Source organism: Oncorhynchus clarkii, chromosome 32 (assembly GCF_045791955.1).
Source record: "Oncorhynchus clarkii lewisi isolate Uvic-CL-2024 chromosome 32, UVic_Ocla_1.0, whole genome shotgun sequence".
Taxonomy (NCBI): domain Eukaryota; kingdom Metazoa; phylum Chordata; class Actinopteri; order Salmoniformes; family Salmonidae; genus Oncorhynchus; species Oncorhynchus clarkii.
Genome location: NC_092178.1, coordinates 28,876,364 through 28,948,452, shown reverse-complemented (window position 1 = coordinate 28,948,452; position 72,089 = coordinate 28,876,364). Strand labels below are relative to the sequence as shown.

Genomic DNA, 72,089 nt, shown 5'->3' with positions numbered 1-72,089 from the left:
ACACACGATAAAAGCAGTGCAATATTATTAAATCCTGGTCGATTAAAAACCAAAGAGAGGAAATGGGGCAGTCACATTAATGGAATTAGCTTTCAGAAGACAATACTTTTTACCGTTTCCTGTGTGGATCTACCTCTAAAGCCCAATATACACTGAGTGTACAAGCGCTCTTTCCATGACATAGACTGACCAGGTGAATCCAGGTGAAAGCTGTGATCCCTTGTTGATGTCACTTGTGAAATCCACTTCAATCAGTGTAGATTAAGAGGAGACGGGATTAAGAAGGGTATTTAAGCCTTTTGAGGCAGGAATTGTGTATGTGAGCCATTCAGAGGGTGAATGGGCAAGACAAAAGATGTAAGTGCCTTTGAACTGGGTATGGTAGTAGGTGCCAGGCGTACTGGTTTCAGTGTGTCAAAAACTGCAACGCTGCTGTGTTTTTCATGCTCAACAGTCTCCTGTGTGTATCAAGAATGGTCCACCACCCAAAGGACATCCTTTGGTGGACTTGACAGAAACAACCAGAAAAGTCTGAAAGGGTTGGGTGTAAAATCAAGTGCAAGAGCATGAACGTGTCGTCTTCGTCAAAAAAGGTCAAGTCAACTGTGGTTCGGAAAGTTTATGTTTGCGTTTGTCCCAATGCAAGCTATGGCAAAAACTATTCTGCATGACTCATCTATAGCAAGGTTTCATTGACCTCTTATCTACACAGCTCATGTCCGCTGCATTTCAGCACTCTATTCAAATGACACCATAAAAATGGAATTTGAATGGCACTTCTCTCTGAGGGCCTGCGAGGCAGGCAAAGAGCTAGGTGACAGATTCCGGAGCTCTTCTCTATCCAGGTCAATAGTCGCAGGCGCCACAGCACAAAAAAAGACCAGGACATGCCAAGAAAAGTGACTTCCTATGCGACCACCGATGCACCCCCTGTCTCACTTTAACAACAGCAATATATTTTTAATGATGAGGATCTGGCTGGTGTTTAACCGAACAATGTAGCCGCAGCGGTAGAACATGTCAGAGCGGTCATGTCCATCGATTAGTCCCAAACAACTTGTGTACAGATAGTATTGTACTTGCCTGCATTTGGGTAGTAGTATTTGCCTCAAAGGAGGAGATTTCAGAATTGCAATGTTTTTAAATGGAAAGTGATTCGTAAAAAAAAAAGTTGAATGTGGCTCAATGATTTGGCTTTTTGGCCTACACTTAAGAATGTGTTAATTGGACACCATGAAGTTGTATTCATTGCAAAGCAGAACTGCCCCAATAACTTGGATGAAGTAAAGGCAATGGGTACAAGAAGAGGGTATTTAATTGCAGACAAAATGAAAATATTGCACCCTATCCTATCCTGTGTGTTAGGTTCTGTATACATACAATACAGTATAATATACATGCATTAATAATACATTTACAAAGGAGAAGCATATGCTATTTAATATGAATCAATAACCTCAATTATGGTTTGCTTTGTAAGCTGTAATCACCATAAGGTCACAGTGCATTATTCAAAGTCACTCTAATTTATCACATTGCAACAAGAGAGTACAGCGGGCAAATATGATAAATTCCTTCCCTGAATCCGTCCATTTCCCCCGATTCAGGCGGAGGAAGCCGAATAATTAACGTAGACTTATTTGCATCACTTGGAGGCACTTTCTGTATTTCTAAGTATGTCATCTTCATCAACCACTTGAGTAAGATATTGTTTTAAAAAATTGTGACTGGACCGGTGTTGGGTTGATAACAACGCAAGTGGGTGTCTGTCTACTCACAATCTTCTCTTTGTCTACCCACAAAGGCTCTTTAGGCAAGGACATTGCTTTTAAATACTGCCATATGCAAATCCCTGCATGCAATTTGCATTTTTAAGTATTTCAAGCCCCCATATTTATTGGATTTTCAGGGCATGCTGATCATTGATTTATGCGCTCCTAGCAATCATATTTCCATATTTGTGCGATTTTAGGGACAGTAATAATTCAAGGATGCGCGGGCATACTCTTTGAACAAAATGCCTAATTACATCCTCAAAGCATCATCATCATTTTTTCCAGGGTGTTCAGACAAAAAAAAAAGAGTGAAGAATGTGTGTGTGTGTGTGTGTGTGTGTGTGTGTGAGGGGAAAGGAAGTGTGTTTTCTCTTCAATGCCCGAGTCTACTTTACCCCACTCTCTCTGCAATACCTTTCACTCCTGCTCTATTGTCGACTTGGCCTGAGTGGTCCACCTAGAAATAAAGAGGACTTAGCACGCTAGCCTAACACTTTATCCATCATGACACACCTTCATGACAAATTCAATCACAGGGGTTGAGGAGTTTCTATTCCCGTGATGCAAAAACTGTCCCCCACTTCTCCACACTCACGTCCCATGTTATCTCCCTCCTCCTCCCCATCCTAACAGTGAAAGTTTCCCCCTCTGCCACATCGCTTCATTCCAGTTGACACGATGTATTTGCTCTCCAATGGCAAAAATACAGCCAGAAAATATAAAAATATCCTAATAAAGAGAGGCTGACATCTACCAGTGTTTGTCGTCAACAACGTCAGGGAAATATGTCCTTTCTAGGCATGGCCTTAGAGGCCATTTCACCGATTGCCTTTGTTGTGTAAACAATAAAAAATAAGAAAGAAAGAAAAGGAAACAGTCATCCAATAATCGTCCACTGGCACGGAAATGCAAGTTATTTCTACATCAGACATATTTATCAAAAGTGACCATATAGAGTACAAATTGTAACACAAATTGTTATGGTGTGTATGTCGTTCATTTGAGTGCTTATATTTTATGAAATATCTTTCTACCATCAAATAAAGAAAATTCCAATTAATAACTATCATTAGCCACATACTGTACCACAGCAGCATAGGGAAGACAACTACACAATGAGGGCAATTAATGATCTCTCCCTCCCTCCACATCAAAAAAAAAATGTAATGATAAAAAGAAGATCAAGCGAGGTTAATATCTATGGAATATGCATAATTTATATGGTCTGGTACAAAATACTGTTCTGTTGCAGTGCTGCTGCTCATTCACTCGGTTAATTCATTGGAATAAAGCGTCCCAAAGGGTGTGCATGTAATCACCCCTAATCCCACATTGATTTGAGAGAGAAGGAGTGAAAGAGAGTAAGAGGGGGGAAAGCTTTCTGTCACACTGGGACAAGCCCTTGCTGAGGTAGGTTTATGTGATTGCCGGGAATAATTTATGAGTGTGACTCCTTCTGAGGTTTTAATTTCTGTGATTAAAGAAATGAGGCTAAAGCGTGTCTGATTTTCAAATGTGTAAAGCTTTGAAATGCTGCTGCTACTACCAGTGTTATTATTTATTTTTTAACTCAAGATAATAACAATAATGAAAACGAACAATTCATTTCATCAAAGGTGCTATAAATACCCTATTTTATTCAACTTCAGTTTTTAATTTCACTAATATTGTTAAAAAAATAGAAACAGTCCTGTGTGTGTGTGTGTGTGTGTGTGTGTTTTGATCTGGCCAGTGTCGTCAAGGCTACATCTCAGGCACAGAGAGGGAGAGAGAAAGAGAGGTCAAAGTTCCGCTGGGAGATAAATGGAACACTGTGAAAATCGAGCCAGGAATCTGTCTCACTGATCGAGACAGACAGACAGTCTGAAAGTATTTCACGTTCACATTTACCATTTATAGAAACCTTTATCCACGTCACACATAATGTATTGGTGGTTTAAGAGTTTGTGCTGCTTTCAAGTGATGCATGTGAAGAGTAGTGTTGAAAATCATTGCTCCCACTCTTTACCAATATATCAGACCATACATTTACAAGCACATTTATTAAAACATTTTTTTAAACACATATACAGGAACATTTCTGTTCAGATGCTATGCTTGTATATAATGTTCAGTATTATGAATAGAGAATGTAAATATACTGATACTCACATTATCAATGTATGTATCCAACCTTTTTTTAGGTCATGGGTCACAAAAATATGCACAAAAAACAAACATCAACACCTCAAGAAGGGTTCTGACAAATCTATTACATAGATCGCATATCAGATTGTGAGAAACAGTATATCCCTATGTTTGAGTCATCCTGTGAAATGCATACTGTCCAATGGATTTCCCTATAAGCCCATGGTCATGTGTTTCATTTATTTAATTGATTGAATGGTTAATTAATGTGAAGGGGGAGCATAGACAGTCATCTGCACTTTAACTACAGTCCAGACCTCTCAAGTCTGTTAGGTAGGGTCTAGTAAACTATACAAGCTCCCAAGTAGCGCAGCAGTCTAAGGCCACGCATCTCAGTGCTAGCGGCGTCACTACAGACCCTTGTTCGATCCCGGGCTGTATCACAACTGGACATGATCGGGAGTCCCATAGGGCGGAGCACAATTGGCTCAGCATCGTCAGGGTTTGGCCGGGGTAAGCCGTCATTGTAAAATAAGAATTTGTTCTTAACTGACTTGCCTAGTTAAATAAAGGTTAAACATGTACATACACATCATCATCCCTGCTAATTTTACCCACCTACTCTTGTTTATTAGACTAGCATTGGGGACTTCTTACGGTTTGGTCTTTGTCCTTATCGTAATTGCCCTCTCGGCATGGCTGTCCTCGTCTATGACAGCTAGTGGGCACTAGGCTACACCAGCGGAGGTCTCTAGGGGAGACCCAGACAGTGCGTGACCACCTCCACCACCCCACCAGGGACCCCGCAGCAGCTCCACCGCGGCCCAGTAAGAGTAGTGTCGGGTTGGACTCGAGACACCCTTGCTCCCGCTCTCCTGGATCTCTCTGGTTCATCAAACTACATTAGGAGATGGACTCTGGTGCAATGGTGTTAATCAGGGTGGATCTCAGTTTTAATTTATTTAAATGCATAAACCCCCAAAAAAGTGTTTTCTATGCAGAAAATTATATTCTAATCAATCAAATGAAATAAATTAGAAGAATGGGAATGACACCAAATGTCTTAAAATTATATTTATTTAAGTAATTACACTACATTACATTATTTACTTAATTAATCTTTGCTTGACTGTTTACAATTTCCACTGAAATATGTTATTCCCTTTTAGCTTATTCTTAAATTTCTATATTTTCTAATTATATAACATGTCATTTCTGCTTTACCACTCTTAAATGTGTGATGTCGATAGCTGTATAAAACTACTGTGAAAATACACGTTTCGAGCACAGAAACACAAATTGTAAAATAGACATCTAAGAATACCTGATGTATGGTGTATGTTTATTCTAAGTTTTATTTCCAATGTGTTCTATTAGAACTGTATTATCAAATCAGAATTCCCTCCAAGGGACAGACATGGACAGGTATTTGGGAAAGTAGCACATATGTTTAAATTTCCCATGCTGCTTGAAAAGTCACTGGCGCCATCTACTGAGCACATTTGTCCAAATAAAATCCAATAACATCAAGTCCACCACAACTTTCCTTAATTGGGAAATAATTGCATATCTTTCAAAGGAGATCTCATTGCCATCCCCTTAACATTTATTTCACTTTTCCTTTTCTTTGAGAGAAAAAAAAGGGCGGGGGGGGGAACTTAAATTAAGCCATGCTCTTGAAAGATGTTATTTTTCTGTGGCAAAAGAACATACATTTGTGCAAATACTGTGCCTCAATTAAGGGGAGGGAAATCAAAGCTTGACCAATTATCAGATGGAAGAGTGGGAGTCTCTTGGGTTTGGGGGAAGCGGTGCTTCTCCACTTTCCACCAAAGTGTTATGATGTGTTAACGCCTCAGCTACTGAACACATTGTAGGCCTAGGAGAGGAGCAAGGGCCAGTGGAAGTGTGAAAGGAGGCCTAGTTTATATGTGCTGGCTAGTATAGAAGCCGGTCATGCCAGGAATAAAACAGTAAAACTGTGTGCTAGAATGTTAGTCTTTGTGCTTTTCACTGCAAGTTTGAGAGCTTCTTGTGTTAACCAAATTGCTTAAAAACATAAGCTGGTCAGTCCGGAATTTATATTTAAGAATATCTTTAGATGTGAAGCAACATATCTTTTTGTTTTTTTGTAATGTTTTTTTTTTGCCCAATATTCTTTATTTTAGATTACCTCATACAATTAGAATGATTGTGAAGAACTACACAATTACAGCAGTTTTCTATTTTCAATGCACAATGTCCAATTGGCACTGGGGCTTGACGACAGAGTCTGGTCAGTCCTTTATAGCATTTAAACAGTCTTCTACATTTGTGTCTGCAAGAGGATTAAGGGTTGGGCTCCATGTTTTTAGTCCTAACTACCCATCTGAAGAGAGGACTCAATGACCTAGCCTGCAGTTCAAAAATGGTTTTAATCTATGTGGGTAAATGTAATCTCGACATATTTACAACTAAAACATCTACGGTATCAGACATAACTTTGCTTCTACATACATTTCCATCCCGATCATTTGGCTTTTGTAATAGATAAGGAATCAACCCACAACCACACACTACATTTTCTCTTCTTCACTCCAAGTGTAATTTAAAAAAATCTATTCTACTCCTAAACTGTTCAAGAGTCAGTGTGTGATGTTAGGAGGCAGTTTAGCAGAGTTAGGAGGTGTCCCCTCTCTAGTCTGCCTTGCATAACACAAAGTCATATTTTTAAGGCTGTATCTGAGCTTTATCTTAGTCTCCTCGTATCTATGCCCCAAGGGGCTTGTTTGTCCTTCGACCATACCCTTTGCCTCTGTCATATTCAGCTCCCCCATATTCTCTGGACCCTCTGATTCAAGAGGGCAGTGGTTCTGTTGTATGTGGTCTTGGACTGCAACAAAAGCCTGCACAACCAGTAGTACTCCAGGAGAAGGGTTGTCCACCCCTGATCAAGCCAATTTTATTTTTTTGTTGTTTTTATTTCACCTTTATTTAACCAGGTAGGCTAGTTGAGAACAAGTTCTCATTAACAACTGCGACCTGGCCAAGATAAAGCATAGCAGTGTGAACAGACAACAACACAGAGTTACACATGGAGTAAACAATAAACAAGTCAATAACACAGCATACATTTTTTTTTAAAGAGTCTATATACATTGTGTGCAAAAGGCATGAGGAGGTAGGCGAATAATTACAATTTAGCAGATTAACTCTGGAGTGATAAATGATCAGATGGTCATGTGCAGGTAGAGATACTGGTCTGCAAAAGAGCAGAAAAGTAAATAAATTAAAACAGTATGGGGATGAGGTAGGTAAAATGGGTGGGCTATGTACAGCTGCAGCGATCGGTTAGCTGCTCAGATAGCAGATGTTTAAAGTTGGTGAGGGAGATAAAAGTCTCCAACTTCAGCGATTCTTGAAATTCGTTCCAGTCACATGCAGCAGAGAACTGGAAGGAAAGGCGGCCAAATGAGGTGTTGGCTTTAGGGATGATCAGTGAGATACACCTGCTGGAGCGCGTGCTACGGGTGAGTGTTGCCATCGTGACCAGTGAACTGAGATAAGGCGGAGCTTTACCTAGCATGGACTTGTAGATGACCTGGAGCCAGTGGGTCTGGTGACGAATATGTAGCGAGGACCAGCCGACTAGAGCATACAGGTCGCAGTGGTAGGTGGTATAAGGTGCTTTAGTAACAAAACGGATGGCACTGTGATAAACTGCATCCAGTTTGCTGAGTAGAGTATTGGAAGCTATTTTGTAGGTGACATCGCCGAAGACGGGGATCGGTAGGATAGTCAGTTTTACTAGGGTAAGTTTGGCGGCGTGAGTGAAGGAGGCTTTGTTGCGGAATAGAAAGCCGACTCTAGATTTGATTTTAGATTGGAGATGTTTGATACGAGTCTGGAAGGAGAGTTTACAGTCTAGCCAGACACGTAGGTACTTATAGATGTCCACATATTCTAGGTCGGAACCATCCAGGGTGGTGATGCTAGTCGGGCGTGCGGGTGCAGGCAGCGAACGGTTGAAAAGCATGCATTTGGTTTTTACTAGCATTTAAGAGCAGTTGGAGGCCACAGAAGGAGTGTTGTATGGCATTGAAGCTCGTTTGGAGGTTAGATAGCACAATGTCCAAGGGCCAGAAGTATACAGAATGGTGTCGTCTGCGTAGAGGTGGATCAGGGAATCGCCCGCAGCAAGAGCAACATCATTGATATATACAGAGAAAAGAGTCGGCCCGAGAATTGAACCCTGTGGCACCCCCATAGAGACTGCCAGAGAACCGGACAACATGCCCTCCGATTTGACACACTGAACTCTGTCTGCAAAGTAGTTAGTGAACCAGGCAAGGCAGTCATTAGAAAAACCGAAGCTACTGAGTCTGCTGATAAGAATATGGTGATTGACCGAGTCGAAAGCCTTGGCCAGGTCGATGAAGACGGCTGCACAGTACTGCACAATTTAAGCACTAACACCACTGAAGTAGAGTATATAAACCAGGGGGATGATGAAAGGGCTAGCATTATCAGTGGAGGAGGAGCAAGGTCCTTGGTCAAAAAGCTTTATTTTCATGTCATCTGACTAAAGCACTATTTCCAATCCAAGTGCCAGTGGCATTTAGCAAACTCCAGGCATTTACATTTGTTGGATGACATGAAAATAGAGCTCTTTTCCCACACACACCAGTGGTGGGTTTGGCAGCAAAATTAAAATGCATAAGCAGAAAATAACCCCATAACTACTGTAAAATATGGTGGTGGAGCTTTGATGTTATGGGCCTATTTTGCTTCCAGTGGTCATGGGGCTCTTGTTAAGGTCAATGGCATCATTAACTTTACCCAGTACCAGGACATTTTAGCCAAAAACCTGGTTGACTCTGCCAGGAAGCTGAAACTAGTCTGCAAGTAGATTTTCCAGCGAGTCAATACGGAACATTTCAAGAACTTTCTTCAAGTGCAGTTGTTTCTTCAAGTGCCTAATCGACTAGGAGGGGTACGGACCACGTTCTTCAAGTTTCTTCAAGTGCAGTTGCAAAAACCATCAAGCTGTATGATGAAACTGGCTCTCATGAGCTCCGCCACAAGAATGGAAGACCCAGAGTTAGTTTGTGCAGAGGGTGAGTTCATTAGAATTAATTGCACCTCAGAAATTGCAGCCCAAATAAATCTTCACAGAGTTCAAGTAACAGACACATCTCAACATCAACTGTTCAGAGGATACTGTGTGAATCAGGCCTTCATGGTCGAATTGCTGCAAAGAAACCACTACTCAAGGACACCAATATGAAGAAGAGATTTGTTTAGGCCATGAAACGTGAGCAATGGACATTAGACAGGTGGAAATCTGTCCTTTGGTCTGATGAGTCCAAATGTGAGATTTTTGGTTCCAACCGCCGTGTCTTTGTGAAACGCAGAGTAGGTGAACGGATGATCTCTGTGTGGTTCCCACCGTGAAACATTGAGGTGGTGTGATGGTGTGGTGGTGCTTTGCTGGTGACACTGTCAGTGATTTGAATTCAAGCCACACTTAACCAGCATGGCTACCGTAGCATTCTGCAGCGATACGACATCCAATCTGGTTTGCAATTAGTACCATTTGTTTTTCAACAGGACAATGACCCAACACACCTTCAAGCTGTGTCAGGGCTATTTGACCAAGAAGGAGAGTGATGGGGTGCTTCTGCAGATTACCTGGCCTCCACAATCACCTGACCTCAACCCAATTGAGATGGTTTGGGATGAGTCTGAAGGAAAAGCAGCCAACAAGTGCTCAGTATATGTGGGAACTCCTTCAAGACTGTTGGAAAAGCATTCAAGGTGAAGCTGGTTGAGAGAATGCCAAGAGTGTGCAAAGCCGTCATCAAGGCAAAGGGTTTGTTCAACACTTGTTTGGTTACTACATGATTCCAAATGTGTTATTTCATAGTTTTGATGTCTTCGCTATTATTTTACAATGTACAAATTAAAGTAATGATGGCATGTCGTTTATCTTTGCTTATTTGAGCTGTTCTTGCCATAATATGGACTTGGTCTCTTATTAAATAGGGCTATATTCTGTATACAACCCCTACCCTATCACAACACAACTGATTGGCTCAAACGCATTAAGGAGGAAAGAAATTCCACAAATTAACTTTAACCTGTTTGGGATAGGGGGCAGCATTTTCACATTTGGATGAAAAGTGTGCCCAGACTAAACTGCCTGCTACTCAGTCCCAGTTGCTAATATATGCATATTATTAGTATATTTGGATAGAAAACATTCTAAAGTTTCTAAAACTGTTTGAATGATGTCTGTGAGTATAACAGAACTCATATGGCGGGCGAAAACCTGAGAAAAATACAACCAGGAAGTGGGAAATCTGAGGTTTGTAGTTTTTCAACTATTGGCCTATTGAATATACAGTGTCTATGGGGTCATATTTATCGAACAAATCAAACATTTATTGTGGAACTGGGATTCCTGGGAGTGCATTCTGATGAAGATCATCAAAGGTAAGTGAATATTTTTAATGCTATTTCTGACTTCTGTTGACTCCAACATGGCGGATATCTGTATGGCTTGATTTGTTGTCTGAGAGCCGTATTCAGATTATTGCATGGTTTGCTTTTTCAGTAAAGTTTTTTTGAAATCTGACACAGCGGTTGTATTAAGGAGAAGTATATCTCTAATTCTGTGAATAGCACTTGTATCTTATATTAAAGTTTATGATGACTATTTCTGTACATTGATGTGGCTCTCTGCAAAATCACCAGATGTTTTGAAAGCAAAACATTACTGAACGTAACGCGCCAATGTAAATTGAGATTTTTTTATATAAATATGCACTTTATTGAACAAAACATACATGTATTGTGTAACATGTAGTCCTATGAGTGTCATCTGATGAAGATCATCAAAGGTTAGTGATTCATTTTATCTCTATTTCTGCTTTTTTTGTCTCTTTGGCTGGAAAAAATGGCTGTGTGTGTTTTTGTGACTTGGCTCTGACCTAACATATGTTGTGCTTTCACTGTAAAGCCTTTTTGAAATCGGACACGATGGGTAGATTAACAAATGCATCTTTAATTTGGTGTATTGCACTTGTTAATGTATGAAAGTTACATATTTAAAAAAAATATTTTTGAATTTCGCACTTTTCAGCGGAATATTGTCGAGCATAAATTAACTTTTAACAAGGCACACCTGCTATTTGAAACGCATTTCAGGTGACTAACTCATGTCAGGGATCACCCGGTACTGCTGCTCATTCCGTTCACCAGCTCCGGAGGTCTACGTCACCTGCCTTCTAGGCGTCACTGAATTGGATTCATTACCACCAACCCCGGACTGTCTTGTCTCATTACGCACACCTGGTTCCCATTCCCCTTGATTAGTATGTGTATATATGTGCCCTCTGTTCCCCATTGTCCTTGCCAATTATTGTCCCATGTCCGTTGATCTTGTGAGTACCTGTGCTCTGTTGTATCGGCTTCCGTGCTGTGTGTTACTGTGCACTTATTATTACAGGTCTCACCACGTGTATTATTTAGAGGTTTACACCTCGCTGTTTTGTTTGGGTATATATATATATATATATATATATATATATATATATATATATACATACACACACACGTTTGCGTCAGGCTTTGTCCCCGTCGTTTTCATGGCATATTTTACTTTTGGGTGGAGAAAGAAAAACCCCTATTGGGTCTCCTATCATTATACAGCGTGACAGAATAATCAACCCATCTAAGTGGAGACAGCGGGAAAGGCTGAGCTGGCGACCATCGTAGAAACAGTCCAGCATCACGAGGACTGTCTCTCCAAACCCGGCAGTGCCTTGGACAGCATGCTGACAACCATCCTGCGTTTGGAGGGTAATGTGCAGTCCCTCCAGTCTCCATCACCGGTTCCGGCACCAACCCCCACACTACCACTACCTGCCTCCGTCCCATCTGAGCCAGTCCATGAAATACCTCTGTCCCTCCCCGAGGGCTTTGGCGGAGCGCAAGTGAGATGCAAGGGATTCTTTCTGAAATGTGACCTGTACCTTGTGTGGAGCCCCAGATCGAGGGAGATTATCAGTGGTCTTGTATGTCTTCCATTTCCTAATAATTGCTCCCACAGTTGATTTCTTCAAACCAAGCTGCTTACCTATTGCAGATTCAGTCTTCCCAGCCTGGTGCAGGTCTACAATTTTGTTTCTGGTGTCCTTTGACAGCTCTTTGGTCTTGGCCATAGTGGAGTTTGCAGTGTGACTGTTTCAGGTTGTAGACAGGTGTCTTTTATACTGATCACAAGTTCAAACAGGTGCCATTAATACAGGTAACGAGTGGAGGACAGAGGAGCCTCTTAAAGAAGAAGTTACAGGTCTGTGAGAGACAGAAATCTTGCTTGTTTGTAGGTGACCAAATACTTATTTTCCATCATAATTTGCAAATAAATTCATTAAAAATCCTACGTGATTTTCTGGATTTTTTTTCTAATTTTGTCTGTCATAGTTGAAGTGTACCTATGATAAATTACAGGCCTCATCTTTTGAAGTGGGAGAACTTGCACAATTGGTGGCTGACTAAATACTTTTTTGCCCCACTGTATATCTATCTATATATTGTTTTGGGCTTCGCCCCCATCGTTTTCATGGCGTACTTTATTTAAGGATGGAGAAATAAAAAAAACTTACGTATTTGTGCACCAGTCTCCTATCATTATACAGCGTGACACATGAAGCTGTTTAATAGAATGCCAAGAGTGTGCAAAACTGTCAAGGCAACAGGTGGCTACTTTGAAGAATCTCAAATATAAAATATATTTTCATTTGTTTAACACTTTTTTTTGGTTACTACATGATTCTGTGTGTGTTATTTCATAGTTTTGATGTCTTCACTTTCATTCTAAAATATAGAATAGTAAAAAATAAACTGGAATCATTAGGTGTCCAAACTTTTGACGCTTGTTGCATTTATTTTTTAGTTCAGTATAATATGAGCACTCTATGGAACGATTTGATTCTTGGGAGCATGATGTTCTCTGTTTTGCTCTACAGACCCCCACAATTGTCATGGGACTCGTCTGAAGGTTACACGGTACCGGTAAAAAAACAAATAAAGGGGTTAAATATTTGTCCAAAAAACTAATATTTCCTGAGCTTTTTTATATCTCTTAGACACTTCACACTTTTGAACAGTAAACATCAAGGATTATTACTTTATTACACTACATGCTCGCAGAAAACTGGCCACCCACTTTCCTCCATGATACCCCATGATCATCCCTGCAAAGCCACCAGAAAATCCTGTCGGGCGGCAGGAAGTCTATTAAAAACTGCCAGAAGATACTAGGCCATTCTTGACAGCTCCTTTGCCTGTATGTCTGCAACTCTGCGTGCTGGCTGCTTTCTTGGCCTCGGTGTAGTGAGCCTTTTTAAATGGCCCCTGTGAATTCTAAAGAGGTCCTCCGCACTTGCCAGGCGCTGGTATAAGATTGCCCCCCATGGCAGCTTGCTGAATGGATGCCTCTCTGTGTTAAGACAGACAGTATGGTTTCCGATTGGCTATTTGTCACCTGGATAGACACGTCATAACCTCTCTCCCCATTGTCTTTTGTCCTTATGTAAGTCTATCTGACTCTGTCTTGAGATCTTTTGTCCCTTTCTGGCACTCTGTGGAAGTCTCTCTCGATCTACATTGGAGAATTGAATGCACACATTACGTACCTTGCATTTCTCTCCCACTAAATCATTCCCTTTTTCCACTTTGGTGAGCTTTTATTCCGCCATCAAATATGCATCCCATTAACTAAGTTAAATTACTCCCTGACTGCAGAATATTCTGTGCCGATAACTGTCAACATAAAATGCATGGCTGTGAACTTCTAACGAAGCGGGGCATCTCTTAAAACGTTGAGTTACAGCCTTCAAGAGCTCCGTGTCTATGGGCGAGCGTTCACCCACACTCCCATCCCATCCTCTCAACCAAGGCCTGGAATTAAGTGGAGGTTTCTTTTTCCTGTGCTTTTTTAACAAGACTGAACAATGGGCTGACATCCGCACCTGACAGGCAAGCAGTGCAATTTTAATTACATACCTTCCCCTCATCTTATAATTGCTGTTGTTAATCAGTCATTAACTTCTTCCTCCCCCTTCGGGGTTCACTTCCTCAATCTCCCCACCACACATTTCAGCGCAATACATTTCATTGCTCTTCCCCAGCCCCACTGCATCATTTCATATATTTTTTAAAGCTGTCACCCAAACAGGGGGACTTTTGTTATTTGTTCTCTGAGGGGTTGACAGTAACAGGCTTTTAATCATAACTTGCATTTAAACGATCCATCTCGGTTCTATCAAGACGGAAATTAATTCAAGAAGGCGCGATAAGGGCGCAGGATGGGAGTCATTGTGCCCGGGTGATTGGCTAACATAAGTGCTGAATGATTCCGCACAATGGTGATAGAGCTATAGGGGTCGTCTTCTCCCCACCCCTCCCACTATTCTCTCCATAATTCCAACCTGTCCCGCACGCAAGGAAACTCGATATGAGCGAGGATGCACCCGCGACAGACAGTTTATTTGTTTCTCAAAAAATCCCCCCCACCACTACCACCCCCCCAGTTGAAAAGAAACAGATGTTCTTTGGGAGCTGTTTCCAAGCAAGGCAAAACACTATTTACATTATTCAGGGGATTCTTCACACTATATGATCAATGTGGCTGTAACGATCTAGCGTAACAGCGTATATGATTGTTCAACTGCCTCTTCTACTGGCTGAGGCCCGTGCTTTTTGTGGCAAAGGTACTACTGCCTCCAGGTAGTGCTCAAGAAAAAGGTACTGCTAGGTAACACTTTTAACAAGCGTTTCATACTTTTTACACAGATGACACTAAATTAACATGAGTTAATGCTGACATGAGTAACTCAACTCAAAAGTACACTGAGTGTACAAAACATTAGAAACACCTGCTCTTTCCATGACATAGACTGACCAGGTGAAAGCTATGATCCTTTATCGATGTCGCTTGTTAAATCCACTTTAATCCATGTAGATGAAGGGGAGGAGACAGGTTAAAGAAGGATTTTTAAGCCTTGAGACAATTGATACATGAATTGTGTATGTGTGCCATTCAGATGGTGAATGGTCAAGACAAAAGATGTCTTTGAACGGGGTATGGTAGTAGGTGCCAAGTGCACCAGTTTGAGTGTGTCAAGAACTGCAACACTGCTGGGTTTTTCACACTCAACAGTTTCCCGTGTGTATCAAGAATGGTCCACAACCCAAAGGACATCCAGCCAATTTGACACAACTGTGGGAAGCATTGGAGTCAACATGGGCCAGCATCTCTATGGAAAGCCTTCAACACCTTGTAGAGTCCATGCCCCGATGAATTGAGGCTGTTCTGAGGGCTTAAGGGGGGAGTGAAACTCAATATTTGGAAGGTTTTCCTAATGTTTTGTACAGTCAGTGCATATATATATATATATATATATATAACTACTCGAACATCCTGACATCCTGTTATGCAAATCACAAGTATTACTAAACAACACAGACTTAGAGAGAGAGGACATTAGTCATGGAGTGGTGGTGCTACAGATGGAGAGAGGAAACTTGAACTTCAAAGTCTACAAGAGTGAGTTGGCAAACTACAGCCAATAAACCAAAATGTTATTTTTGCTACGTTTAAAGTAAGGGTAATTTTGAAGCATGTATTAGTCTCGCCACTGTGATCCAAAAGTTACTTGAAGATAAATCAATGAAAATATCAACTTCCTTCTTGCTTTGCTTTAGTTCCACATTCTTTGAAATGCATTAACTCAGTTAAAGGATACAGATTAAAATGTTATGAAACACACAAAGATATTTAGACTTTAATTTAACCCTGCACCCAATCCCAAACGTCAAAGATTAGCTAGGAACACTAGAATAGAACTTTGTTGTCCATGTGCTATATGGACAATGTAATAACTCTTGATGGAAAAAACTTTGAGAGGAACCAGGCTCAGAGGGAAGACCCATCCTCTTCCGGCTGTACCAGGTTAAAGTTCAGAGTAACTTAGGATGTGAAATCCAGGTAACAGGAGGCAGGCAGTTGAACTATTAGTTCTGACTGAGAGTGAGTTCAATCACACTCAGAAGAGTCACTGGTGGTGTGTTAAGAGCGAAGTCATCCAGACATCTCGAAGTGGCAACACTCCATTACTTTAAATGCATTATGCATATTGTAATGGAGTGAGCAAAAAACACGGCATTGTCACAGTGCCCCATCTTTCAGAACACATGCTGTAGTGTTACAGAGAGAGGTTTGAAGCAATGTGCCATAACTTGTGGGGCCAATGTGCTTAATGTAGAAAGCTTCATAACCTATTACAATGGTTCCCAAAGTGGGGTCCATGGAGGTACTGCAGGGGGTCTGCAGCCAGATCAAACAATTTATTTATTTTTTATTTATAAAATAACATTTAAAAAATATATATATATATTAATATTGCTAGCAACCATACCCGGCCAAAACATAGAAATAAAGAAACCTAGAAAACAAAAAATAGAATGCCCACCCCACATCACATCACACTCTGACCTAACCAAATAGAGAAATAAAAAGGCTCTAAAGTCAGGGCGTGACAGAGCTGGCATAGCTATGACATTACCATTGGGACTAAATAACCCTATGAGCTAAAGTCAAACAAGTACAGAAACACATATTATTGACTTGATCTTTACTGATTAGAATTTGATTTAGACCATCATTACAGATGGTGTACCACACATTCAGGGGTTAAAGTTTGGCAAGAGTTTTCTTTCTGTCATTCCATGACTAACAAAAAATCTTTAAAATAAATTAACTTTAACTTCCCTTTTCACATCACACTCGTCACGCCCTACCACAAATGTTCAATTACAATCAGTGAGCTTAGCTGATTCGCTGAGACAACAGTAGTTAGCATGTGCCAAGTACAGTATGTGTCCCATGTGAGAGACGCTTTTGGTGATGGTGAATGGCGGCTACCTGTACTGTAAGTGCAGCAGGGGGGAAACGAAAGGTGTTCCAATTCTGAAGGAAAGTCTTCTAGGGTGCCCATGCAGGATTTCAGGAAAGGGAAAAAACAGTAGGTTTGGAAAAATGTCCCCAGCTCAGTTTAGAGTTAGATGAAAGTTTGGTAACAGAGTTAGACGATATGAGAGTGAAAATTCTCTCTCTCCAAACTAAATCTGCATTCTATTCCAAGCTTGCAACATTTGGCTCTTGAGGAATCGTACAGCGAGATACAATTAAACATTGTCTGTTAAAGACTGTAACAGAAACTGTTTTATCATTGTGTAAGTTAACCTACTTTACATGTCGTCCTAGGGGGGACACAGACAAGAGCACCAGGGGCTGTGACTTATTGGGATGTCAAACAGTTGAATATAATGGATGCAAGCAGGAAAAACCCATATGGTGAGTTATCATTGGAGCAGTTACGAGGGCATAAATTATTACGAGATACACTTTTCTCCCGTTCTCCCAAGAACTGCGATGAATACCAAAGCTACATCAAATTGTTCACACGATATAAGAGAAATGTTCAATGTACTGCTCCAGGGCATAATGCTGAATTAGGCCAAGGGAAACGTTCAGTGATTGTGAGATAATTTGAATTCTAACAAATCTTCTAGCTCAATCGTATTTCCTCCGATTGGATAATAAGAAGCTGAATAAGACAAATTGAAGGACCTATTTGTATTGCAGCCAGGAGGGGTCTTTTGTAGAGGACCTATCTTAGATAATGCATGCCACAAAGCTTATCATAATAATTACTTATTTATGCGATCTTCAATCAAATGAGTGTATGGTAAGGCATTCAAATTAGTATTTTGTTTTTATCATATAATGTTTCTCAAACATTAACAGACTTACTTACCCAAGTGTCTAACAACTCTTCACAAAATGTAACATATGACACAATATCACAAGCTGACAAAATATTTGCCCTGTCCTGAAATAACACTATGTTTGGTGCATGCAGGGGCACTTTTTCATTATCAATCGCATGTGTCTCATCTCTCTTTTTAAAAGACGAGCAAGTGTCGTCTGTTTCGGTCCTAATGAGCAAAAATGAAACGATCCCTTCCAAAGCCAAAAGTTAAAGCGTTATTAAAAACAGATGAGTAGGTTTACTAGTCAGAATGTAACCTCGTTTGTATGGATAAATTAATTATGTAAAAAAAAGGGTCTCATCTCCTTGCTGGATAAAAGTAAATATTTAATATCTCCTTTAAAATATTCTACAAAATGTAGCATTTTTAAGTATTTCCCAAGCCAAGGAAATTTGCTATTTTTAACAATTTGGTTTATGTGCTTGATTGACTTTCGATGCTGTTGGCTTTCAAGAATTCTGTGTTCGACAAAAACCTTGCTTGTTGTACTGTAACCCAGAAATAAACGGCAATAAGAGTTATTAATAATGCATTCTATTTCATGTTCATCCTTAAGCAGGATTCCAATGATACCGCTAATGCACATAATGATTAAGTGTAATTCCAATACCGAATGTGTTGTTCAAAATCTAACAGCCAATAATTTCATCTATTATATTTTGCCATTTAATTGCATGCTACCGACATCCTTTGACACACCATGAGGCCATAATTTAGAATTAAATGGGCGCCGAGGATCATGGGAATGACATTATAATCGTCTAACGGGGAGATTATAATGTAAAAATAGCCCGAAAGAAAAAATAGTTTCTGCTGTACTTTTAACTAGATTTCATTTGAGGATTATAAAATGGTACAGTGGAAGGTCCAAACAATATAGGCTGAGTTAAGTGGCGACTGCTCTGGGAGAAGAAGCTAGTGAGATGTGGCCCTTTGCTGTCAGGACTACGCTTCTCACACAGACACACATTACAGACAATGCAGAATTGACGGTTTAATCTGAACAGGGCAAAGAAGAAGGGAGATATCAAATGCAGGCTTGAGTTGAGATGTACATCCTTTAGGCTTTAAAGATGCAGGGATATCACAATACATTTGAGATTAAGAGAGAAAAAAAAGACTATAAATTCAAACGGATGAATTTATAGTCTTTTTTTTCTCTCTTCATTTCAAATGTATTGTGAAGAAAGTTTAAGAGTTGCATGAGGTCGTTAAGGCGCCCACTACATCCAACAACTCCCATGTTAGAGGGAGGGAGAGGGAGAGGGAGAGGGAGAGAGGGAGAGGGAGAGAGTAGAAGAAGCCAAATGCAAATGAGAACTTCAATGACTCTACGAGGATGTTTACGTGTGGTGTGTCCATATTAAACCAATGTTTCACAGAATTTTAAGACCTGATACATAATTTAACAAGTGCAGAGAAACACAGCGAGTGGGGAGGATCATTTGGGCTGCTGAGTACTCATGATGGAAGAGAAAAGAAATGTTCTCATTAAGTGGCTTTGGTCCAGTGTGAGTGGCCGTGCACCGTTGGAAGAGCCGTGCAAAAATCCTCATGCAGCCAAGTGTTTTCCCCCATTAAAGATGAAGGATAGGTTTAATATTTGCCTGCTGGCAGTTTGCTGCAGGTCGTCCCGCCAACTGTTTCTGCTACTTCTGCAGGTCATGTTGTTTTGAGCAACTTTATGGGCCTTTGATCAGACTCATATTTTGGAGAGATTTAATGAAAGGGAGAGTCATTAAATTCAGTGACACAAAATTCACTGGTCGACTTAGCCGTGGCAACCACAGCTAACACTGTTACTGTATTAACTGTCCTGGCATAGCTGTGCCTGGCTTCGATCTGTGCTGGTTTGATTCAAGCTACCTGGGGCGGCAGGTAGCCTAGTGGTTAGAGTGTTGGGCCAATGTTGCTAGATCGAATCCCAGAGCTGACAAGGTAAAAATCTGTTGTTCTGATCCTGAACAAGGCAGTTAACCCACTGTTCCTTGGCCGTCATTGTAAATACGAATTTGTTCTTACAACTGAATTGTCTAGTTAAATAAAGGTAAAATAAAAAATAAATTTACTGCATTGGTGTCAGAAGTGGGATATACAGTACCGGTCAAAAGTTTCAGGACATCTACTCATTCAAGGGTTTTTCTTTATTTTTACTATTTTCTACATTGTAGAATAATAGTGAAGATATCAAAACTATGAAATAACACATATGGAATCATGTAGTAACCAAAAGTGTTTTTTTATAAATATATTTGATATTCTTCAAATAACCACCCTTTGCCTTGATGACAGCTTTCCACACGCTTGGCATTCTCTCAATCAGCTTCATGAGGTTGCATTTCAGTTAACAGGTGTGCCTTGTGAAAAGTTAATTTGTGGAATTTCTTTCCTTCTTAATGCATTTGAGCCAATCAGTTGTGTTGTGACAAGGTAGGGGGTATACAGAAGATAGCCCTATTTGATAAAATACCAAGTCCATATTACAGCAAGAACAGCTCAAATAAGCAAAGAGAAATGACAGTACATCATTACTTTAAGACATGAAGGTCAGTTAATAGAGAGAATTTTGAGAAGTTTCTTCAAGCGCAGTCGCAAAAACCATCAAGCCTATGATGAAACTGGCTCTCATGAGGACCGCCACAGGAATGGAAGACCCAGAGTTACCTCTGCTGCAGAGGATAAGTCCATTAGAGTTACCAGCCTCATGAATTTCAGCCCAAATAAATGCTTCACAGAGTTCAAGAACAGAAACATTTCAACATCAACTGTTCAGAGGAAACTGTGTGAATCAGGCCTTCATGGTTGAATTTCTGCAAAGAAACCACTACTAAATGACCCCAATAAAAAGAAGAGACCTGCTTGGGCCAAGAAACACGAGCAATGGACATTAGACTCAAGGGCGGTTAGAGCGGTTAGTGGTTAGAGCGTTGGGCCAGTAACCGAAAGATTGCTAGATCGCATCCCTGAGCTAACAAGGTAAAAATCTGTCATTCTGCCCCTTAACAAGGCAGCTAGCCCACTGTTCCTAGGCCGTCATTGTAAATAAGAATTTGTTATTAACTGACTTGCCCAGTTAAAAAATAAAACAAAAATTGAAATTTGTCATTTGGTCTGGAGTCCAAATTTGCAATTTTTGGTTCTAACCACTGTGTCTTTGTGAGACGTGGTGTGGGTAAACGGATGATCTCCGCGTGTATTTCCCACCGTAAAGCATGGAGGAGGAGGAGTGATGTGGGGGTGCTTTTTTGGGGACACTGTCTGTGATGCATTCTGCAGAGATGCACCATTCCATCTGGTTTGGCCTTAGTGAGACTATCATTTGTTTTTCAACAGAACAATAACCAAAACCACACCTCCAGGCTGTGTAAGGGCTATTTGACCAAGAAGGAGAGTGATGGAGTGCTGCATCAGATGACCTGGCCTCCACAATCCCCCGAACTCAACCCAATTGAGATGGTTTGGGATGAGTCGGACCACAGAGTGAAGGAAAAGCAGCCACCAGGTGCTCAGCATAAGTGCTCAGACTGTTGGAAAAGCATTCCAGGTGAAGCTGGTTGAGAGAATGCCAAGAGTGTGCAAAGCTGTCATCAATGCAAAGGGGGAAGAATCTCAAATGTAAATATATTTTGATTTGTTTAACACTTTTTTGGTTACTACATGATTCCATGTGTGTCATTTCATAGTTTTGATGTCTTCACTATTATTCTACAATGTAGAAAATAGTACAAATAAAATTCTTGAATGAGTAGGTGTCCTAAAACTTTTGACCGGTTGTGTATTTAGCCTATTTCCTGCATTATTGTTAGAATTTGAATACCAGAGATGTTTCTATAGTATGTTCATGTCAGACGTGGGACAGTAAAAACTTTGCAACATTGGTGATAGAAATGGTATACTAACGTGGGATCAGAAGCATGCCTAAGAGGTTACTTGTGATAGGCTACATCAGATGAGGAAATGAAAATGTAAAAGAGTGAAGGGATATGAACAGGCATATTTGATTGAAACACTTGTCACGTTTTTGAATCGCCACACCACATGGGGAATGATTGCACCACTCTTGATTTTCTGCCACAGAAAACAAGAAGCTCAGACGCTGACAAAAAAAAAATCAAACATGAATTGGGTATATTTGAGTGGATATTAAATGTTATAACCAGGGGGAAAATCTCATGTTTGTAGGAAATACATCAGTTTCATTTGAGCCAAAGTATTTGTCTACATTGACCTAATTTTACACTAGCACAACATCACTGTTTTCGTATTTCAGGTTCTAAACTGTGAGAAATCTGTCATATTCTCTTGATAACCCACACCAGTTACATTTTTGGCTGTTGTCAAATCCAACCACCATAGATTGTGTTGTGATTAGGGAACAGCTTTATCCCACAGATGGAGTACACTGATAAAGTCAGTACTAGTATAATCTGAAGTACATCAGCACCATACAATGGCCACCCATAGTCCTCCTTACTTTGATCTCCATTTTCTGTAGTTCATTAGTTGCCAGCTTTTCCAACTCAAGCCTGACCCAAATAAAGACTCCGACCTTTTGTCTTCTTCGCAGTTAGTCAGTCACTGGATGCTGCCTTTTATGAGAAGGGGGAGCATATGCCCAGTTATTGCACAAGTGATATGGTTCTACCAAGCTTCTGTTTTATTGAAACTGGTGGCATTGCTTTGTCTTTTCTAACTTGTAAACATTGTGATTGACTTGTAGAATTTAATTGCGTCTCTTCACCTACTGACATTGTATCTCAACTTAAGTTGTTGTTCAGCTCGTCCTCAATTCGATTCCTAATTATTTGAGTTGGGAGATCTGTCAGCTGCTTTTCAAATCTGATTTACCATGAATTAAATCTGCACTGCAATAAGAAAGTGAGCACCCTAACACTGATTTGGTAAATAGCTGAAGGATGGGGCTGGAGAAATGTAATGACTCTCAAATGCATAGACAGAGCTGTTGATGCAAGGATAGACCATCCCATGAGATCAAAATTATAGTTTTTAACCATGTTTTGAGACTATATAGTGTATGTTACAAGTATATTGTTTACAATCAAAGGAGTAAAACAAGCCTATATTTTCACTTCTGATGGGGTAAGATGATTGAACTAGGCTCACTATTGCATTCATTTCTAAGTTCTATTCTCCAAGAATCAATGGCTATATCAACCTGTCAAACTACGTTATACAGTACTAATGAAGCAAAAGTAAATATCACACATATTCTGCAGAGTTGAGTGATGTAGGAGGAAGGGACTTACAATAACCTCTCAGTTTAAAACTGAAGATAGTGACAATGAACACCCCTTACTCGTAGCGGACGTCTTCAGTGTTCTCCTCCTCTTCCTCGCATCCTCCACCTCTTCTCCGCCTCGCTCTCTAACTCTGCAAAGGCAGAATGCAAAAGGTCAGGATGGTGAGCATTAATCAGGTTTCCCACACCACTCCCCTCCGTAATTAAGACACTAATCACTCTGGTTTGGTTGTAGAGGTTTACGCCTAATTATTGTCATTAATAAATCAGATAGCCGGCGGCCTGTCAGGATGAGAGGGAGTGCGTCCGAGCATGCCATCCATCACCAGGGGCAAAGAGACTCATTATCAGGCCACTGTCAGCTATCTGCTACTGGGTTAGCATGGCTAAGGATAAACCACAGGCCTAAGAGTGTCATGGCTGCCGAATGGTCTAGCCTAGCTCCTTGCTATTTGGGTAGTATGGCTAAAGATCAACCACAGGCCTGAGGGTGTCATTGCTGCTAACTAGCCTGTAGCCCAGCTACTTGTTATTGGTGGTAGCATGGCTAAGGATGAACCACAGGGCTGAGGGTGTCATTGCTGCTAACTAGCCTGTAGCCCAGCTACTTGTTATTGGGGGTAGCATGGCTAAGGATGAACCACAGGGATGAGAGGGTCATTGCTGCTTACTAGCAGCAAATCCTCAGACTGTACTAGCTTGGCATGACTAGACTCAGCTCTTGTCATTAGACTACAGAACCTAATAGGGCTAGGCGGAACTGACAATGTTAGCAAAGCCAGACTAGTCAAGCATTAGAGGGCTATATGGCAAAGCATGATTGGGGCCTGCATAATACCAGTTTAGTTAAGGTGCTACATGAAAAGCAAAAAGGTTTTAACAACTATGCAGACAATGCTAGGAGACATGCTGGAAGACATAAACTCTTTCTGAGGAGAGCTGCGGGCATAGTGGACTGCTAATACTTTTATGTACTGCGAGTACTTACTGCAAGTATGGAATGTGACAAATCAGATCCTGAAGCTCTAACCGAGAATGAATGGCAACTGTTGCTAGGACAATCACCTCTCCCTCAGTGTGAGCAAGACAAAGGAGCTGATCGTGGACTACAGGAAAAGGAGGGCCGAACAGGCCTCCATTAACATTTACAGGGCTGTCGAGAGTTTCAAGTTCCTTGGTGTCCACATCACCAACAAACTATCATGGTGCAAACACACCAAGACAGTCGTGAAGAGGGCACGACAACAACTTTTCCCCCTCAGGAGACTGAAAAGATTTTGAGGATCTGAGGACCCATGCTAAAAGTCCTATAGCTGCACCATCAAGAGCATCCTGAATGGCTGCATCACCGCCTGGTATGGCAACTGCTCGACATCCGACCGTAAGGCTCTACAAAGAGTAGTCCGTACAGCCCAGTATATCACCGGGGCCAAGCTTCCTGCCACCTAGGACCTATATAATACACTGTGTCAGAGGAAGGCTCTAGTCATCCAAGTCATAGACTGTTTTCTCTGCTTCCGCATGGCAGGCAGTACCGGAGCACCAAGTCTAGGACCAAAAGGCTCCTTAACAGCTTCTACCCCTAAGCCATAAGACTGCTGAACAATGAATCAAATGACCATTTGATTCATTTTTATCTACATTGAACCCCCCCCCTCCCACCCCCCCCTTTTTTTATTACTACTGCTACTCGCTGTTTATTATCTATACATAGTCACTTTACCCCTACCTACATGTACAAATGACCTCGACTAACCTGTACCCCCCCGCACATTGACTCGGTATCGGCACCCCCTGGATATAGCCTCGTTATTGTTATTTTATTGTGTTACTTTTAATTGTATTTTTTTTACTTTATTTAGTAAATATTTTCTTAACTCTATTTCGTCAACTGCATTGTTGGTTAAGGGCTTGTAAGTAAGCATTTCCCGGTAAGATCTACACCTGTCGTATTCGGCACGTGACAAATCAAATTTGATTTGAAGGGTCTAGAAAACCGGGTGTGTGTTTCACAGTTGAGTGGTGGGATCTGGAATACTGATCTATCTTCATTGTCAGATACTCTGACACACACATGCACACACACACACAGTGGGTCTAGCCCCCAGCATACGTCCCATGCTGGGACGCCTGCTTTCATTACACACGCCAAAGGGAGAGAGAGGAAAAGAAAGAGAGTAGAGAGAGACATTACAGCTCAGCCATCACATCTCATCAAATTAAGGGACTCCAATCCACTTAAATGAGTTCCGTGAAACTGAGATTGACCATTAATGCAGTGTCATGTTAAATTAATACTGTCATCTAAATTGGTGGTATGAATCTTTTAGGTTTGAAATTAGACCAAGAATGACTTATTCATTGCCTCGATTCCCCTCGGATGTAATCTCCATTAAATAGAAGTCCCTGCGTGCCATCTCGCCTACACAGATTGATACTAAGAGTGTTTAGAAGCAGCCAGTTCAAGATATCTGGTGGTTACACACTGAAAGCCAAAACAGTAGATTATGTGAAATAAAAGATCTTTGTGACCCCTAAAAGAAAAAAAATAAAGAAATGGGGCATCCAAAAAAACAACCAAATAGGTACACCTTTATTTAACCAGGTAGGCTAGTTGAGAACAAGTTCTCATTTACAACTGCGACCTGGCCAAGATAAAGCATAGCAGTGTGAACAGACAACACCACACTGCATGTGCACATACCAACTGTGACATAAAAATACAGTCTGAGACACAAGCGCATGCGCTTTGAGTTTGGCAGACCAGGTGGCCTTAGCACACAATCTGCAGCTGGATGCTTCTCATTGTTTGTGGTTGTTTAGGGGTGCCCGTTTGTGGTTGTTTAGGGGTGCCCGTTTGTGGCTGGTTAGGGGTGCCCGTTTGTGGCTGGTTAGGGGTGCCCGTTTGTGGTTGGTTAGGGATGCCAGTTTGTGGTTGGTTAGGGGTGCCCGTTTTGTGGTTGGTTAGGGGTGCCCGTTTGTGGTTGGTTAGGGGTGCCCGTTTGTGGTTGGTTAGGGGTGCCCGTTTTGTGGTGGTTTAGGGGTGCCCGTTTGTGATACCAGTTTGTGGCTGTTTTTGGTTGGTTGTGTTTGTTTGGGGTACCTGTTTGGGGTTGTTTGTGGGTGTTTGGGGTACCTGTTTGGGGTTGTTTGTGGGTGTTTGGGGTACCTGTTTGGGGTTGTTTGTGGGTGCTTGGGGTACCTGTTTGGGGTTGTTTGTGGGTGTTTGGGGTTGTTTGTGGTCGATTGTTTGGGGATACTAGTAGGACCCATACATTGCAAACGTTTGTTAGCCTAAAACTAAGAATTGTGGTTTAATGTGGAAAGTAATCAAATCACGTTATGACATACAGTATGTGTACATAAAATATACAGTCAACCCTCAAGCCAAAAATGCATGTAAATAATTCAGCACCTAAATTTCAGTTAGCATTTTTTTATTTTTTTTTATTTAAAAGCATTTTGGCAACAGTCTGCTAGCCAATGCTCCCTCTCAAATGAGGCTTAAGAGGTAACCTTTCCTATATCAGAGGAAGAATAATGGTGTATGAACACTTAACCTGTCCAAGTGTCTTGAATAGCATCTCTAATTGGCGCAGAGCTATTTTGTTTTAGATCCAACTGAATATATATTTAATGGAAAGCACGCACACACACACACACACACACACACACACACACACACACACACACACACACACACAAATTAACTGTACTCAGCTTTCTGCATTGATTATTTAGAATTATTAGACTCTCTTTTGGGGATTTGGTATGCTTTTAGTGAGCTTTAACCCATTTACATGACTTATTGACTATAATTACAGCGAATTCTTAACGTAATGGACACATCAATTACACGTTGAACGTCTTGAGTAGACATTACTTAGGGAATCCTAAATCCCTGACCATTAGTTTGGAAGCATTAATCTAGTTAATTTATTTTCTTTAACCTTCATAACAAAACACTTTTACTTAAAAAATATATACAAATATCTAAATTCTTATCAACAAAGGATATTTTAAACATATCAAGTAAGAATTACATTTTGTAACAAACCTGGTGTTGACAAAACAGACAAAACAGATTACCACTACCCCGCACTTTCATTTTTCACATTATTGGGTCAGGCTGCCTTTGTTAAAGGGTGACCATTGTCATTAAAGGAGGGTGATGATGGTACTGTGGGGTTTCTAAACATATTTTAGGAGTTCTCACATGAATTGTAAACATTTTCATGGGTATGGGGGGGCAACTAACTGTAAATATTGGCTACAGATTAGTTCAATGTTAAAATAAAATGTAGGCAACTTACATCACAGGACTATGAATAAAATAGAAACCTTCACAAACAGCTGGCTGATTTAAGGGAAGCAATCTGAAAACTTTGGGCAATCCTGCATGACTGATTTGAAATGATGTTAGAAATTCCACAAATTAAATAGCATTGTACCACCAAGTACATTTTGCTTTACCCAGAGTACCCTTGAAGTACCCCCTCAAGTGCATTTTACCAGTATGCCTATATTCTCATGAGTTTTTAAGTACTCCCTGTGGATAGGCCAAGAACCCCCAGGGTTCCTAGTACCCCTGGTTGGGAAACACTGACCTAGACAAGATTGCCTAGACTGGTAGACCAATTGTTTTGAACACCAATTGGTGTAGCAATACCAATTCAAAACTCGTACCAGCGGCCTACTCAAAACATATTCCTGGAGTTTATAGTTAAGCTACTGATTGGGCCACAACACAACCCCTGGTAAACTCAAGGAAAATACACGGTTGTACACGGTTGCACCCTCTGGTGCCCATAATGCAACAAGGTTATCATTCCACAGGGTGAGTAGCTGGGCTGTTTTTGCTACATCTTCCAAATGCATATCCACGATAGTACCATAATTAGCCTACATGGGTCATTTGCAACCAGCGTTGGCCAGTGTACTAACACAAAGTCATCTCTCATTAAACCATCAATTGCAACCAATACAATCTCGCCCTCTGGTGGTTATCGGTTTAAAGTAAACCTTTTTTTAGCAGACAAACAGTAGATTTAAAGAGTTACTGCCTTTAAAAAGCAACTCATCCCTTTTATTTAATGGCCTGTGGCAACGATGTAAGTCAGAAACAGTTATTCTAGAGTCAAAATTGACTACAAGGTGTAAATGGGATCATTTTGGTCATGAAGTCCGTCTCGTCTAAAAGGGAGTTTGGAACATCTGTGCGCCACATTGGGTAAATTAAGGCTGGGTTATGATTTGATGATGTCCATTTGCCCAGTAACATAGAGCGCAATCACCACAGTTCTTCACCCTATCTAATAGCATAGACAGTGAGACTGACTGTTTAGTGCAGTAGACAAATACTGCACCAAACATATTAGTTAGATGTAAAATTGTGCAAGTAAAACATACTAGGCCAAAACGTTCAAATTAATGACAAATTCTTAGATTCATTCTGGGGATTTTGAGGATGTGAATTATGCTACAGTGTCCCATGGGGGACAAACATAATTAACCAAATGTGCCTCTTGACTTTTTCCACATTTTGGTGTATTACAGCCTGACTATTGACACTGGTCTACACACAATACACCATAATATCAAAGTGGAATTGTGTTTTTAGACATTTTTACCGTGTTTAACATGGTTTTTGAATTACTACCTCACCTCTGTACCCCACACATACAATTATCTATAAACTCCCTCAGTTGAGCAGTGAATTTCAAACACAGATTAATCCACAAAGAACAAGAAGGTTTTCCAATGCCTCAAAGAACAACACCTATTGGTAGATGAGTAAATATAGAAAAAAAGCAGACATTGAATATCCCTTTGAGAATGGTGAAGTTATTAACTACACTTTGGATGGTGTACAGTATCAATACACCCAATCAATAAAGAGATACAGGCGTCCTTCCTCTCACCATGAGGCCAATGGTGAGTTTAAAACAGTCACAGAGTGTAATGGCTGTGATAGGAGAAAACTAAGGTTGAATCAACAACATTGCAGTTACTGCACAATACTAACCTAACTGACAGAGTGACAAAAAGCCTGTACAGAATATTCCAAAACATACATCCTGTTTGCCATAATGCACTAAAGTAAAACTGCAAGAAATGTGGCAAATAAATTAACTTTATGTCCTGAAAACAAAGCGCTATGTTTGAGGAAAATCCAACAACACATCACTGAGTACCACTCTTCATATTTTCAAGCATGGTGGTGGCTGCATCATTTTAAGGGTATACTCGCCATCAGCAAGAACTAGGGAGTTTAGGACAAAAATAATCCAAATAGAGCTAAGCACAGGCTACATCCTGGAGGAAAACCTGGTTCAGTCTGCTTTCCAACACACTGGGGGACAAATTCACTTTTCAGCAGGACAAATGCTTACGAAGACAACATTGAATTGTCCTGAGTGGCCTAGTTAGTTTTGACTTAAAATTAGCTTCAAAATATTTGCCAGGACTTGAAAATGGCTGTCTAGCAATGATCAACAACTAACTTGACAGTGCTTGAAGAATTTTAAAATAATAAATGTGCCAATATTGTACAATACAGGTTCGCAAAGCCCTTAAAGACTTACCCAGAAAGACTCACAGCTGTAATTGCTGCCAAATGTGATTCTAATGTATTGACTCTTATGCAAATTTCATATTTCTGTATTACATTTTCAACAAATATGCAAAAATGTCTAAAACATGTTTTCATTTTGTGAAACTGACTTGCCTAGTTAAATAAAAGTTAAATAAAAAAAAAGTAAAATGAAAGAAAGTGTGTAGATGAGCAAGAAAATAATATATTTAATCAATTTCGAAATCATGCTGTAACAACAAAATGTGAAATACGTCAACTGGGTATGAATGCTTTCTGAAGGCGCTGCATTTTATTAATGGAAAACTCATGTTTGTGTAGCCAAATCTAATTACAGCTGGCCTAGAAAACATGGGGGGATATCCCTGCACTGATCATATTTGAAATGTGTAACTAAATTTGCCTGAAGTATAGGCCTATTACTCATATTCTTATGCTGCATACATCTACTAGTATTTTACATTCATCCGTTTTGGATGTTCCTGGTAGGTTGTTATTTCATTGGGGGCGGGAATAAACCTAGATAAAGAAAATTCCAGCGGTCTAGTATCAACATGAAATCAGCTAAATCACTGGTTAAGTCTTCTGGGTTTTACATTGCAATCAACTAATTTAGCACAACATTCATGTTCTCTCCCATTAGTAGCGTTTTAAGAAAACCAGTGCAAGCAAACATATCTGAATAGTAATGTCTATGGTAATGCCACAAACGCAGGACGCCTTGGGGAAGTGAGGACCTTGGTTATCTTAGTTATACAAATATCATGACAGGTACTTCATTTTTCCTCCTTCTAAAACACTAGTTGGTAGAAATTGCCCCAAACCACTGGTCCAAGATCAGATTTTTCTCTACCTCCTAGTGGTCAAGGATGGGATTTGGGACTGGTCAATCTGATCCTAGATTTTCAGTGGCAACTTCTATTTTAAGCAAAAAAAACTCACTGACAGAGATATGAGTCATGCTCATTAGGGCACACGCTAGCAAAATGTTTGGTAAATAACTGTTGTTATTGGACAAATGCAGACTGTACCTCGGCATTTCAGTTGTTTTTCCATTGGGAAGATCTGTTTTATGTTGATATTGTCAAGTGCTAGCCCGTCCCCAGATCCAACCTTACAGCTGGGTCGTTTTCATTAGGCACCAAACTCCTCTTGCAGTATGGTTTCTGCACCTCTGGGGTGTGGAGGATCCTACTGGGCAAAAACTGGTTGAGTCAACATTGTTTCCACAATTTCAACAACACACAAAAAAAATGTGTGTTATGTTGCGTCAACTTGGATAACTGATTGGATTAACCTAAGTTTTTTTTTTCTTCACCCAACTTTTTAACTTAATTGCAATGATTTCACGTTATTCGACAACTCTCAACCAAATGCAAATCAAAACAAAGACCTTAAAATGACATCTATGCCCAGTGGGATGCATCTGACCACCTGTCTACAACAGGACAACCCCACTGGTTACATGTCATTCCACTGGTCAGACACACACAGTGGTGTAAAGTACTTAAGTAAAAATACTTGAAAAAGTACTACTTAAGTCGTTTTTGTGGGTATCTGTACTTTACTGTTATTATTTTTGCAAACTTTACTTTACTACATTCTTAATTTTTGCAATCCCATTAACGGGATGGTATGATACCAGCCAGTGAAAGTGAAGGGCTCCAAATTCAAAACATAAATCTCATAATTACAATTCCTCAAACATACATGTATCTTTTACTGTTTTAAAGGTAATCTTGTTGTTAATCCCAACACAGTGTCCGATTTCAAATATGCTTTTCAGTGAAAGCACCACAAACGATTATGTTAGGTAACCACCAAGCCAGAGAAAAAAAAAACAGCAATTTTTCCAACCAAAGATAGGAGTCACAAAAAGCAGAGATAAAATGAATCCCTAACCTTTGATGATCTTCATCAGATGACACTCATAGGACTTCATGTTACACAATACATGTGTTGTTTGATAAAGTTCATATTTATATAAAAAAAATCTGAGTTTACATTGGCGCATGACGTTCACTAGTTCCAAAAACATCCAGTGATTTTGCATAGCCACATCGATTCAACAGAAATACTCATCATAAATGTAGATGATAATACAAGTTATACACATGGAATTATAGAAATACCTCTCCTTAATGCAACCGCTGTGTCAGATTTCAAAAAAACTTTACGGAAAAAGCAAACCATGCAATAATCTGAGACGGCGCTCAGAACAATAGTCAAATTAGCCGCCATGTTGGAGTCAACAGAAACCAGAAATGACATGATAAATATTCCCTTACCTTTGATTATCTTCATCAGAATGCACTCCCAGGAATCCCAGGTCCACAATAGATGCTTGATTTGTTCGATAATGTCCATTATTTATGTCCAATTAGCTACTTTTGTTAGCGCGTTTGATATCTTCGGACAAAAATGTCAAAAAGTTATATTACAGGTCAAAGAAACACTTCAAACTAAGTACAGAATCAATCATTAGGATGTTTTTATCAAAAATCTTCAATAAAGTTCCAACCGGAGAATTCCTTTGTGTCTTGAGGAGGAACGGAACGCAGGAAGATATCATGTGGTATGTGCATGACCGGGAAATGGTTCTCTGCCAGTAGTCTGACTCATTTCCCTCTTATTCAGTCCCATAACACAGTAGAAGCCTCATTCAAATGTCTATAGATGGTTGACATCTAGTGGAAGCCCTAGGACGTGAATCTTCATTCATATCCCAATGGGATTTCAATAGGGAATGGGTTGAAAATATACCAACCTCAGATTTCTCACTTCCTGTTTGGATTTCTTCTCAGGTTTTTGCCTGCCATATGAGTTCTGTTATACTCACCGACATCATTCAAACAGTTTTGGAAACTTCAGTGTTTTCTATGAAATACTACTAATAATATGCATATATTAGCAACTGAGACTGAGGAGCAGGCCGTTTACTCTGGACACCTTTCATACAAGCTACTCAATAGTGCCCCTGCAGCCATAAGAAGTTAAAGACAATAATGTACTTTTGTATTCCATACATCCCTGACACCCAAAAATACTCGTTACATTTTGGCAGGAAAAGGGTCCAATTCACACACTTATCAAGAGAACATCCCTGGTCATCCCGACTGCATCTGATCTGGAGGACTCACTAAACACAAATGCTTCGTTTGTAAATTATGTCTGAGTGTTGGAGTGTACCCCTGGCTATCCGTCAACAAAAAAAACTGTGATGTTTGCATAATATAAGGAATTGGAAATGGTTCATACTTTAACTTTTGATACTTAAATACATTTGAGCAATTCAGTATACTTTTGATACTTAAGTATAATTAAAACCAAATACTTTTAGACTTTCACTCGTATTTTACTGGGTGGCTCACTTTTACTTGGTTAATTTGCTATTAACGTATCTTTAATTTTACTCAAGTATGATAATTGAGTACTTTTTCCACCCCTGCACGCACGCACACACAAAATCAACAAAGGGCACATCCTGTAGCTTGGGTAGGAACATCAACTCCATTGTCACTCCTAGGTTCAATCCTTAACCGATCCCTCCACTGTCCTTAGGCCCCTGTTGACCCCATCATTATGACTGTCAAATAAAGGGCCAAAAGGAGGAGTGATCGGTTTGGGATTGAGCCTCAGCCCACTGGACAGACATTTCATTGATATGACGTGGAAACGTTGATTTAAAAAAAAAGAATCACTCTCCCTGAAGCTTGGCTAGTGCGCAAAACCTGCAAATTCAAACAAAAAGGTGTAATGGGTTCACACTCAAAAAACAATGTTGATTCAACCAGTGTGCCAAGTGGGAAGGGTCGTTGTCACATTACACTTGTAAAACCGTAGAAAATAAAGGCGAAATCACATTTGAAATGTATTGATTCTGTTTTCTTTGGCATGATGGCATGACGTGGGAATTCAAGATATTGAAGCATGATAAAAGACAGACTCATGTTATGATTTATTGAATATATTGGCTTGTGACAAGGGAGAAAATAGATGCATACAAGTCAAGTCAAGCTCCAGTTAAGAGAACCCTGAATGGATAAATCAAGCGATTTTGTATACTGTAATATTCAACGCTATGCAAAAGTATTGAGTTATTGTCATCACTTCAAACACTTCCAAATGCATCCAATATCTGCAGATGTCTATGGCTATGTCCTATGTGTGTATTTCTCTGTTCTACTCATGTTGAGACATGCAGTGTTCTGCTTCATAAATGATTACCCATAATATTTAAAACAGGAATAAAATAGGAGTTGAAGATGGTATGCTTATTTCCATTACAGTTTGGAGGTTTCCCAAACAAGCTAACATCTTAAGATAGAAAAGAGTCAGGTATAAAATCATCTCCAAGTCCCCCAAATGGAGGAAATGAGTGTGTATTCTGTAGGTGTACTGTTGTCTGTTAGCACATTCATAAATACACCACAACATGGAAGTGTAATGGGGTATACTGTTCACGCTTCCTTCGAGTTTGGTTTAGATCTTGTCTAGAACACTCCGATTCAGTAGATGATACAATGGCGCATCTACAGTACAATAATCAATACTTTTATATTATTTTCCTCTACTTATCTTCTTGATGGAAGACAAAATGACAAATGACTAAGGAAGATCTTAAAGGCTCCATTTTGCTGTACAGCAGCAGCAGTTCATGGAAAACATTATGCAACTTGCATTGGATAGAAAACTAAACAGTTCGGTCCACAGTTCTGGAGGTAGAAGGACACATCTCACTCAGGTCTGGCTAGTTCATTTACTCCAACAGGGAGACCTCGTGGAAGTATGCGCCGAGCATCTTGATGCCCTGGATGTAGTTTGTCCTGAAAGTAAACCATAGACATATATTCATATACATTTACATAGATGTGTACATCACTGAATTAAACAACAAGACATACCATAGATCCAGTGTTTCCCACAACCACATGGACTAGCCAGCCAAATTGAAAATGTATTAAAAAGCTGTGTAATATAATTTATCAATGCAAGTCATTACTCTATTCTTTAGAATTGCATTGTATTAATTGCATACATTTTTGTTTCTAAAGTATGTCATTGAGAAGACTTGAAAAAAGGACACTGCCCCTTCAAAACAAACATTCCAAACGAGACATCGAAATGGCTACAATAGGCTAGCCAAGAGGAACGGCAGCTTTCTTTTTGTAGACTATCAACAGTGGCCAGCATATTGCTAGTATGTCCACTATTGAAGGTTTATTTTTGTAAATCACTTTCCTTGAAATAAATAAGTTCAGCGAGAATGTAGATAGGCGCTTCTTTTGGCTCTGGACAGCTTGTGTGTGCTATGTGAATGCATCAACTCATGTACTGCTCCAGAAGTTGTGACTTGCGGCAGCGTGGTGGTGCTTGAATGATCGGCCTATCATATTGCTCAAATACAAATAGCATGACATTTACTCATGTAGTCTTCTAATGGTAGACTGCGACAGAGCAGGAAAATGTTGAACTGGAATGCAAAAATGTTACTGATGAGATCTACTGGCCGAACATGGTTTTGACTGGCCCCAAGCCAGAGTTAAAATGTTGAGCCCTGCACGCGATAGAAAATAAGTAAATGTGCCAGAAAACAATAGACTAAGTGGATTTTGACTCATCGTTACCACATTATACAGACCTTTCAAATTCATGCCCGTATAAAAAAATGTGACTGCAACCACAGTGTACACAACATACACACCCAGGTACCAAGAGGCGGGACAGACAGCAGACTCAAACCAGCAGTGTTGCCCTGTCATTCTTCACTTTGACAAGCACCGGTCTGATCAATAGATCACAAGAAGATACATATCTTTCATTGTAGAGGGAGAAGGCTCGGCAGACTTTTTTGATTAGCGAATTAAAAAAGTAGCCTAGTTAATTTAAGTGGAAAATGTATCTGGCAGAAAATGAGTCTGTAAATCATCTGAATAGCCGACGGTAGTGGAAAACACTGTAGATTACATGGAGATGCTAATAACAACAATAATATTTAGGTGGGTGCTTATATTTCACACATGTACAAGTGCGTATTTTAATGGGAAACGTGTTTTTGCATATTCCAACTCCCCCTGAGGCACCCTCAGAAAGTAGGGTCATGGCCAGGAGAAATGTAGGTTAAGTGCCTTGCTCAAGGGCACATCGGCAGATGTTTTACCTTGTTGGCTCTGGGATTTGAACTAGCAACCTTTCGGTTACTGGCTCAATGCTATATATCAAATCAAAGTTTATTTGTCACGTGCACCGAATACAACAGGTGAAGGTAGACCTTACAGTGAAATGCTTACTTACAGGCTCTAACCAAAAGTGTGGAAAAAGTGTGTGTGTGTGTGTGTGTGTGTGTGTGTGTATTTGAAAATAACAGTAGCATGGCTATATGCAGACACCGGTTAGTCAGGCTTATTGAGGTAGTATGTACATGTAGGTATGGTTAAAGTGACTATGCATATATGATGAACAGAGAGTAGCAGTAGCGTAAAAAGAGGGGTTGGCGGGTGGTGGGGACAATGCAAATAGTCCGGGTAACCATTTGGTTATCTGTTCAGGAGTCTTATGGCTTGGGGGTAAAAACTGTTGAGAAGCCTTTTTTGTCCTATTCTTGGCACTCCGGTACCGCTTGCCATGCAGTAGTAGAGAAAACAGTCAATGACTGGGGTTGCTGGGGTCTTTGGCAATTTTTAGGGCTTTCCTCTGACACCGCCTGGGGTAGAGGTCCTGGATGGCAGGCAGCTTTGCCCCAGTGATGTACCTCTGAAGTGCCTTGCGGTCGGAGCCCGAGCAATTGCCGTAACAGGCAGTGATACAACCGGTCAGGATGGCTAGGCTACCTACTGCTTATAGTTCGGATACGTTGTTGAGGTTTATAGAAATGTGTTGCCAATAGAGCAGTGTTCTTAAATACAGTTCCTGGGGGAATCACCAGGTGAGCAAGTTTGTGTTGCAGCCCAGCAGTGACACACCTGATTTAACTGAGTTAAGTGTTAGTTATGGCTCAGAGTCAAGTCCAGGACCTCAGCGTGTGGTGTATGTGTCAAATCTTGCACGTTGTCCCATGGTAAACATTCCAGACATAGAATAAAATACATTTGTGACAGCCTACCTGTTGAATTTCTCGTTCTGGGAGTGTGCTCCGTCGTCAGACGAGCCCATGGGCAGTAGCATGACGTTGCGGCCGATGGCTTCCTGGAAGGTCAGGGTGGCTGGGATGCTGCAGCCTTCCCGCGTCAGGTCAGGCTCCACACCGAACACTGTGGAAAAGAGGGAAAGACAGACATTATTGCTCAACATGTTATTATAAATATTTAAGTAAGACCAGTGTGTGTGTGTGTGAGAGTTTGCCTGTGTGTCCACACATCGGTCTTCATGGCCTTTCTACCAGCCATGTAATGGGGATGGTTAAAGTCGGACACCCAGGCTTTGGCCCCGTGGCCCGTGTACACCTTGAGCTTGTTGGGACTCTCTAGTTCAGCAAACTTCTTCTCCAGGTGGCCAGTAACCTTGATGGGAGAGGATTATATATATTTTTAAACATGTTTTGACCTTCATATTAAAGTCTCATTGAGATAAAATATTATATAAACAGTAATGAAAAGAAAATACACAGTCAGATTGGGGCGGCAGGTAGCCTAGTGGATAGAGTGTTGGGCCAGTAACCAAAAGTTTGACTACCTTTAAACAGCTTGGAAAATTCCAGAAAATTATGTCATGGCTTTAGAAGCTTCTGATCGGCTAACTGACAATTTGTGTCAATTGGAGGTGTACCTGTGGATGTATTTCAAGGCCACCTTCAAACTCAGTGCCTCTTTGCTTGACATGGGAAAATCAAAAGAAATCAGCCAAGACTTTAGAATTTTTGTTGTTGTTGACCTCCACAAGTCTGGGAGCAATTTCCAAACGCCTGAAGGTACCACATTCATTTGTACAAACAATAGTATGCAAGTATAAACACCATGGGATCATGCAGCCGTCATACAGATCAGGTAGGAGATGCGTTCGGTCTTCTAGAGATGAACGTACTTTGGTGCGAAAAGTACAAATCAATCCCAGAACAACAGCAAAGGACCTTGTGAAGATGCTGGAGGAAACAGTTACAGAAATATCTATCCCACAGTAAAACGAGTCCTATATCGACATAACCTGAAAGGCCACTAAGCAAGGAAGAAGCCACTGCTCCAAAACTGCCATAAAAAAAGCACAGTTTGCAACTCCACATGGGTACCATTTGGAGAAATGGCCTTTGGTCTGATGAAAAAAAAAAATAGAACTGTTTGGCCATAATGACCATGGGCCAAAATATCAGCAACAGTGTGTGAAAACCTTGAAGACTTACAGAAAACGTTTGACCTCTGTCATTGCCAACAAAGGGTATATAACAAAGTATTGAGATAAACTTTTGTTATTGACCAAATACTTATTTTCCACCATAATTTGCAAATAAATTCATAAAAAAATCCTACAATGTGATTTTCTGGATTTTTTTTCCTCATTTCGTCTGTCATAGTTGAAGTGTACCTATGATGAAAATTACAGGCCTCTCATCTTTTTAAGTGGGAGAACTTGCACAATTGGTGGCTGACTAAATACTTTTTTTGCCCCACTGTGTGTGTGTGTGTATTATATATATATATATGTGAATGCGTAAACTGCATTTGTTTTATTTGAAGACTCATTCCAAGTAATCATCTCAATAGAGCTGCTGGCTATGCTGTCTGACAAAATAACTATTTTAGTAGCTCATCAAAGACAAGAAGGCATACTTTTAGGACTGCTGAATACCAATTATCAATCACATAGATAATGTATTGTCAGGGACAGATGCCTTGCGAAGCAACTGTGTTCTATTCCTCTCGATCGCACATTCTTCTGTCTCTTTTATGTACCAGGCATAAAACAAAACACAGACCAGACAAGCAAGAGCACAATGGATTATGACCATTGTAGTTATTTACCAAGTTTTCTGTGGAAATTATGTAGAATATTGGCCTGTTGGAAACTAAACTCAGCAAAAAAAATAAATGTCCTCTGTCAACTGCATTTATTTTCAGCAAACTTAACGTGTAAATATTTGTATGAACATAAGATTCAACAACTGAGACATAAACTGAACAAGTTCCACAGACACGTGACTAACAGAAATTGAACAATGTGCCCTTGAACAAAGGGGGGAGGTCAAAATCAAAAGTAACAGTCAGTATCTGGTGTGGCCACCAGCTACATTAAGTACTGCAGTGAATCTCCTCCTCATTGACTGCACCAGATTTTCCAGTTCTTGCTCTGAGATGTTACCCCACTCTTCCATCAAGGCACCTGCAAGTTCCCCGACATTACTGGGGGGAATTGCCCTAGCCCTCAACCTCCGATCCAACAGGTCCCAGACGTGCTCAATGGGATTGAGATCCGGGCTCGTCGCTGGCCATGGCAGAACACTGACATTCCTGTCTTGCAGGAAATCACACACAGAACGAGCAGTATGGCTGGTGGCCTTGTCATGCTGGAGGGTCATGTCAGGATGAGCCTGCAGGAAGGGTACCACATAAGGGAGGAGGTCTTCCCTGTAACGCACAGCGTTGAGATTGCCTGCAATGACAACAAGCTCAGTCCGATGATGCTGTGACATACCGCCCCAGACCATGACGGAGCCTCCACCTCCAAATCGATTTCGCTCCAGAGTACAGGCCTCGGTGTAATGCTCATTCTTTCGACGATAAACGCAAATCCGACCATCACCCCTGGTGAGACAGTAAAGAGCACTTTTTGCCAGTCCTGTCTGGTCCAGCGACGGTGGGTTTGTGCCCATAGGAGGCGTTGTTGCCTGTGAAGTCTGGTGAGGACCTGCCTTACAACAGGCCTACAAGCCCTCAGTCCAGCCTCCCTCAGCCGATTGCGGACAGTCTGAGCACTGGAGGGATTGCGCGTTCCTGGTGTAACTTAGGCAGTTGTTGTTGCCATCCTGTACCTGTCCCACAGGTGTGATGTTCGGATGTACCGATCTTGTGCATGTGTTGTTACACGTGGTCTGCCACTGCAAGGACAATCAGCTGTCCATCCTGCCTCCCTGTAGCGCTGTCTTAGGCGTCTCACAGTACAGACATTGCAATTTATTGCCCTGGCCACATCTGCAGCATGTCCAAGATGAGCAGGGACCCTGGGCATCTTTATTTTGGGGGTTTTCAGAGTCAGTAGAAAGGCCTCTTTAGTGTCCTAAGTTTTCATAAGTGCGACCTACTGTCTGTAAGCTGTTAGTGTCTTAGTGACCGTTCCACAGGTGCATGTTCATTAATTGTTTACGGTTCATTGAACAAGCATGGGAAACAGTGTTTAAACCATTTACAATGAAGATTACTTTAGCAGTGATAAATTCATGATCTTCGAGGAAAAGATCATGATTATTAGAAAGCAAATTAGACTCCTCTTTAAATCTGCGTATTCCTTCAAAGCTCAGTTGTCCTGAGTCTGCACAACTCTGCCAGGACCTAGGATCAAGAGAGACACTCAAGTGTTTTAGTACTATATCTCTTGACACAATAATGAAAATAATCATGGCCTCTAAACCTTCAAGCTGCATACTGGACCCTATTCCAACTAAACTACTGAAAGAGCTGCTTCCTGTGCTTGGCCCTCCTATGTTGAACATAATAAACGGCTCTCTAGCCACCGGATGTGTACCAAACTCACTAAAAGTGGCAGTAATAAAGCCTCTCTTGAAAAAGCCAAACCTTGACCCAGAAAATATAAAAACTATTGGCCTATATCGAATCTTCCATTCCTCTCAAAGATTTTAGAAAAGGCTGTTGCGCAGCAACTCACTGCCTTCCTGAAGACAAACAATGTATACGAAATGGTTCAGTCTGGTTTTAGACCCCATCATAGCATTGAGACTGCACTTGTGAAGGTGGGAAATTACCTTTTAATGGCATCAGACCGAGGCTCTGCATCTGTCCTCGTGCTCCTAGACCTTAGTGCTGCTTTTGATACCATCGATCACCACATTCTTTTGGAGAGATTGGAAACCCAAATTGGTCTACACAAGTTCTGGCCTGGTTTAGATCTTATCTGTCGGAAAGATATCAGTTTGTCTCTGTGAATGGTTTGTCCTCTGACAAATCAACTGTAAATTTCGGTGTTCCTCAAGGTTCCGTTTTAGGACCACTATTGTTTTCACTATATATTTTACCTCTTTGGGATGTCATTCGAAAACATAACGTTAACTTTCACTGCTATGTGGATGACACACAGCTGTACATTTCAATGAAACATGGTGAAGCCCCAAAATTGCCCTCGCTAGAAGCATGTGTTTCAGACATAAGGAAGTGGATGGCTGCAAACTTTCTACTTTTAAACTCGGACAAAACAGAGATGCTTGTTCTAGGTCCCAAGAAACAACGAGATCTTCTGTTGAATCTGACAATTAATCTTGATGTTTGTACAGTCATCTTAAATAAAACTGAAGGACCTCGGCATTACTCTGGACCCTGATCTCTCTTTTGAAGAACATATCAAGAGCATTTCAAGGAAAGCTTTTTTCCATCTACGTAACATTGCAAAAATGTTCTGTCCAAAAATGATGCAGAAAAATGTATCCATGCTTTTGTCACTTCTAGGTTAGACTACCGCAATGCTCTACTTTCCGGCTACCCGGATAAAGCACTAAATAAACTTCAGTTAGTGCTAAATACGGCTGCTAGAATACTGACTAGAACCCAAAAATGTGATCATATTACTCCAGTGCTAGCCTTCTTACACTGGCTTCCTGTCAAAGCAAGGGCTGATTTCAAGGTTTTAATGCTAACCTACAAAGCATTACATGGGCTTGCTCCTACCTATCTCTCTGATTTGGTCCTGCCGTACATACCTACACGCACGCTACGGTCACAAGACGCAGGCCTCCTAATTGTCCCTAGAATTTCCCCTCTTTCCACTGGGATTCTCTGCCTCTAACCCTATTACAGGGGCTGAGTCACTGGCTTACTGGGGCTCTCTCATACCATCCCTGGGAGGGGTGCGTCACCTGAGTGGGTTGAGTCACTGATGTGATCATCCTGTCTGGGTTGGCGCCCCCCCCTTGGGTTGTGCCGTGGTGGAGATCTTTGTGGGCTATACTCAGCCTTGTCTCAGGATGGTCAGTTGGTGGTTGAAGATATCCCTCTAGTGGTGAGGGGGCTGTGCTTTGGCAAAGTGGGTGGGGTTATATCCTTCCTGTTTGGCCCTGTCCGGGGGTGTCCTCGGATGGGGCCACAGTGGCTCCTGACCCCTCCTGTCTCAGCCTCCAGTATTTATGCTGCAGTAGTTTGTGTCGGGGGGCTAGGGTCAGTTTGTTGTATCTGGAGTACTTCTCCTGTCCTATTCGGTGTCCTGTGTGAATTTAAGTGTGCTCTCTCTAATTCTCTCTTTCTTTCTCTCTCTTGGAGGACCTGAGGCCTAGGACCATGCCTCAGGACTACCCGACGACTCCTTGCTGTCCCCAGTCCACCTGGCCATGATGCTGCTGCTCCAGTTTCAACTGTTCTGCCTTATTATTATTGGACCATGCTGGTCATTTATGAACATTTGAACATCTTGGCCATGTTCTGTTATAATCTCCACCCGGCACAGCCAGAAGAGGACTGGCCACCCCACATTGCCTGGTTCCTCTCTAGGTTTCTTCCTAGGTTTTGGCCTTTCTAGGGAGTTTTTCCTAGCCACCGTGCTTCTACACCTGCATTGCTTGATGTTTGGGGTTTTAGGCTGGGTTTCTGTACAGCACTTTGAGATATCAGCTGGTGTACGAAGGGCTATAAAAATAAATTTGATTTGGTTTGTGAAGTTTAGAATTTTGACAAATTATCTTTGAAAGACAGGGTTCTGAAAAAGGGACGTTTCTTTTTTTGCCGACTCCCTACTACATTGCATAGTTCGGTCAATTGATCTGACTGGGTCAATTGGTTGTTTAAAAAATTAATGTCAGCACTACAGGCTAATAGACCAGTGGATCCAAACCAGGGGTACTAGGACCTCTGGGGGTACTTGGCCTATCCACAGGAGGTACTTGAGAAGACTCATGAGACCATAGGCCTACTGGTAAAATGCACGAGAGGGTACACATTTATTGTTGGTATAGTAACCAAAAAAAGGTTATCCCACCCCGTATGCACCAGGTGGCTTTCTGTCTGACTCCCACCTGCTACCGCAAGAACTGTTCCCAAACCCAACAATCCTGCAATGTTATTTTAGGCGTATGTGACACAGCTCACTTGCCAGCCATAGTCCCAGCAATTCCGTGCCCTATAAGCAACATCAAATGCGCAAAAATAACTTAAGAAATAGGTTAAATTACCAGAGATTATTACATGACCAATTATATTAGGTTATCTGTATTACTGGGCTATATCAGCCAAAACGCTAGATCCGGTTTGAAGAGAGTAGAGTTGGAGCGACTTGCACTTTCTCTCTACCTTTTAGGATTGGGGAGATTCTCAGATGGAGAAATATGGGTGATCAATATTTATTTCTCAGCAATGTAGTAACCTATAGCCTAATCATATTTAGGAAGTCACATGTATGAGATCAGGTGTTGAAGCAACAAGAATGATGAAAGCGACTGTTGCTACTTTTGCATATAGGACATAGCCTACAGTAACTTTTTAGGGGGGCTGATTTGCAGGCAGAGGCAAATAGATGCGTAATCAATACTTACTGAAAATGAAAAGGAATTTTCCTTTACAATGATCAAATTTGTTGATTGCACCTCGACTCACGTTGGTTGAGCGCCCTCCAATTCTTTCCATTATCAAGATTTATTTTCTAAAATGGGTAATCAAATAAATGGGTAATACTTATTGGAAATAAAAGTGCATTTCCCTTTATAATTAAATGGGTTGATTGCACCTCGACTCACATTGGTTGAGTTAAGTTAATTTAATATTTAAGTTAACTGCCACATGACTTCCGCCCATGTAGGCAAGCCCACCTAGGAGAAGAGAGGTAGGCTACTGAAGTAAATAAGTGAATTCTAAGTGTGTGAATAATGTGAAAAATGCATTTTAATAGAATCGTTAGGCTAACGCATACAAATAATCTTCGGGACAACAAAGATATGTTCATCCCAAAATCGTCTGTCTGACCGCAGCATGAAAAATGACGGGAATGCAGCCCTCTATTTGGAACCACTAATAGATGGATATAATGCTTGAGAATTAATTGAAATGTAAGGAACTGACCACTGGGGTAAGATGTTTCTCCACTATCATTTCATCCAACAGTCGAGAACATGTAATGTGCTTATTCTTTAAAAGACGAGTAAGCAGGAAAGTATCTAAAAACCTGATCATAGAGTTGAGTTCTACCTAAATTCTAGGAGGTTTCTACCTGTTTCTCCACCACTTTGGGGTCCATGTCAGGGACCAGGCGGATGGAGAACTTGCCAATGACCTTGCGGGGAATGACGGTCTTGGCACCCACGTCGGAGAAGGCCCCCTCGATGCCATGCAGAGAGAGGGAGGGGTACCTCCAGCGGTGCATCAGGATAGCCTCCTGCAGACAAGGGTCAGAGGAAAGTTCAAAGGACATTATGAACCAGATAATGTTGGGAATTAATCACTTACAAATGACTGAGAATCAACCAGCATTGCTTTTAAATCTAGTTATTTGTCATTTCAGACATTGGCCCTGTTGGAATTCTTCAGAAATGTATACGTAAGCACATTGGATAAGTCAGAGCATGGTTAGCACCCTATTACTTCACCCAAACCAACCAATTAAGGTCAGTGATTGATTCAAGGGAGGTAGAAAATAAAGAGGAATTTTTCATTTCTGAAGTATTTGAACAGGGACATGCTCTCCATACCTTGGTGTCATGTAGGAGCTTCCCAGCTCCGATGTCCTTGGCATACTCCACCATGTCAAAGTCGATCTTCTCATACAGTTTCTTCTCCTCGTCAGTGACATTGGCCACTTCCTCGTACATCCCCGGGACCAGGATCTTCCCCTTCGTGTCCACTAGGGAGCCTGAAGGGGGACACACCACAGTGTTCGGATTTCATTTTGCAGCGAGAAAAGAAAACTAATCCCACCCAGTTTCAGTCTTTTCTTTTGTTTGGTGCATTATGAACCCCGGAAAGATATCTTATGCCCTGTCCGGAAACAAACCCCAGTCCCTATAGAACCTCCTAGGCACTTTGTAGATTTCATTCAAGCATTTTATTTGATTCTATCAAAGGGCTTCAAACCTTGTTATTGTTATACCTATCAAATCATTTCATACCTACATATCTCTGATAATTCTATTCCAGCACACCTGATTCAACTCACCCAACAGTGCAATGAGGTCGGTCATGGCTTCATGGACCGAGCCTCCAAACACCCCAGAATGGAGGTCCTTGTCACAGCACTCCATCTGACAAAACAAGGTTATTTCGTATTTACATTTAAAGCAGGACTAGGCCCTCCCTCGCCCTCCATTTGGCAAATCTGACCACGACTCCATTTTGCTCCTCCCTTCCGATAGGCAGAAACTCAAACATGAAGTACCCGTGCTAAGGACTATTCAACGCTGGTCTGACAAAATTGGAATCAACGCTTGTTTTGATCACATGTTCTGGGTAGCCTCCGAGAATAATATTGATGAATATACTGATACGGTGACAGTTTCAGGAAATGCTGTTGTACCCACTGTGACTATTAAAACCTACCCTGACCAGTAACTGTGGATAGATGGCAGCATTCCCGCAAAACGTAAAGCGCGAACCACCGCATTTAACCATGGAAAGGTGACTGGGAATATGGAAGAATAAACACAGTGTAGTTATTCCATCCGCAAGGCAATCAAACAGGCAAAATGTCAGTATAGAAACAAAGTTGAGTCGCAATTCAACAGCTCAGACATGAGACGTATGTGGCAGGGTCTACAGACAACCACAGACTACAAAGGGAAAACCAGACATGTCCAGGACACCAACGTCTTGCTTCCGGACAAGCTAAATTCCTTCTTCGCCTGCTTTGAGGATAACACAGTGCCACGCAGCCCGCTACCAAGGACTGTGGGTTCTCCTTCTCCGTGGCCGACGTGAGTAAGACGTTTAAGCGTGTTAACCCTTGCAAGGCTGCCAGCCCAGACGGCATCCCTAGCTGCGTCCTCAGAGCATGCGCAGGCCAGCTGGCTGGAGTGTTTACGGACATATTCAATCTCTCCCTATCCCAGTCTGCTGTCCCCACATGCTTCAAGATGGCCACCATTGTTCCTGTACCCAAGAAAGCAAAGGTATGCAAGCAGCATACCACCCTACAGACCACTGCTGGCTTGCTTCTGAAGCTAAGCAGGTTTGGTACTGGTCAGTTCCTGGATGGGAGACCAGATGCTGCTGGAAGTGGTTTTGGAGGGCCAGTAGGAGGCACTCTTTCCTCTGGTCTAAAAAAATGTCCCAATTCCCCATGGCAGTGATTGGGGACACTGCCCTGTGAAGGGTGCTGTCTTTCGGATGGGACGTTAAAACGGGTGTCCTGACTCTCTGAAGTCACTAAAGATCCCATGGCACTTATTGTAAGAGCAGGGGTGTTGACCCCGGTGTCCTGGCTAAATTCCCAATCTGGCCCTCAAACCATCACGGTCACCTAATAATCCCCAGTTTACAATTGGCTAATTCGTCCCCCTCTCCCCTGTAACTATTCCCCAGGTCGTTGCTGCAAATGAGAACGTTTTCTCAGTCAAGTTACCTGGTATAATAAAGGATAAATAAAATAAAAACTGAACTAAATGACTATCGCCCGTAGTACTCGCTTCTGTCATCATGAAGTGCTTTGAGAGACTAGTCAAAAGGGTCATGTCACCCTAGACCCACTTCAACTTGCTTACCGCCCCAATAGATCCACAGACGATACAATGCACAATACCCTATCCCATCTGGACAAGAGGAATACCTATGTAAGAATGCTGTTCATTGACTATAGCTCAGCATTCAACACCATAGTACCCTCCAAGCTCATCATTAAGCTCGAGGACCTTGGTCTGAACCCCATCCTGTGCAACTGGGTCCTGGACTTCCTGACGGGCCGCCCTCAGGTGGTGAAGGTAGAAAACACCTCCTCCACACTGGGGCCCCACAAGGGTGCATGCTCAGCCCCCTCCTGTACTCCCTGTTCACCCATGACTGCATGGCCAAGCACGCCTCCAACTCAATCATCAAGTTAGCATATGACACAACAGTAGTAGGCTTGATTACAAACATTAACGAGACAGCCTATAAGGAGGAGGTGAGGTCTCTGGAAGTGTGGTACCAGGAAAATAACCTCTCACTCAATGTCTACAAAACAAAGGAGATGATCGTGGACTTCAGTAAAGAGCAGAGGGAGCACTCCCCTATCCACATCAACGAGACCGCAGTGGAGAAGGTGGAAAGCATCAAGTTCCTCGGCGTACACATCACTGACAAATGGAAATGGTCCACCCACACAGAGTAGAACACTAGTCACTTTAATAATGTTCACATATCTTGCATTACTCATCTCATATGTACAGTGGGGAGAACAAGTATTTGATACACTGCCGATTTTGCAGGTTTTCCTACTTACAAAGCATGTAGAGGTCTGTAATTTGTATCATAGGTACACTTCAACTGTGAGAGACGGAATCTAAAACAAAAATCCTGAAAATCACATTATGATTTTTAAGTAATTAATTTGCATTTTATTGCATGACATAAATATTTGATACATCAGAAAAGCAGAACTTAATATTTGGTACAGAAACCTGTGTTTGCAATTACAGAGATCATACGATTCCTGTAGTTCTTGACCAGGTTTGCACACACTGCAGCAGGGATTTTGGCCCACTCCTCCATACAGACCTTCTCCAGATCCTTCAGGTTTCGGGGCTGTCGCTGGGCAATACGGACATTCAGCTCTCTCCAAAGATTTTCTATTGGGTTCAGGTCTGGAGACTGGCTAGGCCACTCCAGGACCTTGAGATGCTTCTTACGGAGCCACTCCTTAGTTTCCCTGGCTGTGTTTTTCAGGTCGTTGTCATGCTGGAAGACCCAGCCATGCCATCTTCAATGCTCTTACTGAGGGAAGGAGGTTGTTGGCCAAGATCTCGCGATACATGGCCCCATCCATCCTCCCCTCAATACGGTGCAGTCGTCCTGTCCCCTTTGCAGAAAAGCATCCCCAAAGAATGATGTTTCCACCTCCATGCTTCACGGCTGGGATGGTGTTCTTGACATCCTATTGTAACTTGTGTGTTCTGTGGACATCATATATTAACTCGTGTGTTCTGTGGACATCATATTGTAACTCGTGTGTTCTGTGGACATCATATTGTAACTCGTGTGTTCTGTGGACATCATATTGTAACTCGTGTGTTCTGTGGACATCATATTGTAACTCGTGTGTTCTGTGGACATCATATTGTAACTCGTGTGTTCTGTGGACATCATATTGTAACTCGTGTGTTCTGTGGACATCATATTGTAACTCGTGTGTTCTGTGGACATCATATTGTAACTCGTGTGTTCTGTGGACATCATATTGTAACTCGTGTGTTCTGTGGACATCATATTGTAACTCGTGTGTTCTGTGGACATCATATTGTAACTCGTGTGTTCTGTGGACATCGTATTGTAACTCGTGTGTTCTGTGGACATCATATTGTAACTCGTGTGTTCTAGGAACATATTTTAACTCCATGCTTCACGATTGGGATGGTGTTGTACTCATCCTTCTTCCTCCAAACACGGCGAGTGGCGTTTAGGCCAAAAAGCTCTATTTTTGTGTCATCAGACCACATGACCTTCTCCCATTCCTCCTCTGGATCATCCAGATGCTCATTGGCAAACTTCAGACGGGCCTGGACATGTGCTGGCTTGAGCAGGGGGACCTTCATGATCATTGATGCCCCACGAGGTGAGATCTTGCATGGAGCCCCAGACCGAGGGTGATTGACCGTCATCTTGAACTTCTTCCATTTTCGAATAATTGCACCAACAGTTGTTGCCTTCTCACCAAGCTGCTTGCCTATTGTCCTGTAGCCCATCCCAGCCTTGTTTAGGTCTACAATTTTATCCCTGATGTCCTTACACAGCTCTATTGTCTTGGCCATTGTGGAGAGGTTGGAGTCTGTTTGATTGAGTGTGTGGACAGGTGTCTTTTATACAGGTTCAAACAGGTGCAATTAATACAGGTAATGAGGGGAGAACAGGAGGGCTTCTTAAAGAAAAACTAACAGGTCTGTGAGAGCCGGAATTCTTACTGGTTGTTAGGTGATCAAATACTTATGTCATGCAATAAAATGCAAATGAATTACTTAAAAATCATACAATGTGATTTTCTGGATTTTTGTTTTAGATTTCTCACAGTTGAAGTGTACCTATGATAAAAAATTACAGACCTCTACATGCTTTGTATGTAGGAAAACCTGCAAAATCGGCAGTGTATCAAATACTTGTTATCCCCACTGTATATACTATTGTTAAGGGAATTTTTATCTATAATGACTAATTAAGTATACATTTCAATCAGGATGTACTAATCAGAATACTATTATGTTACTGTATATGTACTAATCAGAATACTATTATGTTACTGTATATGTACTAATCAGAATACTATTATGTTACTGTATATGTATGAATTTTCTTTCTTGATCCCAGAACTGAATATAATGTGTGTGAATGTGGTCAAGAGTTAGAACAATGACTGTCTGTTCCTTGGTACAAATGAATGAACGATATCTTCAGACTGGCTAGAATGCTTATCTACACGAGAACCTTGGCTCGTAAATTATATTAAATTGGTAGGGAGACGGATGTGGGAAGGCTTGAGATACAGCCTTTGTACTGGAACGGAGATGGCACGGCTTGGTGTTGAAACTAATGACGTCATTTTCAGTTTATAACCTGTGGTAAACTGTATCATATTCAGTACTCTCGTGAATAAAGGCTGCTATTTGACTTTAAGACCGGGCTCTGTCTATTTCTATAAAATAAGGGTCTTACAAATTCTTATGAATTGACAGTGTTTAATTTTAATTGGGTATTAGAACAGAGGAATGAAATTCCTGTAACAACTATATTCTACACTATCCTACTGTATCTCAGTCTATGTCGCTCTGACGTTGCTCGTCCATATATTTATATATTCTTAATTCCATTACTTTACTTAGGATGTGTGTATTAGGTATATGTTGTGAAATTGTTAGATACTACTGCACGGTTGGAGCTAGAAACATAAGCATTTCGCTACAGCTGCAATAACCTCTGCTAAACACATGTACAGTGCCTTGCGAAAGTATTCGGCCCCCTTGAACTTTGCGACATTTCGCCACATTTCAGGCTTCAAACATAAAGACATAAAACTGTATTTTTTTGTGAAGAATCAACAACAAGTGGGACACAATCATGAAGTGGAATGACATTAATTGGATATTTCAAACTTTTTTAACAAATCAAAAACTGAAAAATTGGGCGTGCAAAATTATTCAGCCCCTTTACTTTCAGTGCAGCAAACTCTCTCCAGAAGTTCAGTGAGGATCTCTGAATGATCCAATGTTGACCTAAATGACTAATGATGATAAATACAATCCACCTGTGTGTAATCAAGTCTCCGTATAAATGCACCTGCACTGTGATAGTCTCAGAGGTCCGTTAAAAGCGCAGAGAGCATCATGAAGAACAAGGAACACACCAGGCAGGTCCAAGATACTGTTGTGAAGAAGTTTAAAGCCGGATTTGGATACAAAAAGATTTCCCAAGCTTTAAACATCCCAAGGAGCACTGTGCAAGCGATAATATTGAAATGGAAGGAGTATCAGACCATTGCAAATCTACCAAGACCTGGCCGTCCGTCTAAACTTTCAGCTCATACAAGGAGAAGACTGATCAGAGATGCAGCCAAGAGGCCCATGATCACTCTGGATGAACTGCAGAGATCTACAGCTGAGGTGGGAGACTCTGTCCATAGGACAACAATCAGTCGTATATTGCACAAATCTGGCCTTTGGAAGAGTGGCAAGAAGAAAGCCATTTCTTAAAGATATCCATAAAAAGTGTTGTTTAAAGTTTGCCACAAGCCACCTGGGAGACACACCAAACATGTGGAAGAAGGTGCTCTGGTCAGATGAAACCAAAATTGAACTTTTTGGCAACAATGCAAAACGTTATGTTTGGCGTAAAAGCAACACAGCTCATCACCCTGAACACACCATGCCCACTGTCAAACATAGTGGTGGCAGCATCATGGTTTGGGCCTGCTTTTCTTCAGCAGGGACAGGGAAGATGGTTAAAATTGATGGGAAGATGGATGGAGCCAAATACAGGACCATTCTGGAAGAAAACCTGATGGAGTCTGCAAAAGACCTGAGACTGGGACAGAGAATTGTCTTCCAACAAGACAATGATCCAAAACATAAAGCAAAATCTACAATGGAATGGTTCAAAAATAAACATATCCAGGTGTTAGAATGGCCAAGTCAAAGTCCAGACCTGAATCCAATCGAGAATCTGTGGAAAGAACTGAAAACTGCTGTTCACAAATGCTCTCCATCCAACCTCACTGAGCTCGAGCTGTTTTGCAAGGAGGAATGGGAAAAAATATCAGTCTCTCGATGTGCAAAACTAGATAGATAGAGACATACCCCAAGCGACTTACAGCTGTAATCGCAGCAAAAGGTGGCGCTACAAAGTATTAACTTAAGGGGGATGAATAATTTTGCACGCCCAATTTTTCAGTTTTGGATTTGTTAAAAAAGTTTGAAATATCCAATAAATGTCGTTCCACATCATGATTGTGTCCCACTTGTTGTTGATTCTTCACAAAAAAATATATCTTTATGTTTGAAGCCTGAAATGTGGAAAAAGGTCGCAAAGTTAAAGGGGGCCGAATACTTTCGCAAGGCACTGTATGTGACCAATAAAATTTGATTTTATGACCCATGCAATCACTGTTTATTTTGATAATTGCACCCTCTAGATTTTTCTAACGCTATGGCCTCACCTCAATGAAGAAGTAGCAGATCCCCCTCAGTCCATAGGTAATGCAGGGTTTGGTATTGCCCAGCCAGTAGTTGTCTGAGATGCATACGTAATCCACGTCCTTCAGGAAGGTGTCTTTGCGGGCGAACACCAGCTTGTCCAGGCCCTCCGATTCCGATTCCTCCATGCCCTCGAAGCAGAACTTGATGTTTATCGGAAGCTCCTGTTTTCATGAGAGGCATGGATGAGTATCTCATCGGGCAAAATATGGCACTATTTTCTGGTTGTAAAATGCTTTGTTGATGTCGTTGAGAAAATATCACCAGATTACAACCAACTGGTCTCTGTTACATCCAGGTAGAGATGTCATTTTCATTTGTTTTCTATTAACCACAAACTATTATGCCTCGAACTGAATGTCACTGTTGGGGCTGACAAAAGACTACTTCAACTTCTTCAGTCAGGTGCTTAAATTTGATGACAAATAGAGATCATTAAATCATTCAAATAAAATGTATATAGCCCTAGCTTTCAAGTATCATTGTCACAAAGTGCCTACACCCCAAAAAAAGATCTAGAGGAGGAATAAGACTCGGAGGGGAGGCCCATCCTCCTCTGGCTGTACCTCAAATGGTTACTATGTCAGGGAGCTAGTATAAAACGTAGGTCAGCTCAATCATTAAACGCCGATGACAGGGGATAAAAATGACTTGAGGACTTAACGGCCATGATGCTCATAACACTGATGTGATCAACTGTAATCATCAAGACGAAAAGTCTTGATTCAAGCCAAGAGGCTTTTTACCATGGAGCTGACATCTCAAAAACAAGTCCTTTTAACCTTGCTTGTCGGTTATAGGCTTGTTATTAGGGGCCTAACCAAGAAAAGAGCACATGTACTAAAACTGTTTTGAAAACACAATACCATGGGTTTTTCTTTGTCCTGGGCTAGCTTGAGTGAGTGGTACTTATCAAGTCGTGGTGCTGCGTCTTACCTGTTGGATCTTTTGGTAGCCCTCAATGCAGTTGAACCAGGCCAACACTGGGCCCTTGTCGTCTGTCGAGCCTCGGCCATAGAGCTTCCCTGCAGCGGATTAAGATGCTGATTATGTTTTTTTATGATGAGAATTTACACAATCTGCAAGCCGTAGGTGGCTTAGTAAAAAAAGTACTTAAATCTAAACGTTAATGACTAAAACCATTAAAAGATCTATAGTAATGATAATGATCTTGTTACGAATCCCTTTTGGCCCGACAGTCTAGTGGAGATGGTGACGAGACCCGTAACATAACTCATGCAATTTATAATAGTGACAAAGTGAAAGTGAGAACGAAATAACCACGACAACTGAAATCTACTGTCAAACTCAGGGTTTATTAGTAAACACACGGTAATGGGGGTAGCAGGAAAAGGGGCTGAGCTGGACCCAAGGAAAGAAACAATAAGCATCCAAAAACACCCCTAAGCTAGACTAGCCTACTTTAACAACAGCTAACTAACCAAAAATACAGTGGGTGGTCCGCCCAGTTCTAACTAGGGTATTTAACAAAGTTTACCTACGGGTAGTGTATGCCCATGGGCGACTTGTCTTAGTTCCCCCTTTCCCCACCAGCAAACAAACACAAACACCATCACCAAAAACAATACTCACAGGTGAGGACAAAGTGATATGGAGGTGCTCAAACAAAAGAGAGCTCAATACATAAAGAGAGATAGAGATCCATAGTAGGAGAGGGTGAAACAGAGCGATCTACAGACATATAATTTAGAGAGATTGAGCTCCAGAGCAAACAACTGACAGGGTTTTTAAACCAAGGGAAAGGAACTGTGATTGGGTCGGAAACAGGAGGAGGTGTGATTGATGATTGATTGGGGAGTGATGATTTTCACCTGTGAGGGGAGAAGGAGAGAAAAGAACACACACACACACACACACAGGATACCTGTATCCGAAACAGATCTACTATATTATCTTTGAAAACTATTTCAGCCTTTAGTCATTTAAAAGATATCATTATCGACCAAAAAAAAAAAAAAAAGTGGAAAATGCTACTAAAAGGAGAAAAAAAAATCATTTCTAGCTTCCCTGTGAAACGCATCAAGAGCCAAAAGAAGGAAATGAGGATTTAGCAACTGTCACAAGACATCAACAGGGTTTTGTTGGCATAGAAAAGTCTTCAGCGGTAAAAAAAAAACTGTCTTGAGTCAGTCACCTGACGGGGGGGGGGGGTAATATCTGGTAAAACCAGATAATGTATGTAGAAAATATAATGGTCAAACTATATATATATTGTTTCTATAAGATCACCTTTGAGAATTAACAATCACCAAAATAAAAACTAGACAGTCAGGGAATCTAACATTTTTGTCATGGCATGGGGCCCCCATTGATAATGTTTGAGTCACTAAGATAACATATGCCATGGCAAAATCTGAAATCTGTAGATTTGCAGGAAATGTGCTTTAAAATAGCTACATTTTGTCACTGTGGATAGCAGAAGGGAGACCACAGCATTGGCCTCGCCCCCACCACCTAAGTCCCATTTTGATCCAGAAAAGTGTGTCAGGATGAAAGGAAAGTGCTGCTTACACATCTCTGCATTTGACATACTCACATGTATACAGCAACATAGCTGTTACGGATACAGGTATCCTGTGTCTGTGTGTATCCTGTGTCTGTGTGTATCCTGTGTGTGTTTCTTTTCTCTCCTTCTCCCCTCACAGGTGAAAATCATTACTCCCCAATCAGTCAACAATCAACCCATCAATCAGAAGACACACCTCCTCCTGTTTCCTACCCTATCACAGTTCCTTCCCCATGGTTTAAAAACCCCATCATTTGTTTGTTCAAGAGAGCTCAATCTTTGTAATGCCATGTTGGTAGATAGCTGTTCTTGATAGATTTCAGTAGCACAATCTCTTTGTAAATGCCATGTATGTAGATCTCTCTCTTTGTGTATTAATTAACCTCTTCTTTTGTTTGAGCACCTCCAAAGCACTTTGTCATCTCCTGTGAGTATTGTTTTTGCTTATGGTGTTTGCTGGTGGGAAAAGGGGGAAACCAAGACAAGTCGCCCATGGGCATACACTACCCGTAGGTGAACTTTTGTTAAATACACTAGTTAGAACTGGGCGGACCACCCACTGTATTTTGGTTAGTTAGTTAGCTGTTGTTGAAATAGGCTAGTCTAGCTTAGGGGTGTTTTTGCATATTTGTTTCTTTCCTTGGGTCCAGCTCAGCCCCTTTTTCCTGCTCCCCCCATTACCGTGTGTTTAGAAATAAACCCTGAGTTTGACGGTATTATTTCGGTTGTCGTGGTTATTTCGTTCACTTTTACTTTGTCACTGTTATAATTTACATGAGTTATGTTACGGGTCTCACTACCATCCCCCCCTAGACTGTCGGGCCAAAAGGGATTCGTAACATAAGTGGGGGCTCATCCGGGATCTGTCTTTACTGACACCCATGCCGCTCATGTAGATTGTTGTAGTGGTATAGTTCAGTGTTGAGCGTCATAGCTGAAGTAGCATTAGTGTTTGCTATTTTCGTTGGCTCTTGTGAAGTAGTGTAAGATGGCTACTTTTGATTTGAAGTCCTTTTTGGATAATCCTTCGTGGGAGGTTTTTGATAAATGTCGTAGAGTTGATTTAATGACCTTGGCTGACCATTACTCAATATCGATTCCGCAGAGTGTAGTTAAGGCGGAGGTTAAACAGCTAGTGTTAAATGTATTGTTGGAAGAGCAGGTGCTTGTGTTACCGCTGCCTGAGCATACTACCACTGTAGGGGATGTTACTGCTCCGGTAAGCCCATTGGTGTCTGATAATGAGGGCGAGGCTAAAACACCAGCCACATTGTCCCATTTTGATCCACGCTCCCCACTGTCAAACGGTGATGCCAGAAGGGATGTCCGTTTAGCACAGTTACAACTAGAGGTGGAAGAGAGAGCCCAAATTAGGCGAGAGACTCTCCAGTTGGAGATGTGTAAAATTGAGGCAGAAAGAGAACAACGGCAGATGATGTGTAAAATTGAGGCAGAAAGAGAACAGCGGCATTTAGATTTGGAGATGGGTAAAATTGAGGCAGAAAAAGAACAGCGGCATTTAGATTTGGAGATGGGTAAAATGGAGGCAGAAAAAGAACGAGAACAGAGGCAGATGACGTTTAAAATGCGCCAGATGGAACTGGAGGCAGAGACAGCGAGGCTAGCCTTCGTTCCTACTGTTCCTGTTAGTGAGTCGTTCTCACCTGCTGTGTCCTCAAACACGTTTGACATTAGTAGGCAGATAGCCTTAGTACCTTTGTTCAGAGAGTCGGAGGTTGACTCCTATTTTTGTGTATTTGAGCGTATAGCCGTAGCATTGAAGTGGCCTGAAGAGGTATGGTGCCTATTACTTCAGTGTAAATTAACTGGTAAAGCCCAAGAGGTTTTGTCAGCGCTACCTCTGGAGGACAGTTTGAATTATGAAGTGGTCAAAGCTACTGTTCTTCGTGCCTATGAGCTTGTGCCTGAGGCATACCGACAGAGATTTAGGTCTCATAGAAAGTCTTCTAGTAAGACTTATGTGGAATTTGCTAGAGACAAGGGAAATCTGTTTGATAAATGGCATGCTGCTAGTAAGGTAACTGATTTCAACTCTCTCCGGGAGTTAATCTTGTTGGAAGAGTTTAAAAATTGCTTACCCGAACGCATTGTAGTTTACCTAAACGAACAGAAAGTATCCTCCCTGGCAGAAGCGTCTGTGTTGGCAGACGAGTTTGTGTTGACGCACAAGAGTGTGTTTTCGGCTCAAACTGAGAGTAGATCCACTGAGTTTCCTACCTTTAGCCCTAGTCGGCCCGCAGTAGTATATCAAGCACGCCAGAAGAATGAGCGTTCCTGTTTCTATTGTCATAAAGTGGGACATATGATTAATGATTGCTTCCTGCTTAAACGCAAACAAGGGATGCCTCTTCGTGCCAAGCCGCCAACAGGTGTTGGTCTAATTCGTACGGTTGTGAGGTCTGCAACAAAACAGGTGCCTCAGGGTAACTGTAGTTTGAAAGACTCAGTCCCCGACCGCAGTTATGAACCATTCATTTTCGAGGGGTTTGTGTCCCTAACGAATGACGAAGCGTCTCAGCGTCCGGTTAAAATCCTTAGAGATACTGGTGCGGCGCAGTCGTTTATATTGTCTGATGTGTTGCCCTTATCTGACGATACATACTGTGGTTCCAGTGTGTTAGTGCAGGGTATTGAAATGGGTTTTGTCCCAGTGCCGTTGCACTTTGTGAAAGTACACTCTGAGTTAATCAGTGGAATATTCAGAGTGGGGGTACGTCCTAAGTTGCCAGTGAAAGGTGTGACCTTTATAATGGGTAACGATATTGCCGGAGGAAAGGTAGTACCCGTATTGGAAGTATTGGATAAAAGTGACCACTCTCTCTCGAATGAGTTGGCACAGAGTTATCCACATGTGTTCCCCGCTTGTGCTGTCACTCGTGCTCAGGCACTACAAGAGGGTGACGTGATAGATTTGTCGAACACTGTTCTGTTCAAAGAGGATGATCAAGAGGATGGATTGTGTGATACCTCTGAGAAGCTGATCACCTCTGACCAACAGCCCAGGAAAGAATTAAAGAACGTTGAACTTATTGCTGATGCAATACAGTTACCAGTCACTCGTGAGCAGCTGATTGCTAACCAAAAGGTTGACAACAAGCTTGCTAAATGTTTTTCTAGTGTTGTCTCGTTAGAAGAGGTGAAGAAGAAGAATGTGGCTTACTTCATTGATGGTAATCTCCTCATGCGTAAATGGAAATCCCATGTTGATGCAGGTGGAGATTGGAATGCTGTTTACCAAATAGTGATTCCTACAGCCTTTCGACAGAATGTGTTATCCCTTGCTCATGATCACCAGTGGTCTGGTCATTTAGGAATTACAAAGACGTATGATCGGATCCTTCGACATTTTTTTTGGCCGGGTTTAAAACAAGATGTGGCTCAGTTCTGTCGGACATGCCACACCTGTCAGATAACAGGAAAACCAAATCAGGTTATTCCTCCCGCTCCTCTGTGTCCTATACCTGTCATAGGTGAACCATTTGAGCATGTGGTGGTTGATTGTGTCGGACCGTTACCGAAGACAAAATCGGGTAACCAGTTTTTGTTAACGATAATGTGTATGGCTACAAGATACCCCGAGGCTATTCCTCTGAGAAGGATTACAGCTCCGATAGTGAGTAAAGCCTTAATAAAATTCTTCACGACATTCGGGTTACCGAAGGTGGTACAAAGCGATCAAGGTACCAATTTCCTATCCAAGCTCTTCAAGCAGGTGTCGAAATCCTTATCAATTACGCACCGTGTATCAAGCGCCTATCACCCAGAGTCTCAGGGTGCGCTTGAAAGATGGCATCAGACACTGAAGTCTATGCTACGTAAATATTGTTTGGAATCTGAGAAAGATTGGGATGAGGGAGTTCCTCTAGTTTTGTTTGCTGCTCGTGAAACTGTGCAGGAGTCCCTAGGTTTCAGCCCGGCTGAACTAGTGTTTGGTCACACAGTAAGAGGACCAATGAAAGTCCTTAAAGAACAGTTCTTGTCCCAAGAGTTGTGTACCAGAGATGAGAATGTGTTGGACTATGTTAGTCGCTTTCGTGAGCGCCTACACCAAGCTTGTGCTCTTGCAAAGGAAGCTCTGTCTTCCTCACAGAGGAGCATGAAAAGACACTATGATAAAGAGGCTGTTTCTCGTCCACTACAGCCAGGTGACCAAGTACTGGTGTTATTACCTGTTCCAGGATCTTCACTGTCAGCTCGTTTCTCTGGTCCTTATTTAATTGAAAAGAAAATAAGTGAAACTGACTATGTGCTTCAAACTCCTGATAGACAACGCCAATCTCGTGTGTGTCACATTAACATGTTGAAAGCATACCACACCCGACCCATCACACAGTTAGATAGTTCAAAAACAGAGGAAGGTACTGCTGTCTCCTCTGCTACTACTGCGATGATAGTGGACTGTCATATTGATGATGATGGCTTGGAGTTGCGCAATACTCAGCAGCAGTGTGTTAGATTGCCCAACTCAGAAATGCTGCTGTCTATCCAGTCAGGTCTGGTTCATTTAACGGATGGACAGGCTAATGATATTGTGAGGCTACTACACAGTTTTCCATGTCTCTTTAATGACGTTCCTACTCGCACAAATGTGTTGGAACATGACATTAATGTTGGAAATACTACCGTAGCTTCTGTAAAAATTTCTCTGCGGTAGTTGCTCCATTGACTGATTTGCTCAGTCCGGCAAGACCATTTGTGTTGTCCCCTGATTGTAAGAGAGCTTTTGAATCAGCGAAAGCACTCTTATGTAGTACCCCTGTACTTGCTGCTCTGGATTTTGAACAACCGTTCAAGCTAGAGGTAGATGCTAGTGCCAGAGGTGCTGGTGCTGTTCTACTGCAGCAGGACAAGAGTGGAGTAGATCATCCCGTTTGTTATTTTTCACGTAAATTTAATAAATGTCAAACAAACTATGCGACAATAGAACAAGAAGCTCTTGCTTTGTTGTTGGCTCTGCAATACTTCGAAGTATACATTGGTTCCAGTGCCCTACCAGTGATTGTGTATACTGACCATAACCCCTTAGTTTTTCTCCACCGAATGTACAACCAGAACCAGCGCCTTATGCGTTGGGCGCTGATTGTACAAAATTATAATTTGGAGATCCGCCACAAAAAGGGTTCAGATAATGTGTTGGCAGATGCTTTGTCTCGTGTGTGAAGATGATTTCTGTATGTTTTGCAAGGTTGTTGATTTGTTGTGAGTGTTCATTTAAATACTGTAGTCGCAATCCCCCCTAGGGTTGCTCTTTTAAGGGTGGGAGTGTTACGGATACAGGTATCCTGTGTCTGTGTGTATCCTGTGTCTGTGTGTATCCTGTGTCTGTGTGTGTTTCTTTTCTCTCCTTCTCCCCTCACAGGTGAAAATCATTACTCCCCAATCAGTCAACAATCAACCCATCAATCAGAAGACACACCTCCTCCTGTTTCCTACCCTATCACAGTTCCTTCCCCATGGTTTAAAAACCCCATCATTTGTTTGTTCAAGAGAGCTCAATCTTTGTAATGCCATGTTGGTAGATAGCTGTTCTTGATAGATTTCAGTAGCACAATCTCTTTGTAAATGCCATGTATGTAGATCTCTCTCTTTGTGTATTAATTAACCTCTTCTTTTGTTTGAGCACCTCCAAAGCACTTTGTCATCTCCTGTGAGTATTGTTTTTGCTTATGGTGTTTGCTGGTGGGAAAAGGGGGAAACCAAGACAAGTCGCCCATGGGCATACACTACCCGTAGGTGAACTTTTGTTAAATACACTAGTTAGAACTGGGCGGACCACCCACTGTATTTTGGTTAGTTAGTTAGCTGTTGTTGAAATAGGCTAGTCTAGCTTAGGGGTGTTTTTGCATATTTGTTTCTTTCCTTGGGTCCAGCTCAGCCCCTTTTTCCTGCTCCCCCCATTACCGTGTGTTTAGAAATAAACCCTGAGTTTGACGGTATTATTTCGGTTGTCGTGGTTATTTCGTTCACTTTTACTTTGTCACTGTTATAATTTACATGAGTTATGTTACGGGTCTCACTACCATCCCCCCCTAGACTGTCGGGCCAAAAGGGATTCGTAACAATAGCTCTGACTGACACATGTCCTTCCAATGATATGCTAATAAAGTGTAAAAATAAAATAAAAAAAATCTGTATCCACACAAATGGCAGTTTTCACAATTAAATTCTAACTCAAATGTCACCAAATAGCCTAACACGGTCAGGATGTTGTGCAACCACAGGCAACGACATCAAAACAGAATGATTTGTGTCTCACTTGGCCAGAACAACACTAGGTTCCCAGTAAGGAATATACACTGCTCAAAAAAATAAAAGGAACACTTAAACAACACAATGTAACTCCAAGTCAATCACACTTGTGTGAAATCGAACTGTCCACTTAGGAAGCAACACTGATTGACAATAAATGTCACATGCTGTTGTGCAAATGGAATAGACAACCGGTGGAAATTATAGGCAATTAGCAAGACACCCCCAATAAAGGAGTGGTTCTGCAGGTGGGACCACAAACCACTTCTCAGTTCCTATGCTTCCTGGCTGATGTTTTGGTCACTTTTGAATGCTGGCGGTGCTTTCACTCTAGTGGTAGCATGAGACGGAGTCTACAACCCACACAAGTGGCTCAGGTAGTGCAGCTCATCCAGGATGGAACATCAATGCGAGCTGTGGCAAGAAGGTTTGCTGTGTCTGTCAGCCTAGTGTCCAGAGCATGGAGGCGCTACCAGGAGACAGGCCAGTACATCAGGAGACGTGGAGGACAACAACCCAGCAGCAGGACCGCTACCTCCGCCTTTGTGCAAGGAGGAGCACTGCCAGAGCCCTGCAAAATGACCTCCAGCAGGCCACAAATGTGCATGTGTCTGCTCAAACGGTCAGAAACAGACTCCATGAGGGTGGTATGAGGGCCCAACGTCCACAGGTGGGGGTTGTGCTTACAGCCCAACACCGTGCAGGACGTTTGGCATTTGCCAGAGAACACCAAGATTGGCAAATTCGCCACTGGTGCCCTGTGCTCTTCACAGATGAAAGCAGGTTCACACTGAGCATGTGACAGACGTGACAGAGTCTGGAGACGCCGTGGAGAACGTTCTGCTGCCTGCAACATCCTCCAGCATGACCGGTTTGGCGGTGTGTCGGTCATGGTGTGGGGTGGCATTTCTTTGGGGGGGCCGCACAGCCCTCCATGTGCTCGCCAGAGGTAGCCTGACTGCAATTAGGTACCGAGATGAGATCCTCAGACCCCTTGTGAGACCATATGCTGGTGCAGTTGGCCCTGGGTTCCTCCTAATGCAAGACAATGCTAGACCTCATGTGGCTGGAGTGTGTCAGCAGTTCCTGCAAGAGGAATGCATTGATGCTATGGACTGGCCCGCCTGTTCCCCAGACCTGAATCCAATTGAGCACATCTGGGACATCATGTCTCGCTCCATCCACCAACAGACTGTACAGGAGTTGGCGGATGCTTTAGTCCAGGTCTGGGAGGAGATCCCTCAGGAGACCATCCGCCACCTCATCAGGAGCATGCCCAGGCGTTGTAGGGAGGTCATACAGGCACGGAGGCCACACACACTACTGAGCCTCATTTTGACTTGTTTTAAGGACATTACATCAAAGTTGGAAAAGCCTGTAGTGAGGTTTTCCACTTTAATTTTGAGTGTGACTCCAAATCCAGACCTCCTACATTTGATTTCCATTAAATTTGTGTGTGATTTTGTTGTCAGCACATTCAACTATGTAATGAAAAAAGTATTCAATAAGAGTATTTCATTCATTCAGATCTAGGATGTGTTATTTTTGTGTTCCCTTTATTTTTTTGAGCAGTGTTTATTTATATTTTTTTAATCTTACCTTTATAGGCAAGTCAGTTAAGAACAAATTCATATTTTCAATGACAGCCTAGGAACAGTGGGTTAACTGCCTTGTTCAGGGGCAGATTGACAGATTTGTACCTTGTCAGCTCGGTGATTTGAACTTGCAACCTTTCGGCTGCTAGTCCAACGCTCGAACCACTAGGCTACCCTGCCGCCCCATTTTACAGACAGGTGACTGATTGCTGGACCATTGAGGAAAGCTCCTTATCAAACACTAATTTCATGCAATTATTATAGACCCATTTGAATGAGAGTGACACTGACCACAGCCTAGACTGCCACCCATGTAACCTGTAGTTTAGAGTCTTTAGGTAAATTGTTGCAGACTTTTGGAAAACATGCAGATAATAGCCAATAGTCCAGGGCATGTCTAAAGGGCTTAAGAACAACATACCACATAGTCAATTATGGGCAAGCCATGCCTTCATAGCTCTTTTACACCTTGCATACAGTGTGTCCTGTAGCTTTCATAGACAAGCGGAATTATTAAAAGGTGTGCCACACACAACTGCAGTCTGTTAGCAGATTTGATTTTTGATTCAGTAATCATACAGCATGATGTCATGTAGGAATGGTTTTTGATAAAAAAAATTAGAAAACAATGCGATAAGCCTATATTTCACAAGTCAAGAACCAACAGAAATCATGACACCTATAAGCTGATGCAAGGAGAAATGCTAATCAGAAACATACTTCCCCAAAATAAGAGAACACTGAAACATCAAGTCCAAATCTCAAAGTTGGCATGGATTTTGATGTTTCAGCACTGTTCTCTTTTAGGTGCTTTGAAATAGCTGCTCTCACCATCTTTCTCCACAAGCGTGAAGGGCTCTGTGTCCCAACCGTCGCCGATTGCGGCTGGCTGGACGTCCAGGTGGCCGTAGATGCACACCGTCTTCTTGCCCGGGTCAGAGCCCAAGCAGCCAAGGACAATGGGGGGCAAGGGGATCTCCTCTCCAGAGGGAAGCTGAAGGGGACAAATATAAAAAAGGGTTTCATTCTCAAAGGTGTAAAAAACCATTTTTTCATCTTCTCCTTCATTGCACCGACATGAAAGAAATGACCAGGTAAAAGAAGGGAAGGAGACAGATTTTCAAGAACCAGTGATACAGCAAAGCAGTCAGGGTTGAAGAAGATGAAGGGGGTCTGAGTCCAGTCAGAGGATCGGCAGCAGTGTTCTTCCCTGGAAGACTCTCATGCTCCACAGGGGTGAAGAGGACTAAGTGAGTTAAGACCCTAGGATAAATGATTTACATCAATGAAAGTCAAGGGAGCAGTTGCATTTCATTTGATGGGCTGCAGTTTAATTCAAAATGTTAGTGCTGTGTATTTGCCCCTTTATTCATTCTCTACTTTTGAATATTTTTGATAATGAATGTTAGATCTTCAACCAAAACCTAATATTGGATAAAGGGAACCTGAGTGAACAAATAACAATTACATACTTATTTCATAAACACAGTTATGCAACACCCAACACCCCTGTGTGAAAAAGTAATTGCCCCATTACACTCAATACCCGGTTGTGCCCCACCTTCAGTTGGAATGACTCCAACAAAACTCTTCCTGTAGTTGTTGATCAATCTCTCGTCGTTGTGGAGGAATTTTGTCCCACTCTTCCATGTAGAACTGCTTTAACTCAGCGACCTTTGTAGGTTTTCAAGCATGAACTGCTCGTTTCAAGTCCTGCCACTACATCTCAATTGAGATTAGGTCTGGACATTGACTAGGCCATTCCAAAACCTTAAATGTGTTACTTTTTAGCCATTTTAGCCATTTTCATGTATTTTTTTCATTGATTGTTTTGTCTTGCTGCATGACACAGCTGAACTTCAGCTCACAGACAGATTGCCTGATATACTCCTGTAGAATTATCTGATACAGAGAATAATTCATGGTTCCTTCTATTAAGGCAAGTTGTTCAGGTCCTGAGGCAGCACAGCATCCCCAAACCATCACCAGCATGCTTGACCGTTGGTATAAGGTTCTTATTTTGGAATGCAGTGTTTGGTTATCGCCAGGCATAATGGGACCCATGTTGGTGGTTGAAACTATCTATGAAGACAATGTAGCTGGGAAACAAGTACTGATTGATAAAAATGTTAAACGCCACATATTTAAAATACAAGAAAGACCAAGTAGCACTAAGGTGCAAAACTAATCCATAACAAATATCTATACAAAAACAAATCTCTTCATGCTTTCTGCTCATGTTTAATGTTGCTGAAAGCGTATCTATTCAAAGCTGTGCTTGTAGTCATGTGTCAAGATGCAGTCAGTGGTAGTGGCTGTTTTCCCACACAGAATGTTGACTGTGGCACACAATTCATACCTCGACCATAACATATAATCTACCCCTTCCTGATTTAAGAACCAAGAAGAAGAATTCTTAAAAGGCCCACTGCAGTCAACAACTTTATTTTCCTTTGATTTTTATGTTTACACACTGAGGTTGGAATAATACTGTGAAATTGTGAAAATCACGATATTGCCCTTTTCGTGTAAGAGCGGTTTGAAAAGACCGCCTGAAATTTCAGCCCGTTCTGGTGGGATGGAGATTTGACCTGCCAGGTGACATCACCACTACTTAATAGACCAATAAGAATGAGAGGGTTCCAAACCGCTCTGCCAATAACTTGTTTCCAGGTTTCTCCTCCCCAATCAGACCACTTCCAGACAGTTTTAGCAAAATTCTTGCTTGAGAAATTGCTCTTTACTAAATATTCTATTTGTGTTTATTTTTGACCATTTTAATTGAAAACCATTACAGAAAGGTACTTAATTGTTACCCAGAAATGATTTGATATGGAGATAAAAAACAGATGCATTGGACCTTGGGTTGGCTAAGTGCTTTGCTCAAGGTCAGGAGATAAGGCTACAGATATCAGTAGCAAGCCCGCGCCTCTTATTTCCAGGCTTCTCGCTGCCTAGTGGTTAGAGCATTGGGCAAGTAACCAAAAGGTTGCTGGATCGAATCCCTGAGCTGACAAGGTAAAAATCTGTCATTCTGCCCCTGAGCAAGGCAGTTAACCCACTGTTCCCACAGGCGCCATGGATGTTGATTAAGGCAGCCCTCCGCACAACTGATTGATTTAAATGCAGAAGACACATTTCAGTTGAAGGCATTCAGTTGTACAACTGACTAGGTATCCCACTTTCCCTAACTCCATTACAACATATGCACTGCCTCCAGAAAGTATTCACACCTCTTGACTTTTTACACATTTCTTTGTGTTACAGCCTGAAGTTATTACAATTTAGAATGTGGGTCACTGGCATACACACAATACCCCATAATGTCAAAGTGGAATTATGTATTTTTTTCTCTTTCAAATACATTAAATGAAAAGCTGAAATGTCTTGTCTAAGTATTCAACCCCTTTATTATGGCAAGCCTAAATAAGTTCACGAGTACAAATTTGCTTAACAAGTCACATAAGTTGGATGGACTCTCAGTGTGCAATAAGTACTTAACATGATTGTTGAATGACTACCTCATCGCTGTACCCAACAGTTGAGCAGGAAATTTTAAACACAGATTCAACCACAGGGAGGTTTCCCAATGCCTCGCAAAGGGCACATATTGGTAGATGTGTATTTTTTTTGTTTATTAAAGCAGGCATTGAGTATCCCTTTGAGCATGGTGAAGTTATTAATTACACTTTGGATGGTGTATCAACACACCAGAAAACTGAGGATGGATCAACATTGTAGTTACTCCACAATACTAACCTAAATGACAGGTGAAAAGGAAGCATGTACAGAATAACAATATTTAAAACATGCATCCTGTTTGCGATAAGGCACTAAAGTAAAACAAAGTTAGCAAAGAAATTAACTTTGTCTTGAATTCAAAGCGTTATGTTTGGAGCAAATCCAACACAACACACCACCGAGTACCACTTCATATTTTCAAGCATGGTGGTGGCATTATCATGGGTATGCTTGTCAACAGTAAGGACTAGGGAGGACTTTTTTGGGGGGGATAAAAATAAATGAACTGGAGTGAAGCACAGGTCAAATCCCATAGGAAAGCCTGGCTCAGTGTGCTTTAAAACAGACACTGGGAGACAAATTCACCTTTCAGCAGGACAATAACCTAAAACACAAGGCCAAATATACACTGGAGTTGCTTAGCAAGACGGCATTCAATGTCCCTGAGTGGCCTAGTTACAGTTGACTTAAATCCGCTTGAAAATCTCTGGCAAGACTTGAAAATGGTTGTCTAGCGATGATCAACAACATGACAAAGCTTGAAGAAGTTTAAAAATAATAATGCAAAAATGGTCAAATCCAGGTGTGCAGAGCTCTTAGAGATGTACAGTGGGGCAAAAAAGTATTTAGTGAGCCACCAATTGTGCAAGTTCTCCCACTTAAAAAGATGAGAGAGGCCTGTAATTTTCATCATAGGTACACTGACAGACAAAATTAGAAGAAAAAAAATCCAGAAAATCACATTGTAGGATTTTTAATTAATTTATTTGCAAATTATGGTGGAAAATAAGTATTTGGTCACCTACAAAGAAGCAAGATTTCTGACTCACAGACCTGTAACTTCTTCTTTAAGAGGATCCTCTGTCCTCCACTCGTTACCTGTATTAATGGCACCTGTTTGAACTTGTTATCAGTATAAAAGACACCTGTCCACAACCCCAAACAGTCACACTCCAAACTCCACAATGGCCAAAACCAAAGAGCTGTCAAAGGACACCAGAAACAAAATGGTAGACCTGCACCAGGCTGGGAAGACTGAATCTGCAATAGGTAAGCAGCTTGGTTTGAAGAAATCAACTGTGGAAGCAAATATTAGGAAATGGAAGACATATAAGACCACTGATAATCTCCCTCGATCTGGGGCTCCACGCAAGATCTCACCCCGTGGGGTCAAAATGATCACAAGAACGGTGAGCAAAAATCCCAGAACCACACGGGGGGACCTAGTGAATGACCCGCAGAGAGCTGGGACCAAAGTAACAAAGCCTACCGTCAGTAACACACTACGCCGCCAGGGACTCAAATCCTGCAGTGCCAGACGTGTCCCCCTGCTTAAGCCAGTACATGTCCAGGCCCATCTGAAGTTTGCTAGAGAGCATTTGGATGATCCAGAAGAAGATTGGGAGAATGTCATATGGTCAGATGAAACCAAAATATTACTTTTTGGTAAAAACTCAACTCGTCATGTTTGGAGGACAAAGAATGCTGAGTTGCATCCAAAGAACACAATACCTACTGTGAAGCATGGGGGTGGAAACATCATGCTTTGGGGCTGTTTTTCTGCAAAGGGACCAGGATGACTGATCCGTGTAAAGGAAAGAATGAATGGGGCCATGTATCGTGAGATTTTGAGTGAAAACCTCCTTCCATCAGCAAGGGCATTGAAGATGAAACGTCGCTGGGTCTTTCAGCATGACAATGATCCCAAACACACCTCCCGGGCAACGAAGGAGTGGCTTCGTAAGAAGCATTTCAAGGTCCTGGAGTGGCCTAGCCAGTCTCCAGATCTCAACCCCATAGAAAATCTTTGGAGGGAGTTGAAAGTCCCTGTTGCCCAGCAACGGCCCCGAAACATCACTGCTCTAGAGATCTGCATGGAGCAATGGGCCAAAATACCAGCAACAGTGTGTGAAAACCTTGTGAAGACTTACAGAAAACATTTGACCTCTGTCATTGCCAAAAAAGGGTATATAACAAAGTATTGAGAAACTTTTGTTATTAACCAAATACTTATTTTCCACCATAATTTGCAAATAAATTCATTAAAAGTCCTACAATGTGATTTTCTGGATTTTTTTTCTCATTTTGTCTGACATAGTTGAAGTGTACCTATGATGAAAATTACAGGCCTCTCTCATATTTTTAAGTGGGAGAACTTGCACAATTGGTGGCTGACAATACTTTTTTGCCCCACTGTAATTGCTGCCAAATGTGATTATAACATGTATGGACTCTGGGGTGTGAATACTTATATAAATTAGATATTTCTGTATTTTATTTTCAATACATTTGCAAACATTTCTAAAAACATGTCTTCACTTTGTCATTATGGGGTATTGAATTCAGGCTGTAACAAAATGTGGAATAAGTCAAGGGGTATGAATGCTTTCTGAAGGCACTGTATCAAGGCACATAGTGCAAAGGCCTACCTTTTGTTTGCCAATGTCTACCATTTCCACAGTGCCCCCCAGCTTCTCAATGTCCTTGGCTGCCATCTCCATCATCTTCTTGATCTCCCCTCGCTTCTCCGGCCAGGCGGACACACTCTGCACAGCCACCCATTGGGCAAGACGCTAAAGGCAGAGAGGATAGAGAGAGATGAACATTAGACCCAATTCTGATTATTGTTTTTTAATTGTAGGCTATGATGAATTGTTCAACATTGTTGCTTACGCAACACACATTTTTGTCATGCCAATATAAATACATTTTCAATTGACAGAGGCTTTGAAGCCAATTTCATAACTTCATACGCACTCAGTTCATTTTAGTGGCAATAATCAAGGAACATTTTGTGAGAGAAAAAAATACATATTTACCTGATGTATTTGATATTAATAGTTAACAATTAATACTTTGCAAATAGTAAGACATTTCTGTTCTATTAATGCTGTGAAGGGATGGCTTCCACTCCCTGCAGCTAATCTGGGTGTATGATTCACTAGAGATGGCTTGAGCTGACAAATGAGTTAAAGACTGCATTCCATAGACAAGATGTGGTGGGTGTAACCGAGATAGATAGCCTGGAAGAGTTTAGAACAATCCTTCATAGTCTCTAAATCATCCTGGCATCTGGGAAACTAAGACAACAACCCCCGTGCAGAGGGTTTATGATGCCCCAATCTGCATGGGCGTGGTGGAACCTGCCATGACTATAGACCAGATGAAGCATAGAAAACGTAAATCGGGGACACCCAAATTAATATATGTTACGTTTGGTATGGTTAAATTAAAGACGAAAGTAGGGTGGTTGGTCGGGGAGGATGTATAACGCAAACGTCTAGCAACCCAAAGGTTGCAAATTCAAATCTCATCACAGACAACTTTAGCATTTTATCTAATTAGAAACTTTTAAACTACTTACTACTTTTTAGCTACTTTGCAACTACTTGGCCTGTTAGCTAACCCTTCCCCTTACCTCAACCCTTTAACCTAACTCTGAAATTGAACCCTAACCCATAGCCTAGCTAACATTAGCCAGCTGCCTAGAATTCGTAAAATATCAAACGTTTAGCAAACTCGTAAAATATACATTTAGCAAATGTATAACATATATGAATTGGAATTTGTAACATATACGAAATGGGTGATGGACATCCACAAACTAATACATACCATACAAAACGTAACATATCATACTATATGAAGTCTCGGATTTATGCACAGAATAATATGAAATGCTCTGAGACTAGGTTGTGTTACCATGTCAGTTCTTGCTACTCGTGACCTAAAGGGGTTGGAGAAGTGAAAGCAATAGCCTAGGCATGTCAGGCTAGGATTTTATCAAGTCCTTCGGAATCTGAAGTTTAAGAATTTAGTTAAAGAATGTTAATATAATGAGATTCACCTGGAAAGTAATGTTTTGGCTAAAATAGTACTATGGCTAGCAAATGCATTACTAAACTCAGTCAAATCAGAGATAGTAATAACGTTACATGACTAAATGCATTATAATTCAAGTAGTGAGTAAACCCTACCTCAATGTATAGCTCCTGGTGTTCGTCCACATATTTAAAAAGTGCTTGGAGATGAGCCATCTTTGCTGGTAGTGTTTACTGGAATCTAAGAGCTGTTGGGACAGAGATTATTTGAACTACGAATTAACAGAGCAATGCACATGCCTCAATCTCTTTAACGTTTTATCGACCATTAGCTCCTCCCAAAATGCTGACTGACACTAAAAGTAGTTGTGATGGCATGATAGTATCTCAGAAACCCCCAACGTTGCAAATAACAATGTGGAATCTTCATACTCTAGCCAAGTGAGTTTCTTGTTGGCAAGAATCTGTTTCTGAAACCTTTTGAGTTAGCTGCCCCGTTCAAACCCACCGCTCAAAACAAAAATGACGTCAATAAAAGGTTCCCCCGAGGGAATCTGGTCTTGTCTTCATAATGTCCGAGTCATTTCTAGAACAGCGAGATGTGCGAGACCTGCCTTCCCTTTCTTGTCCAGAAGGAAGGCAGGTCAGGGCTTCGTGAGGCTGAATGATACCATGTTGCCATCTTAGTTCACGACAAGAGATACAACACTAAATCGAGATGTGTGTTTTGACCTATATATCCCTACAGGAGGCCTTTTGGTAGACCGTCATTGTAAATAATAATTTGTTCTTAACTGACTTACCTAGTTAAATAAAAATACATAAAAAATTATACACTATGGACGGCTCAGGTGCAGTGGCGACCTGTCAATCAGGGCAGGTGGAGCAGAGCCACACCTGTTTTGAGCCCCACATTTTTTGTTTGCCTGTTATTTGCCTGTTTTTGTTTGCCTGTTATAACGTGTCACATCAGTTTGCAAACAATGTAAAATATGTTTATCATTGAGTTAATAAAGCCGCATACCAACATGGTCTCTTTGTTTTCTTGAGTAAGGCAGCTCCAAAATGCAGGTGTTTCAGCTTAGCTCAGTGCTTTCTGTGGTGGTGGGTAAGCCAGCAGGAATTACAGAGCGTTGCGCTGTGATTGGCTCAGTGTTCTGTCACTCATGGGGACACTACGTCACCGCCAAGTCTAAGGGGAGAGCAAAAGAATTCTAGCCCCTTGGGTGCTGCCATAGAGTTACGTTAGATGTGCCGACCCAAGAAGGCTCAAGGTCATTGGTCACAGAAAAAATGACGTCAAGTCACGTTATATGTACAGTAGCTTTGATTGGACTGATCATGTCAATATCTTAGCTAGCAGTCTATCATGAATCAAGTTGACAATCTACTGGCAAATCCTTTTTAATCCTTGTCATATGAAGAGAAATTATAGATAAAACATGTGCCCATCAGCCATTGGACATAAACATTAAATAAGTTAGAAATTGCAAATTCAACAATGAGTGGTTTGGAAGGAATTAGTGAGTGGCTTACGTTAACTGTAAGCATTGCAAAGCAATCACTAGCCTGCTATTCAGTAGAGTGGCTGTGGGGTCCCCAAATCTGGGATTAAGGGGCTAAACATTCAACATCGGTCATGCTGTAAATTAAGCATGATTTGTGCTGTGCTTAAAACATCAACTCAGAACTCGACTTCGGTGAGTTCAAGACAACTGGGAAGTCGTGAATAAATTATATCCGACTGGGAAACACATTTTGAACAGATTTTTATAATTTATTGCAATGGTTATCAACTGTACTGCAGAGATGGAACAAAAGTCGCAGAAAATTGAGGTTGTGGTGACAGCTACATTTGGGTGTGGGAGAAGAGTTACAGGGTGTGTTAAGTGGTGATGTCCCATCCTTTCAGGTTGTTGGCATGAGGTAGGACTAAATAGTGGAGTAGGGTGGTGTTATTTTTAGTTTGTGAGTGTAGTGTTATGGTAGGGTATTTGTTTATTTATTCTTTCAAGCATAGTATAAGGGAGTTGTTCTCCAGTCTAGTAGGTGGCTGTAATGCAACATATTGGATGCCAACCACTGTTAAACCTCATCGAAGAACAATTCTTTGGGCAAACCTGAAAGAACTGGCCAGACAATGGTTTCAAGTGGTTTCTCTCATCAACACAAATTCGATGATGGAGCATCTATTATCTACATGGTGACATTCAACCATACGTGTCAACCGGAATATAGCGAAGAGGATTCAAAACAAAGAGATGGATTTAACGAACGTTAGACGCTCAGCTCCAGCCAATGACAGCATCAGGAGTAAACTGGACACATGACATTTAACGCTTTTTTCCTGATATAAACTAGTTCATTGCATCTGCCGTGGAGCCCAGTTTCATAATATTACCATCTGTTGGCCGTAATTTAAGTTATCGTGAAAAAACAGGTCTTATTTTAGTGCATTTTTCACCCTGCCAGCTCCTTTTGGTTCATTTGAGCACCAACTCAC

At 41.5% G+C, this 72,089-nt stretch overlaps 1 protein-coding gene across 2 annotated transcripts; it reads right to left on the bottom strand.

Moving 5' to 3' along the window:
- Positions 1-33,971: 33,971 nt before the first annotated feature.
- Positions 33,972-70,682, bottom strand: LOC139391838 (cytosolic non-specific dipeptidase-like). 2 transcript variants are annotated; one of them, XM_071139428.1, is made up of 12 exons: positions 70,611-70,682; positions 69,743-69,834; positions 68,195-68,338; positions 62,856-63,018; positions 52,569-52,657; positions 51,596-51,796; positions 44,924-45,008; positions 44,460-44,620; positions 43,982-44,146; positions 36,997-37,134; positions 36,738-36,889; positions 33,972-34,461 (listed from the first exon to the last, which is right to left on the bottom strand). In XM_071139428.1, the coding sequence occupies exons 2-12, from the start codon at positions 69,800-69,802 to the stop codon at positions 34,395-34,397; spliced, it is 1,425 nt and encodes a 474-aa protein (XP_070995529.1). In that variant the 5' UTR covers positions 69,803-69,834; positions 70,611-70,682; the 3' UTR covers positions 33,972-34,394. The 2 variants fall into 2 exon arrangements, with proteins under 2 accessions (XP_070995529.1, XP_070995528.1); XM_071139427.1 differs by lacking the exon at positions 70,611-70,682 and having other exon boundaries at positions 69,743-69,879.
- Positions 70,683-72,089: the final 1,407 nt, after the last annotated feature.

What these genes read in the sequence shown, in the direction of transcription:
- LOC139391838 (XM_071139428.1), bottom strand. Translation starts at nt 69,802, where the DNA reads ATGGCTCATCTCCAAGCACTTTTTAAATATGTGGACGAACACCAGGAG. An exon ending in TAGACATTGGCAAACAAAAG is followed by an intron (nt 63,019 to 68,194) that starts GTAGGCCTTTGC and finishes TGTCCCCTTCAG; the next exon opens with CTTCCCTCTGGAGAGGAGAT. An exon ending in CACGCTTGTGGAGAAAGATG is followed by an intron (nt 52,658 to 62,855) that starts GTGAGAGCAGCT and finishes AATCCGCTGCAG; the next exon opens with GGAAGCTCTATGGCCGAGGC.